The sequence below is a fragment of the Uloborus diversus genome, chromosome 5 (assembly GCF_026930045.1).
Source record: "Uloborus diversus isolate 005 chromosome 5, Udiv.v.3.1, whole genome shotgun sequence".
NCBI lineage: Eukaryota > Metazoa > Arthropoda > Arachnida > Araneae > Uloboridae > Uloborus > Uloborus diversus.
The window spans coordinates 182514581-182586669 of record NC_072735.1 but is presented as its reverse complement, the minus strand read 5'-3'; the positions used below and the strand labels follow the sequence as shown (position 1 = coordinate 182586669).

The following is a 72089-nucleotide window of genomic DNA, read 5'->3' as shown; positions in this document are numbered from 1 at the left end:
TTTGCTCAAATTAATAACTTTAGTGGCTAAAAGTAGGATGAAACAACCCCATTGCTGCAGTGAGCACTTTTTTTTAGTTCGTCAAGTTTAGCGGGTAAGGGAGGAATAAAAACAGTATCTTTCACGTGTCTTCATAGGAAAAAGTCACTCGGTGGAGACAACCATAAAGTGCTAAATCACCTCTCCCCAGTTCACCATTTTGACCAACTGAGTAACAAATGACAAGTAAGAATCTTACGATAACAAGCAGAGACATCAATTGAGGCAGTGAAAAGCAAAGGAATTCAAGTGGACTCTTTTAAAGTTTCGAATGAAACAAGTTTAAAGCTCAGATCCTCGGTAGGCTTTCATTGAAACATTTTTCTACGTCACGCTCTACAGCAGCACCCACCAGGGTTACTAGTACCATCTCTTGCTCCAAAACACAGGAGAGGTTCTCCTACCATTTTACAGATTACCGCCAAAATTTAAATTTTTACACTTGTATCCCCTTGCTTCTCACTGCCTTAATTGAAACGTTACAACTCGCTTCTTATCTTATCATTCAAGCTCCATCAAAAGTGTAAGTACAATATTCCCGATTCGGTGTGGTGGTTCTTTTTGAATCATCACGTAAATCCGGATTTTCCTAAATTTATAGCCAACGGACCCTATTTATGGAGCGCTATTCAGTGCGGATCCTTCTGACTACTGTATATAAGATACCTGACTTGAAATCATTGATAAAAGTAATTTTGAAAGTATTATTAAATAATTTTTCAGTTTTAGAATGCATTGTCAGTCCAAAATTTTCGGGAATTTCGGATCACAAACACCCCTGGTTTACCCCTACGTCCCTACATTTTTTTTTTTTTTTTTTTTTGACCCCTGATTTTAAAAATCTCGAGCCCCCTTCAGGCTCGGGCCAACATGTGTCCCTTCTCCCCCCCCCGTGCACGCCCCTGATAGAATAAGCAAAATAATAATAATAATAACAATAATAATAATAATAATATGTAGCGAGAAAAAACTTTAATTTTCCCAATGTTCAATTTTTAATTAATTTTTTAAACATCCAATTTTGAAAATAAGGCATGGTCTTATGGCGTCAAAAGTAATGTACTTTGGCGCATCTGTCTACCGCGTTTCCACGTTATGATAATCAAGAAGCGAATTAAATATAGCACTCTGCGCTTGCTAACAACCATATCGTTGCCAGTACATAAGACTAAAGAAGCGAATTAAATATTGTGCTCTGTGAAAGGCATCAGTGAATGGCATTTCACCATTTGTAATGTCATCGGCAGAAGCGTAAACAATGAAAGCGCACCGATTAAAATTTTATGATTTTTATATTGACCTTTTTTTAAATAATTTAATTTTAAAAATATTAAATTATTTAAAAAAAGATCAGATCCTAAGTTTTTAAGACTTATCTAATTATTTTCAAGGACTCTAGAATAAATAAAATTACTTAACGCACTTCATTTGTGCTTTCCAGTCTCTGATATTTTAGTACTTGATTGTAAATTTTTACAGTCCTGTTCTAACTTTAAGAAATAGCTATTTTAAATTTAAAAAAAAAAGAAACCATAGATTTCTCATGACAACAACTTTTCTTCAGTTGCAAGTGTGGGGCAGAAAACGAAAAGAAATAGAAGTAGTGTGTATTTTTTTCCGTGCTAAACAGATAGACAATATGCAGAAGAAGTAAGATAAAAGCAATCAATACAAAAGTATTTCTAAAATACTGCATTCGGGATTGAATAAATAGCAATATATGAAACATGTGAGTTACAAAAATTTATTTCAAATAATATGTTACAAACGTGAGAACCATGATTTTTACATTTTTAATACAGGATGTGGCAAGGAGCTGAATTTGACATACTTTGGCATTCCTCCCCCTCTACCATTTGTTAGAAATTTTAAAATTTAAGGTTTGTAGCCACACGTTTCCAAATATTCAAGGTTTTCAAGCACTTAAAAATAAAATTGTTTTTTTTTTCAAGCAATTTCCATTTTTTAAGGAACGAATCATAATTTTTTTTTGGGGGGGGGGAGCTAGGAACCCACTTCAAAGCAGGGGCCCTAAGAAATAGCTTGTTCATCTTACAAGCAAATTCGGCCCTGTTTGTAATTCAGATTTTTGCTTGATTTTTTTGTAATTTTTGCGAAAATTCGTCAGTTTTTACAGTTAAAGGATTTTTACGATTTTACCAATCTTAGCTAGGTTTTATAGACTTTTATAAAATTTCAGCAAATTTTTGCAAAACTTTCGATGACTCAATTATTTAGATTTCAATAATGACAAGGACTGACTCACTTAGATGATTATGACTTACCTTATTTTTTAAACAGTATTTATAAAGTAAGTAAAATTGCACTCTCCCTCTAAGTAAAAAGATTCATTTAATCAGAACACTCAGATAATTGATATTTATTCAATTTGCGACAGTATTTATTTTCGTTCTTAAAAAAATAATAAAAAAAGAGAGAGAGAGAAGGAAAAAAAAACTATGTTTTTTAGAATTTCTCAAAAGACCAATTAATCAACTAAGAACATAAATATTATGCACAAATAATACTTTAAATGTGGACACAAATCATAACGAGTAGATCGTTCTGTTAGCGCGAATGGGGGGGGGGAGTTTTTTCCCCTTTGCTTTAGGTTCTAATTTGTTAAATTAATGGTCAATTATTATAAGTGTTGCAGCTTAATGTATAGCTTGTTTAGCCTATATTTTCATTCAGAAACTTGCCCAAATGGTTTTCAGTCCAAAATAGTGAATTTAGACACATTTTCAGCAACCCAGTGACAGCTGTACTATTTGTATTTAATGTTCCTTTTTTTTTCCTTTTCTTTTCTCCCATCAGAAAAGGATATTTGCTTTTCTCTTCATTTTCATTAAACTACTCAAAAAAGAAAAAAATCATGATTTTTTTGTTTTAAGATTTTGGAAGATGTGTTGTTACTACATAAAGTCCTCCCAAAACTGGGGGGCATTGCCCACTATGCCCCCCTATAAATCCACCCATGCCCTTCTGAACTATTCAAAAAAAAATAATAATAATAATATTTTTATTTTAATTTTTGGAAGATGTGTTACTACATAAAATCTTCCCAAAACTAAGGGGGGGGCATTGCCCCCCTCTGCCCCCCCCCATAAATCCGCCCATGGTTACAGTTTTCCAAAAATTACTCAAGACTACTGAAATAACACTTTCTGGAATAAAATTTGTTCAATATAACTGTACCATGTAATTTCATTATAGGATTTGTAGGACCATAGGTGCTATTTGTTGGTCATAAAATAAAATAAAAAATAATTATAGTATTAAAATAATCGAGACCGGTCCAACGTGCCCCGCGGTCCAATGTACCCCACCTCCCCCTAAACAACTTTACTTTTTTTGCACATACATCGTGTTTTTTTTTTTTAATCAAAAAAATCGGTATTTTTTCATTTGAATCGGATTTTTCTCATTTAAATCTTTTTTTTAATGCTCAATGATTTTTACATATTAATCAAAAGCGCCCATATAGGAAAGAAGAAAATTCTAATTTCCAGGGGGGGGGTCGAGCCTCCCCCCCCCCTTGGAAATTAGAATTTTCTTCTTTTTAATACATTTTTCTTTTGAAAAAATATAAAAATATTTCTTCTCCAGCCATTAATGAATAAATAATTAAAAATGTCAAATTTTAATGACTGTAAACTGTCCTGAAATCTGCCCCCAAGGGGAAAATATCCTGCTAAACCATGCTTAAAATTTCTGACCCTCCCCCCCCCCCTTACAATTTTGCATATGGGCGTCCATGATATTAATTACTTTACATTTATAAACATATTTCCTACAACAGACGAATCCATGGAGCTTATTTTTAAAATTAAGACAAGTTCTCCAGCTATTCAATAATATTTTAAGATTTATAAGTATATGTTATAATGCTTACGACCAAACAGCGCGACCTTGAGGGTCACGGATTTTGACAAAATTCTAGCTATAGGTCCATTTTCACTAGGTATGAGTGCAGGTAAAACGGTTTGACTGCATAGGCCCTGGTTTGGCTCCAACGAGGGCCCAAAGTTGCTAGTTTGGCCCTAGAAATTCAATGGCGTTTCCATTGGAATTTCAGACTTCAACACTATGTTCGATCTCCCAACACCTTTGGCATCTTTTGTAAGTAAATTGAGTATAAGGGAGAACACGTTGGGCACTATTTAAGTTATTTGAAAAGTTGAAACGATCTTGTATTAATTTTCTTTTTTGTGTGTGGGTAGTGATGTAAAATACCCGGGTATTTATTTTTAGGGGTAAATACCCAGGGTATATACCCGGGTAAATACCCAAAATGGGTAAATACCCGGGTATTTATTTCAAAAATGTATATTCAACTAAAATACTTTTCTGTATGTATTCCATTATGTATATATACAACCAACCATATACAAAACAATAAATTTTTGCCCAAAAATTGTATTTTGATCACATATTTAAAGAATTATTTTGTGAAACAGCTTAGCAATCTAATATGATATTCACATTAAATGTGTTGGATACGCCTAATCAATGTTGATACCCAAATTTCAGATATAAAAAGCCATTCTACAAAAAGTAAAAAGCTTAACTGATTTAAAAAAATAGCAAACATCATTTTTTTAAGCTCCTAGTCTTTTATAACCCAGTAATATGTCCCTGCATGACATCAAAATGTAACGAAATGTCGCTCAATTTATTATTACTATTTATTTACCTATATCTTATGCAGAAATTTCCTCCAAACTTAGTTCAATTGTTCAGGTGTATTCTGTATCACACACACATATATATATACACACGCACATAATATACATAAACATTTAAAATTTTTAATCTTTTATTTAAGGGTTAATGTTTAAAATAGAAAATAGTCACCTTTTAATACTACCTATAACTTTTTTGCAAAATGCGCAATTACTATGGGATTTACCCTGTCTTCGGATAAATACCCAAAAAAAATATTTACCTTCCCACCATACAGGGGAGCAAATGCAAATGAGCAAGGCAACAGAAAAGAATATTTTGCCTTTTTTTTTTGCTTATTAATGTGAAAACTGTTTCTATATTTTCTATGTTATCACTTAAATATCAATAAAATAAATAACACCATAGTCTTAATAACTTCTCAGTTTATTCTTCCAAACATCCCTCATGCTTCCTTTTTTTTTTATTTTGGATATGACTAACCTAGATTGTGATTTTGAAATCCTGAAGTTCATAATGAATTGCTTATACTTCTCCAATTATGACATTGAAAAGAAAGATTCTTTGGTTCACGATACGTTTCTTTCATTATTTCAGCAAGTCTTTCAATAAAAAATATTATAAACTGTGTAATACATATGTATATATCAGTTTTACCAATTATTTCATATTTAGATTTTTTTTTAAAAATCCCATTCGCTTTTTTGCATTTTTTGTAAAATACCCAGTGTTTGGGTATTTACCCAGGCTTTGGGTAAATACCCAAAAAATATTTACCTACCCGCTGGGTATTTACCCGATCCACATCACTATGTGTGTGCCATGTGCAATAAATCAGAGCTTTTTCTCCTCTCCCATTTTTGCTTATCAATGTGGGGTATCTTTGATAGCAGACGATAAATATCCAGTTAAAGTAAATGTTTCTATCAGCAAACGGTAAATACTTTTCACTAGCACACGATTAATATAAAACGAAAAGAATTAGTTACATTTGCAAACGATAAATATCCTGTAACTATGTTATTTTGGCATTCAAGTTATATTGAAATTAAAAGTAGTAAGCAATTTAAATTCGAGAACCGCTTATTGAAAATTACTATCCAACATAATTAATTGGAAGGTAAGCACGCAAATGGCTCATACTGCAGTACAGTAGCAGAAAAATGGATAAAAATGGTAATTTTAATGCAAACTCCGTTGCATCCTGGATCCAAATTATCAACTTCTCACCATGGGCGGATTTATGGGGGATCAGAGGGGGGCAATGCCCCCCCCCTGTTTTGGGAGGAGTTTATATAGTAACAACTTATCTTCCAAAATCTTATAACAAAAAAAATCATGATTTTTTCTTTTTTGAATAAGAAATTAAAGTTTATTTTTTCTTTTAAACTTAAAATAGCCGTTTCTTACAAAGTTTGAACAATACTGTACAAGTGTATAATCTACTACTCAATTTCAGAGGCTGGAAAGTGCAAATTATTGATAGGTTCTAAAATTCCTGAAAAGAATTGGCGCAGTATAGCCTACAAGGGCTCTTGAACCAAAACCTCAATCTAACCAACCAAACCTTGAAAATAATTAGACAAGTCTTTGAAACTCCTAAGCAAAGTGTGCTTCAATTTTATTTCTTATCAAGTGTATAAATTAAGAATTGTTCAAATGGGTAGTATGTTACTCTCTTGATACCTATTCTCTAAATCTGTGCACCATTTCTTTTAAAGTATTAACTTGCATCACAAAGCACTTTTAAAGCGTAAAACTTAAAAAAAAAAAATTATTTGCCTATTATTTCCAATTAACCCTTATAAGACTTCAAAATGCAGAATTTTATATCTATTTTAGATAATTTCCTCCGGGGGAGTAACCCCCCGGGTCCCCTAAAACTGGAGATATTCTATATCCCACTTAAAAGGGAGCACTGATTTACTTTTTTCATACCAGCCCCCTCTCTTTAAAGGTCAATTTAAAAATGACAGCATGATTACACACAGTAATGAAAACGACACATCAAAAAGTAAAGAATGGCCTTACGCATCACAGAAAACAGACAAAAACATGGGAGGAGGGAGGGCAATTAAAAATGTTGATCCAAAAAAAAAAAAATCCTGCCCCCCCCCCCCCCCCAGGAACTCAGTCCTAAATCCGCCTATGCTTCTCACCCCTGTTGCAGCTGAACTAGGGCCTATGCAGGCAAACCGCTTTACCTGCGCTCATACCTAGTGGGAATGGACCTGTATCTAGAATGTTGTCCAAATCCGTGACCCTCAAGTTCGTGTCGTTTGGTAGTTAGATAAGATGTGATTTTGTTTCATACTTTGCTTAAAGATAAGGTTTACCTCATCATGTACGTTTTTAGCGTAAAATAAATTGTTGAACAACTAATTTTCTCAACAATATTAGTCATGGTGTATAAGAAAACCTGAAAAATTTTATTCTGTTCTAAACTGTAATTTTAGAGTAAAAGCAATGTTGCAACAAACAGGTTGAAAATCTGTTACACACACAGAAAGAGGTACATCGGTCATTCCGGTGAATATGGTACATTTCAGTTTTCAAAACTTATTTTTTCAAAGTCATCTAATCCAACAGAAATTAATGTCAAATAATGGCAAAAGGGTTTAATTTATCTGAACTATAAAAATTAATTAGTTTAACTTGGTATTAATATCCAATTTTCTCAGTTCTTTCATCAGAAATGAAAGATTTTGTCCACTCTGTTACACATTTAAAAACAATAACAAATTCAAAATTTTCAACTATTTTTTGATTTTTTTTTAAAAATAAACAAATGGAACATATGTTTCATAGAAATAAATAAAATGTCATTGTAAAAGGCACATTTAAGTTTTATTGCTAATTATCTTACTCAAAAATACAAAATTTTAAAAAATCATTTGCAAAAGTTAGATTATTATATGAAACAAACTTGAAAAAAAGATTGAAGTTGGATTATTCTAGTTAGTAATTGTGTAGTTCTATGCAAATTAACCTTTAAATTAAATATTTTTAAAAAATTACAGTCAAATCAGTTAAAATATTCCTGTAACAGAGTGGACACTATTATTGAAGATAGAAGTAATTTCTATGTTTAAGCAGAGAAAATAGATAGACAATGTTTCATTTTTTAAAATTTTGTATTTATTTCAATTTTTCTATAAATTTGTTAAGCTAAGCTTTTTGAAAAACATCAATAGCATATGGGACTTGTTTACTATTTCCATAAATATTGTCCACTATGTTTCACAAGAAGTGTAACAGAATGGACAAGTAACAGAGTGGACAAATATAAGTAGTTAATTTTTTTTTCTAAACCTAAACATAAAGTAACAGTTAAAATAGTAATACAAAAGCAAAGAATAACTCTAAAATTACTACTTTATATATGCAATTTATATTTTTGTTTTTAATTTTAATTAGTAAAATTAATGTAACATAGTGGACATTTTGTTACTCAAATTTACTATCAGAGACAAAGAATGAACCTTACCTTGCTTGTTGACTGTTGAATCCACTAAAATTAGCTAAACATAGAGTTTTTACCATCTGGTCATCTCAAAAGTATTGCTAGTTTTTTTTGTAAAAATATTTTTTTATTCTTTAATGACTGTAACAGGGTGGACATTTCAAAATTTGTAAACTGTAGGGACAATTGTAAATTCATGGAATACACCACCAGCTCAGTCATTTCCAGCCGAGGACTGCAGTTTCGTGCTTATTAGCACTCATCAGCCCGGCATAGGAAAGTGACTGAGCTGGAGATGGAAAACCTCTTAAGGAAGCCAAGAGCGTGAAACAAACTGGTAGCTAATACAGGATTAGCAGACCAGACGAGTGACCGAAGCAATGTTTCGGTTCAACTCGAAGATTGAATGCGAGGCAAGGTATATTCAGTAAATTACCACCCATTAGCCAGGGCTAAAGCAGCCATTGCTTTGGTTACTCGTCTGGTCTGCTAATCCTGTATTAGCTACCAGTTTGTTTCGCACTCTTGGTTTCCTTAAGAGATTTTCCATCTCCAGCTGAGTCACTTTCCTATGCCGGGCTGATGAGTGCTAATAAGCACGAAACTGCAGTCCTCGGCTGGAAATGACTGAGCTGGCGGTGTATTCCATGTATTTCTGCTTTAGCCCTGGCTAATGGGCGGTAATTTACTGAATTGTAAATTCCCTGCATTTTCATTTAAAAAAAATATTTTTCTAAAAAAATTGATTGTTTAAATTGTTACAATAAAGGTGTTGCACTATAATTGGAAATTTATTTTGTCATTGCATCTAAGCAATTACTTACTTTTTAACAATCACTGTTTTGAAGCTGGGACATCAAGATTTTGCCTTTTTGACTAACATAATTTTTTTTTTTAAATTCCTGAATCAAAATATTAAAAACAAAAAATACCTCATGATATAAAATTAAAGAAAGGAAATATGATTAATTCATATTAACTATCAAATTTTCTGTAAAAAATCCAAAAGTGCTGGACATGAAATGTACCATTTTCTTCCGAATGACCCATATATGAGGCAGTGAGAAGCAAGGGGATGTAATTGGACATTTTCAAGTTTTGAGTTATACATGTTTAAAGATAAGATCCAAGGTAGACTTTCATTGATTTTTTTTTCTCCAAAAATGCTGTATAGCAGCACTTACCAGGGCTACTAGTACTATCTCTTGCTCCAAGACAGAGAGAGGTTCACCTACCATTTGTACATAGGCGGATTTAGGACTGAGTTCTTGGGGGGGGGGGGGGCAGGATTTTTTTTTTAAAGTAACTTTTTTATTGTCCCCCACTCCCATGTTTTTGTCTGTTTCCTGTGATGCATAAGTCCATTCTTTCCTTTTTTGTGTCGTTTTCATTATAATGTGTGTTTTCATGCTGTCCTTTTTGAATTGACCTTAAGAGAGGGAGCTGGTATCAAGAGAGTGACGCAGGGCTCCCTTTTAAGTGGGAAATAGAGTATCTCAAATTTTAGGGGGTCGGGGGTTTCTCACTTGGACGAAATTTTGTAAAATGGATATAAAATTCTGCAAACTAAAGCCTTATAGAGGTTAATTGGACAGACATAGAAATTGATAACTAGATTACACAGTTGTACAGTATTGTTCAAACTTTGTAAGAAACAGCCATTTTAAGTTTGAAAGAAAAAATAAACTATAGTTTATGTAAATTTATAAACTATAGTTTAATTAAAATTAGTGTAAATTATAAATTAGTGTATATAAAATAATTACAACAACCTTTTTTTAATTATAAGTAGAGTGCAGAAAACGAAAAGGAATGGAGGTAGTGTATAATTTTTTCCCCTGGCTAAACAGATTAAAAATATGCAGTAGAAGTAATTGGAGCCCACTTTGCTTAGGATTTTCAAAGACTTATCTAATTATTTTCAAGGACTCGAGAATAAATAAAATTATTTAACGCACTTCATTTGTACTTTCCAGTCTCTGATATTTTAGTACTTGACTGTAAATTTTTACAGTCCTGTTCTAGCTCTATTAGAAATAGCTATTTTAAATTTAAAAGAAAAAAGAAAACAGATTTCTCATGACAACAACTTTTCTTCTGTTGCAAGTGGGGCAGAAAACGAAGTGGGGGCGGGGTGAGTTTCTCCCCCTTTGCTTTAGGTTCTAATTTGTTAAAATAATCGTCAATTATTATAAGTGTTGCAGCTTAATGTAAAGCTCGTTTAGCCTATATTTTCATTCAAATACTTGCCCAAATGGTTTTCAGTCCAAAATAGTGAATTTAGACACATTTTTAGCACCCCAGTGACAACTGTACTATTTGTATTTTATGTTTCTTTTTTTTTTTTTCCTTTTCTTTTCTCCCATCAGAAAAGGACATTCGCTTTTCTCTCCATTTTCATTGAACTATTCAAAAAAGAAAAAGTCATGATTTTTTTGTTTTAAGATTTTGAAAGATATGTTGTTACTATATAAAGTCTTCCCAAAACTGGGGGGCATTGCCCCCTATGCCCCTCCTATAAATCCACCCATACTCTTCTGAACTATTTAAAAAAGAAATTTTTTTTTTTAAATTTTTGAAAGATGTGTTGTTACTACATAAAGTCCTCCCAAATCTAGGGGGCATTGCCCCCCTCCGCCCCCCATAAATCCGCCCATGCATTTGTACTGGTTACTTCCAAATTTTTAATTTTGCCACTTATATCCCTTTGTTTTTCACTGCCTCATATGTAGTTTTACCTGTTGATTGTTAAAGTTAAGGTAGTGTAAAGTAAGTACAATGCAGTGTAGTTAAATTTAGCGCAATACATTCTAAAAACGCAAAATTAATTTGTAAAATTAAAATCAACTGATTTTGATTGATGATTTTGTTAAAAAATGACTTGACTAAAATCAATGATTTTTTTTATTTAATCACTTGATTTTAAACATGAATTAAATCAAGCTGATTTAAATCAACGAACCCTGCCAAGTGTATGCGAATTTTTCGCATTAACAAAAACAACAAACTTTTCTTTTTTTTCCGGAGAACGGTTTTTGCAAGGGGGTACGGACTCGTAATGCTTTCAAAAAAAACTCTTAAGTTCTACAAAGAAAAAATATTCAAATACATTTCTCTTCTTTCCCCCCTATTTTTAAACTAAACTCTGACTAATCGAAGTACAAAACAAAGCTCAATCCCTTTAAATAGGAGAAATATTTCGTTTCCCAAAAACATGCAAATCACTTATAATTATGCCCAATATGAAAAAACATAACCAAATGAGAAAAAATTTAAAGGTCCAAAAAAAACTGCTCATGTTAAAAAGGAATTTCTTTCTAAAAAAATTATTTCATCACTTACTCGATGTAAACATCAGAACGGTGATCGTTTCCAATTCTATCCATGATGCTAGCTTAAATCCTTCGACGATCGACACATGTGGAAAAAATGTGACACACAACCTTTCTTATCAAAGTTCGGAGCGTGAATACTGAAACTGATGAACTGTCGATCGTCGATCGTCGGCAAGCAAAATGAAAACAAATGTTCTCTGTTGCCAAATCTAGATCTAAAAGCAGAGTAGTGACGTCACTGCTGATGTTTGGAGTATGGAGGGTATTGTAGCTAACGCCCTCTATGATAATCCCATTGTCCGGCGTCCATTTACTAACGCATCGCATTTTGTGACTTAAAAACACTTCTTACATTAAAATAGATGTCGACTAAAAGTTTTTAACTTAGAACTGCTCTAAAAAAATTATATACGATTAATTTTGTAACTTTTTTAAAATCACATACTTATAATGTATATGTAGCCTACGAGGATGCTGTTTGAGGAGCCTGTAATTTCGACCGATTTCGGAAACTGAAACGAGCCCAGAAATATAGTTCAGCTAACGCCGATAGGTAGAGCTGCTGCAGAGGTAATTGTTTGCCTGTTAAAATGCTGTCTTGCTTTCCATTTGAATAGCAAGTAATTGTTAAAATTATTGAAGCTGAAAGGAAATATTGTTGGATACTTTAAAGTTTAACTTTTAAAGTATTTTAATTCAAAAAGGTGCCGCAGAATAATATTTATAATAAGTTTTAAATACAGTGCTTTACGGGGCCATTCATTAATTCCGTAAGGATGATTTTGGCAATTTTTGGCCCCCCTTTCCCCCATGTAAGGGCATGTAAGATTTTTCCAACACCTCCCCCCCCCCTATTCTTATGTAAGATTCTATTTCATTTCTCGAATTTTAGGAACAATAAAATAACGAGTCTTACATCACTGGAATCGTTATTACAATGTCCATTATTTGTAAAACAAATAAAAAATTGCTCATCCTAGTACGAAATACAGTCTGCCAAACCACTAGAACACGCGGTTTTTAATGTAAAATATCGACTTGGAATATATTGCGTAAGGTTTGACACCTCATCCCACCCCAAAGTAAGGGTATGTAGAAATTTTTACAACCCCCCCCCCCTTAATTTTTACAACCCTCGGGATCCTTACGTAATTAATGAATGGCCCCTAAAGGAATGTTTTATCGGACCCGACCGGGTCTGATATTTTTTAATTAGTGCTTAGAATAAAAAACATATTTTAAATCGAATTGCATTATTCCCATGGGCGTAGCCAGAGGGGGCAAGGGAGAGCGGCTGCCCCCTCCTCCTCCACCCTCCGAAATGGGAAGATTGGGCACCGCAGATTGGGCGCCGGTAGGCGCTGAGCACATTGGGCCCAATGTTCCCGGCACCCAATATGCATGGCGCTCAATGTTCCCGGCAACCAAAGTGCTCGACGCCCAAAGTTCCCGGTGTTCAATGTTCCCGGCGCCCAAAATTGACGAAGCCCAATCTTCCCATTTCGTCTTTCGGAGGGTCATTTTCATTTTAGAGAGTTTTCCTATTGTTTGGCGATCCTTATTCTTTGAAAGTGCTTCATAGCAAATTGAGAGGTCTGTAGTATCATTGTACTGTGGACGGATGGGCTTTGTAGCAGCAGGGGTGCCCATCCCCCCCCAAGCTCAATGGCGCAAAATCCCCTCCCCCCCCAAAAAAAAACTTTTCTCGCTTTCGAATAAGGTTAAAGGTAACACTCTTTCGAGTTTCTAATTAGCAGGAAAACTAACGTGGGGAGGGGGGGTTACGCTAACTACTGCCATCTGAACCGAAATATCGTTGGATTGATGACACATCTCACCTCATAAAACTTACAATATGACCCTTGAGTAAAAAAGTTTAGATTTTTTTTTTCAAACGTAAATAAAAAAAAATACAGAGAGTGGATTCACCCTTCTGGTTTGGGATAAAGTCATTACTGGATGTAAGCAAGTTGAACCTTCGGAAGTATAATATTCAGTCAGATAGGGGGGTCGGGGGGTTTCTCCCCCGGAAAAATTTTGAAATTGTAGTTATAGAAACACAATTTTAGACATTAATTGGGAAGGTTTGGTGGCATCGATTGGCACGATTCGGTGGTCCCTCCCCGGTATTTTTTTTTCGAAATTGAAATATCAAAAAAGTACTTGTAGATACTCTACTGTTATGTAAAAGAGGTGGATTCGGGGACTCTCCCCCGAAACGTTTTCCAAATAGTAGTTCATAAAAACGGCGATTTCAGGCTATCTATGGTTAGGGGACAGGCATCTTTCGGAATTTGAAGCTCTACAATCGCACTCGTAGCCGCCCTTCGTGATGTTAAGGAAAGGAGCTTTCGGAAGCACTCCCCAGAAATTTTTTTCGAGATTACAGCCTGAAAACCAAATTTAAGACAATCTTTAATGATTCTGATGAGAGTGGGGGAAGGGAGAGGGGCGCTCCACTTAAATGTTCCACTTAAATGCTGTTGATTAAGAAACGCAATTTTGATAGATCTTTGGTAATGTTAGTGGAAGGAGAAGTTCGGTGGCATTCCCCCGGCAATTTTTCGAAATTGAAACTCCAAAAAGGCAATTGCAGATAGTCTTTGATCCTGTTAAGAAGAGGGAAGGTTCAGGGGCTCTCCCTATAAATTTTTCAAAATTGCAGTTCTGGAAACTTAGTTTTAGATTACTCTTAATGGCAAAGAGGGCGTTTTTTGAGCGTTACAGTGGAGGAGCTCAACTGGAAGTTTACCGAAATTGCAGTCGCATATCCAAAAAAGATGAGTCACACACAAATTCACTGTAACAGATATTTTTCGGAAATCCTCAAAATTGATTCAGCTATTCAGCACACATCGAAATTCAGAACTCGAAAATTTTCCCGAATCTAATACTTCCTTTTATAACATATCAGACAGAGAAGAAAATAAAAATGATTTTAGAAAAATAATTAAAATACCTGAAGAACAAAACGATCTACTTCCAACAGTGAAACCTAACGTCATTGAAAGTTTTATAAAAATCATGTAATGATAAATTGAAAGAACAGTCAATTTGAAAATGGTAGAAAAAACGAGAGTAAAGTGAAATGAAAAATTCTACATAAACTTAAGCTACTTTATGGAGTGGGGGTGCTAGCACCAGGTAGCTATTAGCTCTTGGACTAGTTCTAAATTCTCATTAACTGTTCGATCCGGTGATGGTGCTGCCATCTATCGGTATATAAAATAATGGAGGCAAGGCACTCAGTATGCAGTCCTCGACATAAATACAGTTGAAGTCAGTTGTGACTCTGAATAGGAATAGGAATACTTTATGGAGAAAGTGCGTTAATTTTCAAGTGATGGGCTAAAAAATATTTTACAGTGAAACCTGTATAAGTTGACCACTTGCGGTGCACTACTTTAGTGGTCAACTTAAACAGGTGGTCAACTTATAAAGGTTGAATTATATGATATAGATCTGATTCTGTGCCCGAAAATAGCGGTCAACTTAGACTGGTGGTCAACTTAACAGGTTTTACCGTATTCGAAAACTTCAAAATTAGTTTCAAACGATTGTTTTGGTGCAAATGAATCCATGAAAGGCTAGAGCATAGTGGTAAAAATTCTTACGAACAATAAATAAGTAACAGGGGGGAAAACAATTTAAAAACTTTATTTTTTAGTCATTTTTGACCTCTTTCTCATCATTGTTACACGTATTTCTCATACAAAACTGTGTTACTTCCAGAAAATCTATATAAATAAAACAAAGAATATATGTGCATATATCTATGCATGTTTCCCATACAAATCGAGTTTATGTCGGATCTCGACCAAATTTGACAGGGACATACTTGGGCATCCGAGAAGGAACGTAGAGGGATTTTCAAGCGGCAAAGAAGCATGGATGTAAAGAAGTACCGAACAGTTCCAATTTTAGTTTTAGGACCTTAAATGGCATTAAAAGACTCTTTCTACCCGAAATAATTATCCGATCGGTTCGATTTTAGTCTCATTTGAAAGCCCGCAAAAATACCTCTGAAGTAGATCTCTTGGATTTCAAAACCATCAATAAGGCCGTAAAGTCAACAGGAGAAAAGTTGTACGCATTTTTAGGTAAAGGAACACCAAAATAAAATCGGAAACTTATTGTCTACTGCGAGCTCAATTTTAACTATCGTCAATAAAATCACTGAAAAGAAAGATCTATTGCCATTTTTTTCTTGACTGTGAACAAATGAAATTCTTGCTTTTGTTTTGAGGCTTTTCCTGTAATCGGGGGATTTAAAATTTTTCCTTTTTGGTTATTTTTCCGCGATCTGTCGGGAAATTTTTCAGATATATATATATATATCTTTTTTTTTTTCAAGCCTGATTAGTAAACACACATCACTTGACTTACTTTTTATTTTCGAGGTAAATCTTGCAAAGCCGGGTGACGCAGCTAGTTTATAATATACTAAAAAGAAATCAAATCGTCTGATCCTGATTTGCAACGGACACTCCATCTCGTCTTTGATGATCCCTTTACTGAAAAATAGACACGGCTAATAAATTTTGGAATGAGTACGTCACAAATGTAATATTTATGCATGTAGGGGAGGGTGGCCCAAAGCGGGCAGGTTTTCGAATAACGCTCAAAAATTGTAGTTTTTGAATTTTAATTGCAACAATTTCGGTTTTATTTCCTAGCAGGGTTCTAGAATTTAAAAAAAAAGTGATTTTTATATTACTTAAAACCCATTATTTATTTATTATCAAACTTAACAAATATGTGAAAAACCCGCTTTGAACCTACCGTTGAGACCAAAGTGGGTAAGCTTAAGTAATTGTGGTTTGGTACATTTTCCAATCAAATATGAAGTTATAAATGATTAAAATAGTTGACTAGCTATCTGCCATTATGTAAAAAAAATAAATAAAACAGTTGTACCTATCCAATTTAAAGTCAGTACATTTGTTTATAAAACATAAAGAAATAACTGAGTTAATTAATAGACTAATTAATTGCTAACCTAAAGAATAACTTTTTAAAGTTATACTTATCCTATTGAAAGAGAAAATCTAAGTCAGCACATGAGTCATGAAATTTTAAATAAATATATGATTAAATCCTATACCCGCTTTGCCCGACCCGCTTTGCCCAAAGGCACGTTTTTTATTTCAATAATTATAACCTTAAATTAATAATTGAAAAAAAAACGGAATGACCATCGTAGTTTAATAACTATGTAGTTTTAATAACTAAACGAGCTGATGTGTGCATCACATGACTTCCTTTTACTCCAATTTCATGTCATTTCCCCATTATTCGCTATTTTAATGTGATTCAATATTTATTCTCTAAATATCACCAACAATGGCCAAATTGAAACCAAAAAAAAAAAAAAAAAAACTCCGCTAAATTTGTCGCCAAGTTGGCGACAAAACTTGGCGACCAAAAGACTGGCGATATATCGCCAAGTGTCCGCCAAATTATAACGCCACTTGAGTTTACATCGAAATTAACAATGATTTCCCCCCAAAAAGGTGCAAAAGACCCCCTTAGGAACATCCGAAAGCAACCAAAAGGGGAGGTGCACAACTAGACCCCACTACGAGTCTATGTACCAAATTTCAACTTTCTAGGACATACCATTTTTGAGTTATGCGAGATACATACGCACATACGCACATACATACAGACGTCACGAGAAAAGTCGTTGTAATTACCTCGGTGATGGTCAAAATGGATATTTCGCGTGTCTATACATTCTTAGGCACTTTTCCGCATGTGGTCGAATCGAAAAAAAAACTCAACATTCATTTGGGGGTGAGCAAAATGGAAATTAAGGGCGATTTTTGAGTGAAAATTTTTTCGCGAATACAATACTTCCTTTTTTGTAAAAGGAAGTAAAAACCGAATGACCATCGTAGTTTTTGTAGGTGGATAGTGTCAGAATATTGACAATAAAAAATAAGCTGGTCTTCGACTAATCCACAAGTTACGAAACTTCATTTTTTTTTTTTTTTTTAATTTTAAGCCTGGTTGTGCCATGGCGCTTGCGAACTGATAACTCGGCGGTGTTCGGGTAAATACGACATACGTATTCGTCGCCGCTAACACACCATGGGAGGAGGGGGGGGAGCATACGAAGGCCTACCCACTTTGGGACCTCCCTCCCCTATTTCTTGTTGAATAAGTTTAAATATTTTTTTCCTTCTAAAAATCAAAAATTTCGTGTTCTAAAAAAAAATTTCTGGAAAAAAAAATCCCCCCCCCCCCCCAAAATTTTGATGGCGCAACATGCGCCATAATCCCTCCCTGTGGACACCTCTGTGTAGCAGCTAGGTCCGGATCTACGTACCCGCAGTGCGGTGAGACTTACGCCACTAAAACGGCCAATGCCAGTGGCATAGAAATCCAGTAACCAATTAGAGGCGCAGCTGATTTTTCGCAGGGGGCTCAAAATTTCCGGGCCTGTGTAAAATAAGACTGAGAACCTTCTAAAATCACCATCCCCCCCCCCCAGAACAGAGGTGCGGTCTGCGCCAGAAACTCCCGTCAAAACCATGTCTTATTTTTTTCAGCACAGAATTGAGCTCTCTTAAGGTCAGAATATTTTAATCAGAGTCATATTTTAAGCACTTTTTTTAAAGCATGTTTATTTTATTTTTCCAGATAACTTTGTTGAAGGATTTCCTTTTTGCTCCAAAACAGATGTTTAAATTTCATTTTATCAACTTCTTCATATTTAATTAAACAATGCAATTATCAGTCAATCACTTAGGGAAGAGTAGGACCCTGGCTTTAAGAAAGGAATTTAGCAGAGAGATTTTGTAATTGCTTTTCGACTTTCACCACCCCCAACGGAACTGACCTGATAGCTAAAATATTCACTTTTTAGTAAGAATCCATGCCAATTACATTTAATGTGACTAAAATACTCAGTTGAAATCATCTATAAGCGCTTTAAAAAAGAAAAAAAAAAACCTTACCCAAATCAGAGCATTAGAGCCAAATTATCAATAAATTGAGAAATTAAAGCAAACGTCAATCAATCATTTTTTTGAAATTTCATTTTTTTTAAATAAATATTTTCTAATTTAAAGGTGGTGGTGGCGGTCTAGGAAGATTGGGCGCCGGGAACATTGGGCGCTGAGAACATTGGGTGCCAAGCACTTTGGGCGCCAAGCATATTGGGTGCCGAGAACATTGGGCCCAATCTGCTCGGCTCCTAAAATGCTCGTTGCCCAATGTTCCCGGCGCCCAATTGACGGCACCCGATCTTCCTAGACCGCCTAAAGAGAGGTTATTAGCGCAGACTGCCCCATTGATCTTTTATTTATATTTTTTTTTTCAGAGGAGGGAGGTGAGTAATTTTTGAAGGAACCTATGAACTCCTTCCTCCCACTGTGGGCACTCCTTACATATCTCACACTGTCTAAAAAATCATAACCAAGGGCTTGAAGAGTAGGATTCTGATAAAAAGATACACGACCTTGAGAGAGATCATTTCTGGGTGGAAGGAAGATAGGAGTGCCACGATGGGGACTCCTGGCAGAAACTACGCCATTGGTATTATAGAAGGGGGGGGGAGGTTAAAAGTTTTAAGAACTTACTTCGGGGGAGGAGAAGTCTTGGAAACGGGGCGTGCTTTATTAGCATTTGAGGGTGTGTACCTTCATTTTTGGGATATATTTCTACTTGGGTGAGCAGGGGGAGGGGCAGGGGTGGGGTTTTCCATTCAAATTGATAGGGAGTAGAGGGGTTTCGTTTTCATTTTGGGGAGTCTTTTTATTGGGGCTGGGGGGCGCGCTCTATAGCATTCGAAGGGTGTGATACGTTGCCCATTCACCCAAGAACGATGACGCAACCCTTCTATTGCAAGGAGTCTCCCCCCCCCCCAAAGTGACTACATGAAACGATATCAAAAAATTCTTTAATTGGTCCCCCCTCCCCGAAATTTTCGATGTTGCACTCTGTGCTACACCTCCCCCCTATTCTCAATGCCATCCCTGAGAGAAATGACTATCTGAAAAAGCATAAGTAAGTGCTTGTATTTTATGGCTCTGGTAAAAAGATGTATGACCTTGAGAGAATTCATTTCAGCTTCAAAAAAAAAACAGGACATAAAGACTCAAGGCCGGGCGAGGGGTGGGGGAGTCCTGGTAAAAACAGTCAATGAGATCAAATCATGTGCGTGAGATCAAAATAAACATTTCAATGTTGTCTGCACCAGGACATCTCCCCTCCCCTGCCCGTCTGTTTCTTTCTGCATTTAAATGAATTGTCATACATATTTTTACCAGTCATACAATACAGCCACTTATGCTTCTTCTGGTTGTTATATATGTCAGGGTATCCACAAAGGGGAGGGAGAGGCATAACGTAGCCTGAACTATCAAAAATTTAACGTGGGGGGGGGGAAGAGGAGTAAAAAAGGTTTGTAGTCCCATTTTGTTAAATCTCATGATTGTAAAAAATATATCTTACACAATGTATTTCAGGATAGCAACAAGTACTTTTTTTAAAAAAAAAATTATACTATTTCGGCTTTGAATGTGTTCTTTCATTTTGCATTGTATTGGAGTAGGAATTAGAGGCAAGATGAAATAAATAAATGTACATTTTCTTTATATTACATATTAAAATTATTTGCAAACTAGCAGCACCCGACCGGCGATGCTGAGAATTTAAAGGAAGTCCGTTGAATAAAAAAAGTTCACGCCCCCTTCCCTTTCTGATGTGATTGTGAAATTATCATTTTTCTTCAACTAAAATGCGTACTCGTCTTTTCAAAAAAAAAAACAATTAAAGTCTCTTTGAAATTTAAAACTACTCGCTAAAACACATTTAAAAAAAAAAAAAAAAAAAAAAAAAAAACAGCAGCTTTAAAACTCAAAATAATCATTCAACTGCATAGTTCATCGCTTAACACACCAAGCAACCACTCTGCCGCAACCCTGCCCTTTTGCGAGTGAAGCGTTGTTTTTTTTTTTTTTTTTTTGCAATTTGAAATGTTTTACCAAATAAACAATACTATAGTAAAAATGTTATAAAGAGCAATCTCGATTGAATAATACGACAAATCAAATCATTTAATTAGATAACAAAATATTTTCAACTATAAGAACAAAACCAAACGTTGAAGAAATAAGAAAAACAAAACCTAATAGGAAAACCCTACAAAATCAAATTATGTATCTTAATATCGAAAAAAAACAAAAAAAAAAACACGCATTCAAAAAATCAGTTCGGTGACTACAACAGTCCCACAATAGCGCCGCCGGTCACGCGTCTGAGCAGCGCGGCATGGTTCTTCACAGCTATTGACACTGTCGGCCAGCGTCTTCTCGATGAGTTAACTTACCTTGCCATCTAACCGGAATTCATAGAACTAAACTTGCCCAGCCCTCTATTAGGAATTTATAGACCAAAACAATTAATCAAACATATAATTTGCAATTAAAAATAGTTCGGTCAATCTGATTCCAAAGAAAATGGCATAAGCTTTCGTCAATAAACAGACTATTCATCACAAAAAGAATTTTTCAAGTCGAACCAGTAGTTCCTGAGATTAGTGCGTTCTAACGAACAAACTCTTCAGCTTTATATTAGTAGATTATTATATTGCTCGATAAAATGTTTTAAAAAAATGGCAACCTGGTTTGGTGCAATATTTAAATATAAATCGAAGTTAAACTGCTTCTTGAAAAAGGTCATGTGGAACTTATGGTCTGACCGGAACGTATATCACTTTTGAAGGCTGCTTGATCTCCTCGCACTAACGTGACTCAAAGGATTATATTTTTCATTTCCAGGTGTTAAGGGAGATTAACCTGAGTTGTTTAGATGCTTGTGAGTTGAAAATTTGAAAAAGGATGCACGTGATTGTGAGAGATCTACTAATAAGTTTGACGCTCCAAAACACGTGTTTACTCGTCAGAGCATATTGTTACCCTCGCTAAAAGCGTCATCTAGTGAACACGTTTCTCAAGCAACAGCAGATCCTCGTAGGGCACGCAACAACCGTTGCCACATCGCGCGTAAGGAGGCAAAAAGAGGCTAATCTAAGCAGTAAATAATGGCCTTTGACAGATAAAAATTATGGAATCCATTAATGAAACAACAAAATGTAGAAAGATTCGAAATATACTTGAAAATAAGCTCAAATATTCATTTCTGTTTCTAACTTATATTGTATACTGTGGCAACATATATATCAAGGACTATGTCAAGGGCGTATTGGATTTGTTATGATTTTGATCTGTCAACCGGGGGAGGCGGAGGATAAAAAGGGTCTGCATCATGTCGGTCAAAAAGATGCGGAGTGTTTACAAAGAAGTGATAGGCACTTTAACTCCGAAGTATATCATTGAAAACAATGTAAGAAATTTGGAATTTCTTCAAACAAGCGGTTGAAGTGTTTGCAGAAGAGCATGTTGCATCCATAATGTTATTTTAGTTGCAGAGCGGAAACGCGTTATCTTAGTTTTCTTCATTGATTTTTGTGATATTCAATAGTCAGCTCGTATAACATGATGAAACATATATTTTTATTTAAATTCAGCGCAAATTTCTTTATTGTGTGTTTGTTTTGTGTGAAAAAAAAGTATTTTATTCTAACCTTGTGTCATGTTAATAGAATTTGTTTTAGATCACGCAATGTTGAGTTTATAAAACTACTAAACTAAGGCAATGATGAATGAAAGTGTTAGGTATGGTTAAAAATTAAGATTTACTGCGACGAAAAATGTTTTTTTATTAAGCTTTAAACTTTCAAACGCTCATTTTGTCTTGTATTGAACTTATTGAGAAAAAATACTTGAAACCAGGGCTTAATTTCTAACAAAAGATGTGCAGGAACCCTATAGTCTCCACATTTCTTTTTCAAGTATAAATTGCCTGAATTGCCAAGTGTAATTGCCTTAAATGTTAAAATTTGCCTAAAATTGAAGTAAGTGCAACAACTTTGCGCTCCTGAGAGCTTCTGTGCAAAATATGCTCTACTTGAAATTATTTTGCTGTTACATGCTAAAAAATTGTTTTTGTTTTACATGTACTGAAACTCAGTGGTGGCCCTAGCTAGCCTTTTGGTGCCTTGTGCAACAGAAGTTTATGAGGCCCTTGTATAGAATGCTATACTGATAGCTCCACATGATTCGAATGTGCCTCAGGGCCCCTAGAAGCATAGAGCCCTATCCAATCTTGCAGTTTACACATACCTACTGCCACCACTGTTAAACTTGTTCTATTTGAAATTCTGTTGTCAATTTTTAGTTATTTTTAACATAAAACTAAGTTTGTTGTTTCATAAAATATGGATTATATTTCATTTCCTCTCTTTCAGACTGATTTGCCTCCGCTGACAAGGTATTCTGTTTTGATTGAAGTGAAAGCATGCTCACTTTCGGAAGTCGATGTGAAGGTAAAGTTATTAATACTCAAAAAAGTTGCAATATTTTTTAACATTGCAAGAACTAAAGTTGCTAAACGTAGAATCAACGACATTAAAAAAGATCATGTTTACCAAATATTTAAGACATTGTCGTGAGATTTAAAAAAAAAAAAACCCTTTTAAACGCAAAAAAAAAAAAAAAAAAGTGAGGGTATGGATGTAAGGACATTCAACAAAAGCCAAGTCTGTAATATTTTACGAACAGGCATGCTTTTTTTATTGTTGTTGATTCTATTTTTCTTTTTTATCTGAAATTCATTTTTTTGTTCCTTTGAAAAACTAATAGTTTAATGGTTGTTTATTATTGTAAACAAAGGAAGGAGGTGTCCATTATGAACATTAATAGACATTGCAGATAGTTTATGTAGTTTTGAATATAGTTAAATTAACATTTGATTTCTGCATAAGCTATGCACTTCAGCAACGTCAAATACTCTTTCTTTGTTCATAGTACCTAGAGATATTGCATTTCAGAAGAAAAAAGACATTCTTTGTTCTTAGGAAGGAAGAATGATTTTAAATGGAACCTTACATATATATACAGTAGAAGACCGTTATAAGGCTGACCTATATAACTCAATTCTCTATAAACCGCACAACTTTTCAGAAGTAAACAATAGGTTTTGAAGTTTAAAAAGTCCCTCTGTTTTGCTTTGCAAACATAAAAATAGTTAGGCAAATTAAATTTTGAAAGTTTTTCATCTTTCCATCTTAATTCAAAGCTTTTAAATTGAAAATTAGTACTCATAGGGAACAGAAAATACCACATGGCTCTTGAAAATGCAACTGTTATGCAAACCATGAAGCTAGCAGAAGTGTAAGATAATACACTTTCTTTTGTGAAACATATTTATTTGTGAATAAATAATTGTAATATTGGTGCTTTAATACTCATTGCAGATAAAACTCATTCTGAAGTGCTAATATATAGATATATTCTGAATATTAGTTTTAAAATTTGTAAAATGATCTATATAATGCAAAAACCTGTATAACGCAAAAGCTCTGGTCCCAAGGTGTGCATTACAACGGTCTTCTACTGTATATATATATATATATATATATATATATATATATATGTCAGTAAGTACCATGGGATCTGGACCTTTGGGCTGGATGATGCATCACAAAAAAGCGGTGTACATCCTACATCATTAAACAGGTTTAGAATTTTTCTCTAAACCTATGCATCAATTACGCACTGACTGTAAATCCAAGCATCAATGCACAAACATTGGTCTATGATCATTGCCATTTGTCTTAAAGCGCTGTGGAAGCAGGGGCGCCACAATGGGAGGTCACTGTGACCTACCAACGATGTTCTTTGTCAACAATTTTTTTTGACATTTCGATAAATTTGGAGACTGCACTGTGGTATTGTTTTTTTTTTTATTTAATTTGATAATTTTGATGTTTAATGTGTCTTCTCATTAGATGCATGTTTGTTTTCATTCTTGCATTCTACCATTGAGTAAAATTTGGAGTATCACCTTCAATTTTCCCAATATGTGCAGGAAATGCAACTTCGTTCATCTTTTAACGGAAAATAAATTGATGAGCCAAGTTTGTCATATAATCAATCACCATAACAAAGAAGCAGAAAAAAAAAGAAATAAAGAAAGCAATGCTTAATTGCAAAATAGCAACAATGATTGCATGCAGAAATTTTGGTTCTTTGAGTTACCCCTTTTTAAATGCAAGCAGATGAGATTGCTTCTATAAACACACATCTTTTTGCATTGAAAAAACAGGTTCCCTATAATCTCAAAACACATGTCTGTAATATATATTTCTATCTTGCACCTTCAACGTTAGCTCTTTTTTTTTTCCGGCCATTTCTAGCTGGTGCTAGTCTGTTTGTAGTAGTTCCCTTTTTTTCCCTTCTCTTGAATATATTTTGTTTAATTTAAGCAAAAGGAGTTATAAGGGGCATTCCAAGGTATTTTTGACATTTATGTAGAGTCCGTAACGTGACCTTTTTTGCCATAACTTTTTAATTTACTGTTTGATTAGCATATTTTATTTTGATCTTTTCCTACCAACACACCAGCTCAAATTAAAATAATTTGCAAATCGAAGGGTAAATTAAAAAGTTATGCCAAAAAAAGGTCATGTTACGGACTCTACATAATGTCCAAAGCACCGTGGAATGCCCCATAAGTAATGTTCTCTTAAAAAAAAAACATCATGATATAATGTAACATTGTGATGTAAGATCGTCGATGCATCACAATGTAGAAATTTGTACAGCCGCCCAGCCCTACTGCACTCTCCCTGAAATGAGTTAAAAAATTCAAAAAATGAAGATGTCATTTTTTTTTTAAACTTCCAAATTATAATAATTCCAATATTCCATAAATAAACTCAAACATGAGAACATACAAATTTCATTGGAATTCATTCTGCAAAACAAAATCTTGGCTCTGCTACTGATGCTGGATCAAGAAGGGAGCCAACCAGAGATCTTGTCCTGGTCAGCAAATTGACCCTGTTTGTGTGGGTTTTTTGTTGAAGGGCGCTATAACGATGATTAAGGGTCACATTTTTAAGTCTTGCCCCGGCACAGAAAATCGAAGGTCCGGTACCGATTCCAGTTTATCTGGCATTGAACGGTCAACAATGAGTAACATACTTGTGTCTGTGGCTTGTTTGGGGTTGGCCCATGTGTATTTTCTACTGCAATCTAAAATTCTAGCTGAAAATAATTTATAACATACAGAGATAGCACAACTCAGAGGGGAGAGGTTATGTGTGTGCACACCTAGAAAAATTATTTGAAACAATACTTCTGGAGGTTATATCCACACCCAGCTATCCTTACTCTGATGCAATTCTTATACCCGACCCCTTAAAATAAAAAAATAAAAAACTGGGGTCTTATCCAAAGTTTTAATAAGCTAATAAGTAAGATAGGCAATATCAAATAAATGTTACTTTCAGCATTATGGGTGAATTAGTAAAAAAATAATAATAAATAAGTAATAAAAAAAAATCTAAACTAGATTGCAGATTACGGCAGACAAGTGCTTCAGGGTTACAAGGAGTCCCTTTTTCAATTACAAATATTGGAGCTTATAAATGAATGTACATCCTACAAAAGTAAAGTGCCAGATAAGCAAGCAGCTTAAAAAGTAAAAATAGCAGATTAACCCAACACTAATGAGGGAAATATAAACTAATAAAGAACAAACGCAAGAGCTTTCGAACAGGTACGCAGCAAGAGAGAGAAAGAATTTGATTGAAGGAAGATTTACCTACAAAGCTAAAACAAAAAAGACAATTTCATTTCGGAAGACACTCTTAGGATATTTTGGAACAAGTTAAATATAAATATGTTTGCTATACACAGTTACCTTGAACCAACTTACCACTTACCAGTCTTGCATAATATAGATGAAAGCGCGAACAGTGTTTGCAGAAAAATTTTGGCTCTGCAGAATTTTTTTTCAAACTGCTAACATTAATAAAAATATAAAAATATCTTTTTAAGGTAATTTTTAAAAATATCCCAATTTATTTCTCTTAAAACCTTTCTTCAAAAGCTTTTAAAAAGCACATGTGTGAAAAAAATAATGGTTTTGGCAGTTTTCTTCAGTTGGTGAAAAATAAACTATATGTTATTGTAAAAAAAAAAAAAAAATAAATAAAATAAAGTACTTTTTTTGTTTCTTTCATATTAGAATATAAATTTAATTCTTTATTCAAGGGTGAGCTAGGCAAAATAATTACTTGCAGAAAATTTTCCAGTTAGGATTTGTGTTCGCAGAAAGCTTTTCATTTTATCCAAGTCTGCCACTTACTAACAACTTAACACTATCGTTTTGTGGCAAAACGTCTCTGAATCGCCAAAACATTTGCAGAACATGGCACAAAACACAGCTGTGTCATGACATGGATGATGTGCATACCAATGTTTATGACTCTTAAGACTTCAAAGTAACTGTATACAACAAACGCTCACCCATAACTGGGATAACGTCGGAAATAAAAGGGTGCACGCCCACTTTTGAACCATTCCGTACTTGATAAGCATAAAATCCCGATGTTGCATTAAACGTATGGTATCAAATTAGTTGTGATGTAGTACTTATTGTCCTTATTTTGCAGTTGATGCAGCTTGTCAGTCGAGACTCATCTCCTACTAATTACAGTGTGGGAAAAGACATCTCAGGCATCGTTCGGGAAGTCGGAAATGCCGTGAGTACGCTAAAGCCGGGAGATGAAGTTGTGGGTATGTTATTGTTTACATAAGGAACCTTACTTAATAAATAAGTATGTACAGTGGACTCTCTATCTGAACACTCTCTAATGTGAATACCCAGATATTCTGAACACATTCTAATGGTCGTGGGGTCAGTCAGTCTCCCTCTTTAATGAACACCCCCATAATCTAAAGGCTTTTGTTCGGTCCCATGAGTGTTCGAAATACAGAGAGTCTTCTATCTTTATTAATAATAAAGCTGAAAGTCTCTCTGTCTCAGGGTTGGCAAAAACCCGGGTTTTTTTAAAAAAGCCCATGGAGCCAGGGTTTTTTGGGTTTTTTTAAATAAAACCCAAAAAAACCCAACTAAAGCTGGTTTTTTTAAAATAAATGTGGGTTTTTTTTTGTCTTTTTGTAGGGAAAATGTGGGGTACTTGTAGCATATTGTAGCTAAGTATATGGACAAAGCGCAAAAATTGTCTTGGGGTAAAAAAAAGCTGGAAAACTAGTTAAAATTCAGCGTTTTCTGAAGAAAAGTATAAAAGACGACAAAACCCAAGAATGGTGAAGTTTCAGATTTTTTAGTTTCCATGATTACCAAGAGTTACGGCAAAGTTGCTTCTCGAGTGATAAAATCTATTGTTCGTTTGTTCGTTTTTAATTAATACTTTTTTTTGCATTTTACTTTATTGCATTTCATTTTGTTATGCAAAACTACTGTAGACCCTCAAGTAGTTTAAATCCCTTTTTACTGAATTCCAGCTTAATCAAGACATTTCTTTGAACTTTATGTTGCCTGTTTTTCTATTTTTGTGTACAGAGTAAGAAATATTAAACTTTTTCATAAGATAATGAAAATACTGTACATCCTAATCTGTTTTCTGTCTGACTGTTTGAGAAACCTGTTGAGTTCTGAAGAATATACCTTGTTTATTCGGGATTTGTGACGTGTTGGTTTACAGAAAATAATTCACCTGAAAGCCTTTTAGCTAGAGTAGTTTCCTCTGTACAATCTACAAATATTGAGAAAATCAGATGTGACAGGACTAAGTCAAGATAATTTGAGTTATTTATTGACCAGTCAATGAAGAAAGTTAAATATATTTATTTAAAATCTTTGAAGTATTTTTTTTTTAATGCCGCCAAGAGTTAAGAAATACTATTAAAGTTCAAAATTCGTTTTTTTTTTGTCCATTGTCTGTGGTAAAGAACAAATAAAAAATAAGTTGTAATTGTGAAAGTATTTAAATTAATCAATTTTTTTAAAAACTTCTCAGAAAATTTTAAAAAACCCAAAAGTGGGCTAAATAATGGGTTTTTTTAAATGGGTTTTTTCAAAAAAACCCATTGGGTCCAACCCAATTGGGTCCAATCCGGCCAACCCTGCTCTGTCTTGATATCTGGATGTTCGGAGGATGTCTGGATCTGTGTTACGCGCATAGTGCCTAGACCGTTCGGCCGATTTTCATGAAATTTGGCATGAAGTTAGTTTGTAGTATGAGGGTGTGCACCTTGAAGCGATTTTTCGAAAATTCGATGTGGTTCTTTTTCTATTCCAATTTTAAGAACAAAACTATCATAAGATGGACGAGTAAATTACGAAATTACCATAACGTGGAACCATAACATAAGCACAAGCCAATTGGCAAGATACGAAATTATCGTAACGTGGAACCGTAACATGGGTACAAGCCAATTGGCAAGAAAATTCACCATACATTATTTGTAAATATACAGGCGAACCAAAAGACCTTTTGCCATGGGAAGGTTACAGCAAGTTTTTCATTTTTCATTGTTTCTATATTTTTGTGATTTATTGTACTTTAGCTTTGTTGTACAGGCTTGCTTATTTGGTTTCCGCTGAAAATAAAGCATGGAAAAAACGTCAAATTCCAATGTTTCCTTATTGTTGGTATTGAATGCGAAATGCGTTTGTTCAAATGTCTCAAAATCTCATTTCTGCAGGTACTGCTGTTTACTTGCTCATGATAGAAAACTTGATCTATGACATTATTATGGCAAGACAGTAAAGTATAAATATCAAATAATGGTGGTAAATAAATCATCTCATGATTGATTTATAATTAGGCGTTTGTCCACAAATTATATCATGCTTTGAAGGGGATTCACGACATTGTGACAAGGAGGTGGGAGGGGGGTTATGAAAAGTGTGACATTACGCATTTTTGAAGTGAAACTTTTTATGCAAGGGCTTTGAAATTCTGATCCTCAACCTTTTTGTGTGACAGAAGTGACGTTGTTTTTTTATTGTTGCCAAAAACAAGGAAAAATAATAGTGATTTTAAAGTTAGTTTTGTTTATAAATTTAACAAATTAATTTCAAGATCAAGTAAAGGGAAGCATGTATTAGTGGATTTGTCCATTTTGAACTTTTCAAATAATGCAAGTTTTTGAGATTTCTTTGAAGTCAAGTTATCTCTTTAAAAGTGTGATCCACATTAAAATGAACAATTTTGTTGTGAATATGCTTATGTCAGGCACAGAAAGAACAAGAGCGTGGGGTGAGAGAAAACGTACGGATGAAGTGACAGTTCGGAATGCAAAAAAAGAAAAGATAAAAGTTTCAACTCTATCATGTCTTTACAATGCAGTTTCTTTTGTAACAGTATATTTATGTAACAGTATATTTATGTTGAGTGACAATGGAAGGAGAGGGGTAAGATGAAGTGTGAGACTTTGAAAAATAGGGGAGGGAGGTAAAATATGATGAAAAAAGTGTGACATCATTTTTGGATAGCCCCTTATTAAAAAATGTCATCAAATTTATTCTAGCTGTAGCTTAATTTCTCAAAGACTAATCGTGCAAAACTAACTTTATCCAAAAATTTGTTGTTGCTGAATTTCTTTTATTTTTATGTATATTTTTGTAGAAATTAAGATATTTAATTTCTTTTTTTGTCATAGGAATAATTCCTCTTGATTATGGTTTCTCTGGTTGTGCAGAATATGTCGTGCTTCATGAATTTGATATCAGTAAGTAAACCTTCAAATGAGAAAACTGAACACTTTTTTTTTACTGTGATTCACAAAATTCAATTAGATCTTATAAACTTTTGAGTATGAATTTGTGTTTTAAAATTAATGGAAAATAGTACTCCCATATTCTGAGAGTGTTTATTCTTACTTTTTAATGGTTCCGTTACAGTAATTTAATCAGCCAATTGATCAACATCGTTCTGTTTAGAACCTCAAAATTAAGTTAGATGATGTCAGATCTTCTTGAAAATTCCACTATAGTTGAACAACTTTCTGTGATTAATTTTTTTTTATTGCTGAAGTTGAAAAACCAGCAAATGTGTACAGGCATCCCTAAATAATATTTTTAAAAGATGGAATTTCATTTTTGTTTGATACATTCTGTTAATGTTTGATAACTCTAATATGTTTTTATTTTGTTTTTATGAAATTTGGTTTCGATATAACACGGTACATATCCTTTGATTTACATTACTTCTAAGTCTCATATAACCTGGTTTTGATACAACACGATACATATTGACATGATTTTTACTATGTGCATGATTAATTAGAATAAAAAATGAGTTAAAAAGTTATTTTTAAAAAAGTCTCGTATAACACAGTTTTGATATTACACAGAACGAATTAACCATGTATAAGAGGAACGCCTGTACTCTTAAATTGCTTAAGAGAATGGTAGAAGTTTTTTGACAGTGAAATTTTTGCAAATGAGCCGAACAGTTAGTTCAAAAGTGGTCGAGAGTCGGTGTCTGATGAACATGGCTCCGGCCGATCCATTGAAGTTTCAATTTCCTCACTTCAAACTCAAATTGTAGCGTACAATTAATGGTCAATACTACTCAGATATGCTTTCAAAGAAGGTGAAGCCAGTCATGAGAGAAATGTCTTTAATCTCTAATGAGGAGGTGTTATTCTCTAGAGAGACAACACACAGTGCCAGATTAAGACATGGGCACCACAAGCCCAAGGCACCAAAAGTTGCAGGGCACCAAATCTGTTGCTTTCATTTTAAAAAAAGGAGATATTTCATGTTGCACAAAAGCAAAATGCAAATATTAAATCTTTAAAAAAAAAATGTTTCTAAATTTTTTTTTTTTCAAATTTCAAGTGAAGGCAATTGACTCCGACACCAAGACTACGAGTTCTTTGCAGCCTGTATAAAAAGCTTGGGACAGTTTGATAAGGATTTTATTAAAAAGTTGAAAAAGTTTTTTTTGTAGTTCTTCTTCTGTTCAGTTTATCTCTTAAGTTATTGAATGACTCTCGTATATAACACAATTCTCTACAAACTACACAACCTTTCAGATGTGAGCAATAATTCATGCAGTTAAAAAAAAACCTGTTTCTGCATTTGAAACATTACAGCATTCTTTGGCAAAGTTAAATTTTAAAGCTGTTTCTCATCTTTCTACCTTAATTTAAAGGTGTTAAATTTGATGTAAGTAAGTAAACCTTTAATTGAGAAAACTCTGAACACTCTTTTTACTGTGATTCACAAAAGTAGATCTGATCTTATAACTTTTGAGTATGTGAACTTAGTTTGAAAATTAATGGAGAATGGTACTCCTATTTTCTGAGATAGTATTTATTCTTTCTTTTTAATGGTTCTGTTGCTGTAATTTAGGGCAACTTTGAACCAGATACAGTAGAATATACCTTTAATCCACCAATCTACGAAGATCATTCAATAATCAAAGAGAAATTGGTGTGAGGAAGAGACTGTTGGTAGTTCAAGTTTGATACATTTGTTCTCAGTAAAAAATAATGCCAGATTGTCTTTGAAAATGCAACTAATTATGCAAACCATTAAGTGCTGGTTAATGCTTCATTATGAAGACAATTCATTTGTGAATGATAATTAAAATTGCCTTATCTGAATCTTAAGGGGACGGTGGACCTTAAAAGCTTTTTCTTTTGCTTATTAATTTTGAAATGTGAAACTGGGTATTAAAGTTAGTAAGTTTATTAGCATGCAAAATATCAAGCAAAAAAATGCAACAAAATAAAAATTTATTTAAAATTAAAAATTTTGAAATTTAAAATAAAAATTTTAAATTGCTCCACGCGACTCAATTTTTGCTTTTTTCTCAAACAATTTGCATTTTGCCAGATGACAGAACATTGCCAAGAATTTTGGGTATCCATTTAAGGATTGGTCCATTATTAACTGCACAGTATTATTTTTTTTGCGTAAAGCAATAGTTTTTGTTGCGAATATTACATAAAAATCAAAACTTTAATATTTTTAAGCAACATAAAATTCTCTCAAACCTTAATGCATACCCAGTTTCATCAAACTACTACCAAAGTAGCATATTCTGAAATTTGAAGCATATCAAACAAAAATTAAGTTGCACGGAGCTTTTTTCAATCCGTGCCAGCAACGAATTTTCCAGTCCGAGATGAAAAACTTTAAAGTCTAATTTCACCTACAATTCATGATCTTCGTATTTTAATACCTCCCGAAAGATATTTTCACGATGACTAAATGTTCGACATTAATACCAATGTAAGAATTTATTGAAACTTAGTTTACATGTTTGACACTTAGTTTTACTTAGTTTTTTGTCTTTGTTTACATGTTTTGCAGCAATTTTAATCGAAAATGCGCTCCGTTTTAAAACGCATATAACTTCGCGATAAAACATCAGATCAGCAAGCGGTTTTTTCATACGATTCAGCACACTTCATATATTGTTACTTCCACGGAATCAAAAAATCCTATTCTTGACCGATTTGAGCTATTTGGAAGGTCCGCGGTCCCCTTAATGAGTAATTTGGCTTAAAATTTTATTCAGATGTGCAAATATCGAGATATATTTAAGGAATGTTGCTTAATAAATTTGTGAACCTTACGTCTTAGAAAGCAAAACACATACGTATTATGATATATCTCATGATAGCAGAATAGTTTATCCTGTGAAAAGACCTGCCAAGATTTTGCCTGTTATCGAATTGTTTATCAGTATCATGAGTGCTATACAGCTCAGTCATTTCAAAATATCCAGAAAGGGGGAGGGCAAAGGTTATATTCAGTGCATATCATATCCTAAAACAACAAAAACCACAGAAACATGTACACAAATACTTTTATTTTTCAAAGTCAGGGAGGGGGACGATTGCCCTCCCCTCCCCTAAAGGACAGTCCTGGTTCTGTTGTGGGGGGAAGCTATGCCCAAAATATTTTTTTTTTTTTTAATGGAAAAATTGCAAATATACTAAAAATTGATTTAAAACACCTTTTTTGTTTTTGTAAATCTCCGCAAATCCTTAGGTGAGTCTCCTCAAGTATTTTATTCTCCTACTTATTGAGCATGATGCATGTGAAAAACTTTCATCAAATGTAGCATGGACAAATGTTCCCCTAATCACAAGTTGAGGAATCAACTCTCTCCGCTTGTTCTTGCGTTTTATTCGAAATAGAACTAACTTTTATGACGTTTGGCTGCCTTAAGGGGACCGTAAACTTTCCAAATAGCTAAAATCGGTCAAAAATATGATTTTTTTATTCCGTGGAAGTAACAATATATGAAGTGAGCTGAATCGTATGAAAAAAACCTCTTGTTGATCTGATGTTTTATCGTGAAGTTATATGCATTTAAAAAAAAGTAAACAGAGCTTATTTTCCATTAAAATGGCTGTAAAACATGTAAACAAAGTCGAAAAACTAAGTAAAACTAAGTGTCAAACATGTAAACTAAGTTTCAATAAATTCTTACATTGGTATTAATGTCAAGTATTTAGTCATCGTAAAAATATCTTTCGGGAGGTATTAAAATATGAAGAACATGCAATGTAGGTGAAGTTCGACTTTAACGTCATTTATCTCGGACTGGAAAATTCGATGCGACACAGATTGAAAAAAGCTCCATGCGACTTAATTTTTGTTCGTTATGCTTCAAATTTCAGATTATGATACTTTGGTAGTAGTTTGATAAAACCGGGTATGCATTAAGGTTTAAGAGAATTTTATGTTTAAAAATATTAAAGTTTTGATTTTTATGTAATATTCGCAACAAAAACTATTGCTTTACGTAAAAAGCAATACTGTGCAATTAATAATGGACCAATCCTTAAATGGATACCCAAAGTTCTTGGCAATGTTCTGTTCTTTGATAAAATGCAAATTGTTTGAGAAAAGAGCAAAAATTGAGTCGCATGGAGCATTTTAAAATTTTTATTTTAAATTTCAAAATTTTTAATTTTAATTAAATTTTTAGATTGTTGCATTTTTTTGGCTTGATATTTTGCATGCTAATAATATTACTAACTTTTATGCCCAGTTTCATATTTCAAAATTAATAAACAAAAGAAAAAGCTTTCAAGGTCTACGGTCCCCTTAATCTTTCAACTTGATTATTTTTTTATTTATTTTTCCTGTAGCTAAGAAACCTGAAACAGTCAGCTTTGTTGATGCAGCTGCCTGCATCGGTGATGCTGTTCGCTCGTACACAGCCCTCCATTACTTAGGACGCCTGAGCCACGGTGATACAGTACTGATCATGGACGGTGCCTCAGCATTCGGTAGTCTCTGCATTCAACTGGCTCACCACTGGGGAGCAAAAGTATGGTTCAAAAGTTTGTTTTGTTGTTAATATTTTGTGATGTCCTCATTAAGGTGTCCCTATTTTGTGATGTCCTTATTATCTTCATTTGACCAACTTTGATGTTAAATGAAAAATTATCATATAAGCTTTGTGCTACAATATGATTAAGGTGAAAAAACATCGTAAATGAAGCACAAATATTGGAGAAAATGAAGAAGCGAGAGGACTCAGTTCTCTCGCAACTTCTGGTTGTGTTGGTGAGCTTTTTGCACTAATGAAAAGGCTCCATTGTAGCCTTGAAATAGCTATATGCTGTATTTTCTCCAATATTTGTGCTTTATTTACGTTTTTTTTCCACCTTAATCAACTTTGATGTTGCTCTGATTTTTTGGATTACCATTCCAATGAGAATAAGTCTAGTTTGTTAGTTCAATATTGAGAGGATGAATATTTGCTGCCATGGTTACACATCTTTTAGGTTCATCCAAGGCTTAACTAAAGCATGAAACTTAATTTACAGTCTAACCACAAAAAACCTGAAATCTGGCTAGCTGCCAAGTTAAGGCGATTCCATCTAAATGAATCCAGCAGGGGTGAAAAGAAATATATTTTCTATATGACACTAAGCAAATTTTTCTAGAGGATTATTTCTAAACCTCTTTTTGCATTAAATATATTATTTTCATAAGAGAAGCATCATTTTTTTTTAAACATTATAGGCGTAAATATAGTAGACCCTGGTTTTACGTGGATTTATTTTCTGCGGTTTCGATTATACACGGTTTAAGATTTGACGCCTTTATTTTATTTTACGTGGATGAGTTTCGGTTTTACGCGGATGTGGCAATGCAAACATATAAAATTTTTCCCTCTTTCAAAATCTAATCTCTTAAAGATTTCAGATTACGCGTAATAAACTGCATTTTAGCGTGCTAATAATCGAGCTTGGACCACTGGAGACATTTTTTTTTGTGATTGGTTCCAGAGCTCTTTCTAGAACTAAAATTATTAAACTCACACCGTTCAGAACTCACTGGAAGAAGAGCTTTTAGGAGTAACAAAAGAGGCCAAAACCAAAGAGGATACCGACATCAGTGACGTACAACCAAAAATGTTCACATTGAAAATTTTGAGCCATTCCTAGACAATAGAAATGATCTTTCTAATTTGTTAGGGAAGGGAGAATCTATCATTGAAAAGATGCAATTGATCATGGATGCGTTAATGCTCTACAAAGAATTACGGAGAAAAATTCTTAATGACTGCCAAAAGACTATCATAGCCAGCTCCTCTTTATAAAGAGAACACGAAATTAATTTATGTTTTCTTTATGAATGTTGTGCATAAAAGTTGATCTAAGCACACATTAAACTTATTATACAATTAGTTATCACTAGAATGAAGTATTTTGTTATCTGCGGAACCAAATCCCTATTTTAACACTAGTATAAGGTTTCAGTGTATGCGGATTCAATTTATGCGTCATTTCCGTGGAACGTAACCCCTGCGTAAAACAAAAGTCTATTGTATAAAAATATGTTGAAGTAATAGCAATTTATCTTTATCATTTATGGTGAGCTTTTGTTGTTTTGTTGTTTATAATTAATGATACTTAATATTTTAACGGAAAACAAATGAACCTTTGCCTCATTCCTACCATTATGTACAAAGTATAACCACAACTTGAATGACTATTTCAAATTTTTTCAAACTACAAAGGCCATTTTGTCTTCTGTGATTATTAGTCTTATGATGGAATAGCCGCTTCAGTTTTCAAAATATTTTATTCCAGGTAATCACCACAGTGAGTTCCGAGGATGAAAAACTGTACCTAGAAGGTCTGGAAGATCAGCTGGCCCTGGTTATAGACCTCAGGAAAAAATCTCACTCTTTCCGGAGCGGGAATTTCAGAAACGGGAACAGTGAGATGATATGGTCTGCGTGCATGGAGGAATCGGGAGGACTTGGAGTCGATTTGATAATTGACAACGGGGTCACTCTCTTCGCGGACAATGAATACAGGATACTGACTAACGACAACTACACCTATCCAGTTCCGAGCAAACATGAAATCATATCGGCGCTCTCCGTCGGGGGGCGATGGATTACATCAAAAGAAAATCTTCAGGTACGAAGTTTGCATACTTATTTTGTTTTTATAAATTTTTTCACTTGTTTTGCCATTAATTTTTAAATTAAGGTATGCTTTGATTGTGCTTATTCATTCATGGCAACTTTGATTTATACATGTGATAATTTTTCCTCTAATTAGTGGGATTCCATGACTTTCACCATTATGAAATTCTGCCTTTTGTATTAAAAAAATGATTTTAGAAAAATTTAGAAATTTAACAAAAAGCCCACATTAAAAAAAATAGCTTTGTGTTTTTATTCATCATGCCGCATACTGTCCACTATTTGGGAAATAATGTATAAGCAAGAAAATCAATAACAGATGTTTCAAGATTGCTATTAAATTTCCAAAATGCTGTAAAATAGCTTAATTACAAAATCCTATTTTTGCTCATAGAAGCAGAAGAATGCTTACGTTTTTAGTGGACAATATTTCTGCATCCTGCTCAAGAATCTGGTATTTTTTCTTCATTTTAATCATTTTTAATTTTTTTATGAAATAAATCAAGTTTCTTTTTACTATCATTAAAATCTTAGTTTCAGAATTTAAATATGTTCTGTCTTAATCAATTGGCTGGTGATGAAAAAAAAAATATTCTTCAAAAACATATTTATTACTTAGGGGCTGAAAAATCGTTGTAAAAAAGACATTTCCTGCTCTTTAGCAAAATACCCTGATTTTTCAATTTTCTGATTTGCAGAACTTGGCCTGAAAATTTTCAGCTTTTTTCTTCTGAAACAATTGCAAGTATGAACAATTGGCCTTCTTTTAACTGCCAGCTCATATTGTTATATTGCTATTAGAGATGGCACAAAGTGCAGTTTGACCGAACACCAAAGCTTCGGCTGCTGTACATATTGAGCATTTTAGCATTGAACGCACGGTTAAATGTATATATTGTGATACTATACTTCATCTGTTTTTGTTATTCTTAGTTTCATGCAGCATTTTTTGCTTACTGTCTCTTTTTTAATTAATATCATTATTTAAATTATTTATTTTTGTTTTGCACTGGTAGTACCAGGAAAGCAGATATTTGTTAAACTTTTAGTGAAAATAAGTAACGTAAAGCATTATTTAGAATATTTAATAGCATTTAAGTTGATGTTACAGTAGAAGACCGTTATCATGCACACCTTGGGACCAGAGCTTTTGCGTTATATAGATCATTTCACAAATTTTGAAACTGATATTCAGAATATATCTAAGTATTAGCACTTAAGAATGTTTTATCTGCAATGAGTATTAAAGCACTGATATTACAATTAGTCATTCACAAATAAATATGTTTCACAATTAAAAAAAGTGAATTAACCTGCATTTCTGCCAGCTTCATGGTGTGCATAACAGCTGCATTTTCAAGAGCCTACTGGTATTTTCTGTTTACTGTGAATACTAATTTTTAATTTAAAAGCTTTGAAATAAGATGGAAAGATGAAAAACTTTCAAAATTTAATTTTCCTAACAATTTTTATGTTTGCAAAGCAAAACAGAGGGTTTTTTAAAACTTCAAAACCTATTGTTTACTTCTGAAAACTAGTGCGGTTTATAGAGAATTGCGTTATATAGGTCGGCGTTATAACGGTCTTCTACTGTATTAATAACCAACTGATACAATTATATATTAAATCACGCAATAATTTAACTAGAAAGTTGCTACTTTTTATATGAAATATTAGTATTGTAATAGATACCTTAACTTTCTTAATTTGAATATTTTAAAACTATTTATTGGAAAAAATATTATTTTTATGTTTTTTAAAACGAATAAAATAAAAATTTTGTATATTTCAGTTTCCTTTCATATTTTTATATCTATATTCATTTTGCATATGACTTAAATTATCTAGAGAAATAATATTTAGAATTTAGATGCAAATTCAATGTGCAAGGTGTAGGTTCAGCTTTAATTTACTTTTTGGTAATTCTTTGATTTTGTAATCCTGAATTATTGTGAATAGTCTCGATTAATGACTGCAAAACAAGTAATATTTTGTAGATGGATTAAAATATTTAACATAACTGAAATTTTATACCTATGTTTATTAAGCAAAATATTATTTTAAAAGGAATTTTTTAATGGTGCTCATTAGTGGAACATCTGCCAGTAATGAGCACACATGTTCAAAACTGGCACTGTTTCTTCGTTAAGTTTCAAAGTTAGAAATGTTTAAAGAATGCAATATTTTAATAGCTTCATTTCAAAGCAACATATAATTATTAAACAAATATAATTTAATGCATTTTTTTATTTTCTTGCAACTTTCAAGTTAAATGGAATGTGCTATTATTTTTTGACATATTTGTGTACCAAGGGTTCAATACACAAAAACATTTTCAGAAAAATATAATTTTATGCTGTGTTTTATTATATCGTTAAATCAGGGGCGTAGCTAAGGGGGGGTTAGGACACCCCCCCCCCCCCCGAAACGTTAGTCTCAAAAAAAAAAAAAGAGAAAAAGAAGAGGGAAAAGAAAGAAAAAAAGAAGAAGAAGGAAAAAAAATCAAAACGACTTTTTTTTCTCAGTAATAAAGGTCAAAAATTCCCTTCGCTCCCCCCCCCCCCCAATGCCATTGAAAATCTGCTCCATATGGGACCCTCAAGCATAAAGCCGCCTCCCTCTGCTGCGACAATTTTTTGATAATTGAGTGAAATTCGACACTTTGCTTTAGTAATGAGATTGATTTGTTAAATCCACGTATATGCAGCCTTTCTTTGTCATAGATTCTGCAAATTGTTAAATATGTTTAATTTTATGAGCCGCGCAGTGGGAATATTGCATACAGTAGAATCAGTATATTTTGAATTTCACAATAAAGAAAAAATCGAGATAAAGAGGTTTTAAAAACGGGGGCTTTAAGAAACTTTTTATAGAAATTTGAAATATGATGGTGAAAATTTGAAATTAATACTAAAGAGAATATGGGCTCTTGATTAAAATTCCTCTTTATTAGTTTTGTTAGGTATTTATTCTATTCTTACATTATTAAGTGCTTTATTGCAAGTTTAAGGAATCATTTTGACGGTAAAAGTAACTTTAAGCATATCTTTTTCAAAAAAACGTCTTTTATTGCTTTTTGGTCCCTGATTTTTTTTTTGGATTCATTATCTATCCTCTTGAGGTTAGCAGTTGTTGCAGATCTAACTTGGCCAGTATTCTACGATTTTCCTTTTTTCATCACTTGAAAAAAACTTATACTTTCTTTTCACTCCTATTATTTTGGTCTTCTAAGGAATTACAATTTTAAGAAAGAGAGCAACCAAAGAACAGTACTAATCCAGATAACAGAGCGAAATGGCTTTTAACTTGAATGACTTTTAACCATGAACTTGAAATGTTCATCTTAACATGTCAAATCTGTGAATTTCACCCTTTTGCTCTTCTTCCAAGAAAGTGCGCGAAAAAACTGTCCTTTGGTTCCTGGAAAGCCTATTCGTGGAACGCATTTGTCCCTTTTTTCCACTGCCTCCTCAGTTCTTGAAGACAATTCCTCTGTTTCTGAGTTGAAGAAAATGTTTTTGTTTGCTGCTTTAAAGATCATTGGGCTTCGAATCCGAAAATGATAGCATAATCGGAATTCGAGAGGATAGAGGTTTTTGTTGATCTATGGTCTCGTGTGTGTCACAGGTCATAGTCAAAACGACCTTTGCTAACTGGAGTATCCATTGTTTTTCCATAACACATTGATTTTTCAGCCAGTATTTACTGCGTATTCTTTTGGAAATGTACAGCCTGTTTAAAATAGTACATTCTAAGTGAAAGTTGTTGCATAATGAAGCGAGCAAGACCGATAACAAGCTTTTTTCAACCCAAAGAAAAAAATTAAAATGACGAAAAGGATTGCTCTAAAAAGAGAAAGTTAACGTGGTCTGAAGAAAACGAAGTACAGTCTGCAAAGCAGCATTAGTCCCATCGGACACTTCTGAAAGTAATTTTATTTTAATTCAAAAGAAAAACTGCATAGCATTACATGAATAAAATGTTTAAAAACGAAATGAATCTAGATTATTTCTGTTAGCTTGGTTCGGATTAAAAAGTAGAAAATAAAAAAGACTTCTGTTTATAATACCCGAAAATTGCTGTTGCTCTCTCAAATAGATATTTATGTAAATTCTAAAGCAGCTAATAAAATAAAAAATAAAGACTTGTGAGGAGAACAGATGGTATGCATTTGAGCGAATAACTTTCTACCACCTATATTTCTTCCCTAACTTTTTTTATTCAGATTTTATTAACTGCTTTAAAATTAGCATAAATGTAAATACATAAAAAGCAACATACAAATATAACGATATGAAAAGCAATTTCATTTTTTGCGGGTTATAATTCAAGAAATCTTTTTTATTTTATTTCATACTTTTAGATCAAACCAAGTTAGTAAAAACAGTCTTTATAGTCTGACCACCGATGAGATTGAAAGCCAAACATCCAGTTTACAGGCAGAAATGAAAGTATCTATTAGCTTTCAGGGATGCCAGCTTTTGTAGATGTGTTAGCCTCTAAATTAAGCAGTCACACTGAAATGAACAGAACACGCTCATCAGATATTTGATTTCCCCCTGATTTGGATAGACTGGTTTTGACAAGACGTTGCTAGAAAATTTCACTTTGAATTAAATGGAGGGAAAAGAAAAAAAAAATTGAATTTTCCATAACATTAAAAAAATTCTTTGCTTTTGTTTTGTTTGACACAAGTATCGGAATTGGGGCACCCCATTCCAAAGTATGTAAGATTCACCTCTCTCTTATTTTTTTCAATACTAAAAAAATTTACACACACACACTTTTATATATAAAAGACCCCCCCCCCCCCCGAAAGTCCGGTCTAGCTACGCCTCTGCGTTAAATTGTGTGTACCTTAAAGGATAATATTTTGTATAATTATAAAATGAATAAACACTTCCTTAATTATTATAGTCTGTAGCTTCTGCTCGGCTGAAGCTTCATTCAACATCCAGTTGTTATTGTATCTAATGGCCTTAAACTGCCAAAAAATGTCTCAAGTACTGTATAGTTATCTAAACAAAAGAATCTTATATAACTAAAAACTGGGCGTATGTACCTATGTATGTCCAAGTTACTTTTCCTGAACAACAGTGAACTGACCATCAAACCAGGTATCAATGGATTCGTAATCTTCCATCTTTATGTTTGGCTATTTAACATAATCCTGCCATAATAATTAGCACAGATATCAATTAAAAACTATTAATTATATGACACTTAGATTTCGACATAAAACCCTTATTTTTCGAAGGTTTTCCTCCATTCAAATTATTATTCAGTGCTTCAGCTCAACTTTCCATAACAATGCTTTTATTAAAATTTGTAGCGTGAAGAAAATCGTTAAATGAAGATCTGTTACCGTTTTTTTCTCGAATATAAACAAATTAAATTTTGGTTTTTCTTTTGAGGCTTTTTCTGCCATCAGGGGATTTAAAATATTTACTTTTTGGTTATTTTCCGCAGTCTGCCGCAAAATTTTACTGATTTTTTTTGTTCAAGCCTGATTGTTGAACACGCGTAACTAGACATAACTATTATTTTCGAGGTACACCGTGCAAAGCCTTGCGATGCAGCTTGTAGTAATGATAAAAACTTTAATATTCAACGTCTACCTGCTACCTAACTTTGTACCAGGTCAGAAATGGAATTTAAATGTGAATTATATATTTTAGTTAACATTTCGAACCAAAAAAATTAAAATTTCCATAAATTTGGTGAAATAAAAGTCAACATAAGAAAAATAATATGTATAGATTCGAAGTATTTTTTTTATTTTTATTTTAAATTAAGTTTCTTTGTAAGTGCAAAACTTTATTAACCCAATATATCTTTTATTTGTGACTCCTGTATTCAAAATCATTTATTCTGCAGCTGGATCCACCAAATTCAAGATTACTCTTCCTGAAATGTGCAAGTCTTGGGTTTTTGTTTGAGCATGCTTGGACCCTATCTTCTACACAGCAAGGACAATATCTTCGTATCCTTTTTGATTTTCATTTCAAAAGCATATTTCTTCATTCATAAATAGTTTATTTTTATTTATTTATTACAGTTAAAATATCTTTTTTGTGTAAAAAATTGAATTTTTTGAAATTTAACTCTAGTGCTTTTATTTAAATCAGTTTTTTTTTATTTTTATTTATTTATTGTGTTTGATTTTAAAAACATTAAAGAAATCAGTTTATAATGATGCAGGGCCAAATGCTTGATTCAAATCTTATTTACTACTGATTACATAGCAGTACTCTATGTATACGAAAAGAAAATAACTTGATTGTTTTTTTTAATTGCTTATTGTTGCAAATGTTTTAATTTCCTTAACTTCTCTAGACATTCTAATGGACATCATGGAAAAAGTTGCTGATGGTGTCATAAGGTTGGTAATTGTTTCAGTGAAAATATTATTTTGTCATAAATTGTATAGGAAACCCAGTTACAGATTGTTTCTAGCATTTGTGACTTGATCTTTAAATGAATTTTTTGAAAATATAATGTATTTATAAATATGGGTGAAGGGTAAATGACTACCAATATGATTTTGTCTTGCACATTAAAAAAAAAAGAAAAAGAAATTTCTTATAACACTTTCAAACGTTAATTTAAAAAAAAAGTTGACATTCGTGATAACTACCTTTTATGTGGAAGCAAAACCAGACATAATAAGAGGTCGCTTAACGCAAATGTACAAAATGTTGATTTTTTGTCATGTTTAAAAATACTGGAATAACTTTTTCAAGTTACATATCATTTAAAAAGAGATTCAGAAAATTTATAAAATATTAAATGTTTGGACACAAAATAATAAATACTATTCATAAGTTACAGATAACTTTTAAGAAGTACATTTATGGGTTGAAAAACTGGAATGTACTAACAGCAGTCAGTTGTTTTTGATTTACAAATACAAAAGTGACTACCAGCAACAGGCTCTAAACCCAGCTAGACTAGTCCTAGTCAATTTACAATCCCCAGTGAAGATCAATGGCCCTCTTAAAACTGTCTACTCCCTTGCTCATTACCACCTCTTCCGGTAAGCTGTTCCAAGGTTCCACTACCCTGCTATAATAATAATTTTTCCTAATATCCATGTTAGCCTGAGATTTAAATAGCTTCAAACAATGACCCCTTGTCCTGTTTTCAGTACTTAACTTCAGCCCCGTAACATCTTTCATTTTAATAAATTTAAACAACTGAATCATGTCCCCTCGGTCTCTTCTTTGCTCAAGACTGTACATTTTTAACCTTCTAAGCCTGGAATCATAGTCTAAGTGGGAAAGTCCACTTATTAGCCTTGTAGCCCGCCTTTGAGCCCTTTCCAATACATTAATATCTTTCTTAAGATAAGGAGACCAAAACTGAACAGCATACTCCAAATGGGGTCTTACCAAACTTCTACATAAGGGCAGAAGAACTTCTTTAGATTTATTTGAAATAGGTCTATTGATAAACCCAAGCATCTTATTGGCTTTGTTACTAGCTATGCTGCACTGTTGGCTGAACTTTAAATCCTGACTTATTAAGACGCCTAGATCAGTAACTTTTTCTGCCTGACTAATGACTGAACCTTGCAAATATTAACTTGTACACTTATTTCCATGCCCTAAATGTAGCACTTGACATTTCCCAACGTTAACAGCCATACCCTATTTAGATCACAGTTTACTTCTACCTTGTTTGAGATTATTCTTTTCTTTAGGTAACGGGATGCTTTCCGCTTTAAAAATTATTTGTAAAAAAAGTATTATTCTTTTCTTTAGATAACGGGATGCTCTCCACTTTGAAAATTATTTGTAAAAAAAAGTAATTTCATACTGTATCATTTGTGTATGGTTCTCATCCATTCCTTGACCCTTTCACCATCGAGAAACTCTTCTCAATGAAACTAGTTTACCTTAAGAAACATAAAATTGTTAAATATTACTTTTCAAATTAATAGTCTTGCAAAAGCAGTGAAATACATTTAGCACGAAAATGCTTAACATGAATAATTAAATGGGTTTGAGGAAAAACGTATGTAGGGTTTCAACTAGTTTTTTTTCTCTGGAAAAATGATGAACCCAGTCTAGAGAATGAATCGCCTGTGTTTTTAGTTCACTTACATGGTCAGAAAATGCGCTATTTGGCATTGACCTTGCATAAAAGTGTTCATAATTGATGGAAGAATGTTGTATGTTGCAAAATTGCCTTGGAGCTTCCCTGCAATAGGAAGTGAGTAGGTAATTGAATGGAAAAACGTTGTATGTTGATCACAGTTGCCTGTTTAGTATATTGCACTTAGCACATTCGTTTTTTGGCTGTAGGGAAAATTTGTTGTTTTCAACTTACAACGTTTTTCCTGCCACCCATTTATTTGGTTGACACAAAATAATGTAATGGTTCTTGATGTATGCTATTTGATTTCATACAAATATTTTGACACAGAATTCTTTTATCATGAAAAAGTATTTTAGTCCCCTGAGTTTTATGTTAATTATTTAAACATTAACTTGCTGGGCAGCTTAATTTTGGAAGTTATATTGCAATGAATGATTCCGTTGGAACATTCTAATGTAAGTTAAAAAACCTTTTGCATTTGTGGAATAGCACAATATGACTTCATGCATTGATTGCTGCAGTGGAAGAGTTGCAGTAATGTGAGATTTTTTAAAAAGTCTTGACTGAACATAATGATTATTGTTTTTAAGCAATTAATAGTTTGACTCAGCTGTTCAGTGCATGAAGCATCAATGAATTATGCCATTTTTTTTTACTAAATTTGGTGAAACGGCAAGTGAATACTGGGTTCTATATTAATATGGTTTTATCAAAATGAAAATCTGCCTGCAAAAATGTGTTTTGGGATTCTTTTAATGCCAAATTATAATAGAAATGGTATGATTAATTATGCCTTATCATGCATTGTTGTAGCGTTAGGGAGCTCATTAATTTTTATAAAATTTATTTATTCCAAGCACTTTTGTTTCGTTTCGGAAAACACTAAAAAACTTTCTACAATGCCCACATGTCTTTCGTCTGTGGTCACATAGATGTCAAACACTATATTAATATGAAAGTTGGATTTTTTTTACCTATGCAATAATCCGATGATATGTACTTTAATTGGGATAGTTTTCTACAGGAACAATGGAACAAGGGTCGAAGTGGTCCTATATATCCTATATTTCCAAAAAAATTATGAAAATCGTCCTATATTTTTGGAAAATGTCCTATATTTCCTATATTCCTGTTTTTTTATCCAATTTATTTCTTTAAAACAACAGTAAATAAACTATCCGACTTCGGATTTTTCGTCGAAAGTACGTGTGCAAACGAATTTCAAATTAAAAAACGCAACTCACTAAATCCTGCAACAGGCATCATCTCTCATTGGCTACAGCAATATGACGTCACTGTAGTGGTCTGGCAACAGCAGTTTGTTTTGTTTTCCAGCGTGTTTTTTTTTTTTTTCGGTTTTTGTTTTCAGTGCATTTTCTGATCGGAATGTTCTAGTAGCCTTTTTGCAATCTTTTTTTTTTGTGGAATTTTATAGAACAAAATATCTGTATATTTGTGCTACAAAGCATTGGTTATTTCCTGTTAGTTCTCAACACAAAGACGGTTTTTATTTATTTATATAAGCTATGTTTGTGACACTTCTATCCTGCAAAAATTGTGAGTTGCTGTGTTAATTATCAATAAATTTCACTTTGTTCTTTTTTTTTTTTGTCTACAAAGTACACTTTTTTCAAAAATTATTCTTTCAACTACAGGAAACTCATTTCAGGTGTAAGTTATAATTTTGTTTGAGGTTTTTTTTTTATTTTTAAACAAAATCATTGATAAGAATAAAATAAAATGTATGTATTATTTCTTTTTTCTTAGCGAAACTATTCATATAATGTGTCCTATATTTGTCCTATATTTTTTGTGGGGAAATGTCCTATATGTGACAAGTCGATCACTTCTACCCCTGATGGAAGTTCTCGAGAAAAGCCAATATTAAAAAAAATTCCTGGGAAAAGAAATCCTGATGTAAAAAACAAATATCATTGGTATTGTGAAATTATGATTTTTTATGGAGTGTAATATCTTAATATGTGTTAACTCTTAGTTAATTCTTTGTTGCTTTTTTTCAGGCCAAATGTTTACCATACCGTGTCATTCGACTCTGTGCCAGAAACAATGAAAAAATTGCCAAGTGTTCGAGTTGGAAAGATTGTAATGAAGATGGATTGAGGGAGTTATTAATCATTTATATAGATATTTTATTTATTCTAGTATTGATTTTTCATTTCAAGTAGCTGGGTCATATGCAACATCAATATAAAAAATAGGTGTCATCTAGTTTAGAACAATTGTTTCATTGTTTGCCACTAAATGTAAAAGTCTTTCATTACGTCCATTTCTTTTTTTTTTTTATTTCTCCATTTGTACTAATTCAATTTCTTGTTTACATCTGAACATAAATTTGTCAGTATATTCTTCTGAGACATATTACACATTTTTAAGAAGGTTTACATTCCATATTAAATTGGGTGATTAATATTAGGTCATCTGTAGTTCTAGTTAGCTATTTTTATAGATGGCAGGAATCAAGTGGCGAGAAATCAGTTAAAACCTTAAATTCAGTGGCGCCATCTGTGAAATAACTAATTGCAAGTGGTAAATCGCCTATTACATTAAAACTTATACTGTTTATTATATAACAAGGTTTTTATACATGCTACATCAAATTTCAATAATGATAAAATTCAATTATTAATGTAGTGTTTTCAAAAATTTTTCTTTTCCTGCTTCAAAATTTAAAAATTATATTTCGAAAGTTCTGCCAAAACATTTATTTTCAAGTATACTTTAGCCTCCAGTTTGAAGTAGTTAGCAAACTAGTCTTCTTGCTGGTGTCCTTTCTGGAATTTTTCTCGTACAGTTTTAGTTAGCCACATAAGAATAATTATGGTTTTGCTTGTCTAATTTTTTAGAACAGTTTCATAGAGTTGATTATGTATGCTCATAAGCATGCATGTAATATTTAAACCATGAATAGACTAACCGTAAATATTGCACACAAGTTACAAAGTTTTAGGTACTCAAGTAATATATTCCGAAATAAAATAAATAACATTCACTTATGTAATACAAATTGAAAGTGTGTTTAGTGATGCTTTTGGAAACTTGTTTTTTCATACCAGTTTTACGTCAAAATAAATCTTTTCAAAAGAAAAAAAAAGAGATGAACATTTTTGTAACTTTGTTTTCTATTTTATGACACATCGTATCTTGTTGTTAAAATACTTATTTCTAGTGAAAATTAGTTTTACACATTCCTACAAAAATTTTGATTGTAATTTTGTTTGATAAATCTTTCAAACACAGAATTGAAAAATGAAATTTAAAAAAATAATATTGAAATTGAAACATCAGTTTCCTCCCATTATTTGCTATTCAACATCTTTCATGTTGACAAAACAAAAAAATCTTCTGTTTTTCAGTGCTTATTATTCATGCCATCAGATAAGAATATCTGCTTATTTTTCGTTCCTATTTGGTTAAATGAACTAAAGCGAGACCGCTTTCTGGAAAAACATTATAAATCATCCAAAACTCATATTTTACTGAAAATAGTTAGGTACACAAATTTATTTTTTACTAGTTTGCTTTAAGCTTAGGTTGTTGTTCTAGTAACCCTATAACTAGTAACCCTACTAGTTATACAGATAAACTAGTAAAACTAACTCGTAATACTACTTGTCCTGTGGATTTTTTTTTGTGTCATTTATTTATAAAAAAATATTTCTTTTTTGCTGTTTAATCAGGATAAATTTTTTTAAATAATCGAGTGATTGAAAAATTATTATTTTTAAACTAAAGTTTTAAGTGTGTAAGAAGAAAGATAAATAGCATGGTATTTGGACACTATTGGTTGCATAGTTCTTATTCTCTGGAGACAATAGTTTTAAACTTAATAAATATTGAAATAATATTTATTAATAATTCTTATTTCTCCCTCCTCTCTTTTTAAGGCACATTGATGTTTGCTCAATTGAGTAGAACTTTTCTTTTTTCCACACTGCGTAATTCTTTAGAAGTTTCTTACAGTGCTGAAAATGCAGTAATGTACGTCCAAACCAGATTTTGCACCAAGTCGCCAAAACTTTTGTCTGCAAAAATTGCACAGCACCCTTAAAACTGGAATAGTTTCAAAATTAAAAAAAAAAAGAAAAAAAAGTCTTATAAAATGTAGTTTTATTTTCAAATCAAATACAGACAATTTTATGCATTTAATAACAAAAAAAAATATATACATCTATAATGGTTCATGTTTAATGATTTGTTTATGTCAGTATGTTAATTTTTCACAAAATATTTTTTTCTCCTCTTTATGAGATTAACAGGTATGTAATTTTATGGAACTTGTGTTAAAAGTTCAATCATGAGTGTGGTTGTTTTTTAAATGAATTTATCATATTTTTTACTCAAATCACAGTTGAAAATCACTGTGCAAACTAATATGTATTCATGTCATATTTAAGGGATTTTTGAAAAAAAAAAGATTTAGTTTTGATACATTGCTCATTTACATTGCTCATTTGTTGTTCATTATATTAATTTTCATTTTTTAGTCAATGTAGTTCCTTTTATCATTTTGCAATAATTCCATTACTCTGAATTAAAACCTTTGAAATACAAATAATACAAATACAAATGTGACGACCAGCAACAGGCTGTGGGTCCCGCTAGACTGGTCCTAGTCAATCAATTAGTCCTAAATGAAGATCAATGGCCCTCTTAAAGCTATCCACCCCCTTGCTCATTACCGCCTCTTCTGGTAAGCTGTTCCAAGTGCCCACAACCCTACTAAAGTAGTAGTTTCTCCTGATTTCCAAGTTAGCCTGAGATTCAAATAGCTTAAAACAATGACCTTTCGTCCTGCTTTCGGTGCAAAAATTTAATTCATTAACATAATTCATTTTCACCCTTCTTTGAACCCTTTCCAATACAGAAATATCTTTCTTCAGATAAGGCGACCAAAACTGAACAGCATAATCCAAATGAGGTCTTACTAAACTCCTACATGAAGGCAGAAGAACCTTCTTAGATTTGTTTGAAATAGATCTATTGATAAATCCAAGCATTTTGTTGGCTTTGTTACTTGCAATTTTTATGAATCGCAAACCACTTCAAGATAGTAGCAATTGCTAGTCAAAAAGCCAAATGCAGAATCTATATCTTGAATGCTTTTTTTCTTCTTTGTTTTATGGAATGTAATTTTAATGCATTCAAACTGTTCCATTTTATAACAAGAGACATTGAAGGAAGAGTTGAAAAAAAAAAAAAAATGCATCTGTTTCTTTATTTAAGAGCAACTGCTAGAGTATATTTTTTAATTTGTCATTTGTTATGTAAAATTAATTAATAAATCATTAATTTCACTAAGGAAATTCTTGTAAATTTTATGAGCTTTTCATATGAATAAAATTCTCTTTCATATGAGATAACCAACACTGCAGCAAAAAAAAAAAAAAAGTTTTGTTTTTCTTGTTGATTTTTAAACAGTTCTTGTTGATTTTTAAACAAAATAAACCCCTGGGCCATTCCACGGAAAAAGATAATTTTGTCCCGCACGTGACACTTCATACATTTCATAAAAAATAATTTAAAAGAATTATGAACAAAATTTTGTTGCTTAAGAAATCACAAACGCATGTGTGACTTCTATCCGACTAGGTTTGGAGCAGTTTTTTAAAAATACTCACTATGAAATAAGTGTTTTTTTAGAATAAGAAGCTACTTAAAACATGTATTTTGCTTAAAAATGAACCATAATATCATTAATTTTTTTTAATAGGTAATTTCTTGGTAAAAACAACTACAAATTACCAGCTAGGAGAAACATTGTATTACAAAAAATTAACTAACTACATACAATTTGCTTACGTTATTTCATATGTATAAGTGCTACAATTGAAACAGACTGCAGATTAAGAAATATTTCAAGAATTTTAAGATTTATGACAAACTATGTGACTTTATCCAGAAATTTCTTGAAAATTAATCACCCTTTTGGGGTAAAAAGTCTATAATTAAAAAAATATTTTATCATTTACATAATCTGCAGTCTATTACTCTCACAAGTACTTACAAGACAGATATGCCAAGTTTCATGCTTCAATACTGAATAGAATTTACAAAAATCATATTTTCCGTAGCCAGTATCAAGCGAAAATTGCATTCTTTAAAAATTTTAAGTAAAGATTAGACTTAACACTTGTTATACTGCAGATACTTAGTATTCTGATGCTTATAATGTGAGTACTAATTCGGGTAGATTAAAACCCAGAAAGTTTTATAATCTTAAAAAATAGGGCTATTCAATAAAACCATTTTGAGAAAAAGGGAGCTTTGGTCAAAAATCGCCTTTTTAACCTAGTTGTATAGTTTAAGCAAAAACTTTCTTCAAAGATTATTTCTTTTTTTATGAAATATAGGAACCGTCACGTGCGGGACAAAATGACCTTTCAATGGAATGGGCATATACATATTTTTTTTCAATGGTTTAAATAATAATTTCTAACTAATGAGATATGTTTCCTTTACATTGGAACCATAGCTTTCAAAATCTACAATTTGTTTCGTCATTACTTTATTAATAGAGCAAAAACATTAGCTTATTCATAAGCAAGTTACCAGAGGTTGACTTTGTATGTCCCGCACCTGACGCATGTAAATAAATTTTATTTTAAATAACAAAATTGTATAATAAAAATATAATTGTGTCAGGAGTATCTCTTTGTATCAAATGTAAAGATTAAAAAAAATTGCTTACCCCTGATTCATTAAAATATTAAGAGCTATCACGAAATGTTAATAAAATTCAAGTATTTTTGTCCTGCACTAGACGGTGGAATGGCCCCGCTGAATTTTTTAACACTTCCTTAATACAGTAAATAAAATTGGACGGGTCATCCCCAGAAATATGAATATATATCAATGCTATATTATAAGCTTGCTTCTTCCATTTTTAATCTTAACAATATGTGTGAATGTTACTTGAATAAATATAAATAACACAGGAAGTTTCTTTACTGATGATCTGCTGTGCGACTCCAATGCACAATATACAGTGTTTCCTTTTTTCTTCTGTCAAAAATGTTTTGCAACATGAAATTTTTTTCGGACATGGGGCTCATAGGTATGAGTTCAAAACTCTTGCTGGTCATTGAAAAATAAGTGACAAAATTATAAAAGAAACCTCTGGTAAAAATAGACTTTGAGGATTTTTTAAATATTTTAAACTGGAATACTCCCCATAAGTCTCCCAACTTGCTCCAAATGTTCATGCTTTTGAACTTTTCATCTCTCTAACCAATCAGAAGAATGTTAATATAATACCGAATTTCATACAATACCAAATTCCTTTCCAAATTTAAAATAATGGTCATGAGACTGTCCAAAACTGAAAAAAGTTGGGGGACACCATTTCCAAAAAGTGAGGGGTTATGGGGGGGGGGGGGGAACTGTGGGCCTATTTGGATTCAGGGGGTCATTTTGCTTAGGAATCAGCAAGAATGGTGTCAGAAAATGTGAAAGGTTTTTTGCCATGCTGTATAATTATCTCAATTTAAAATATTACAATCCGTTGAGAGTATTTGTGCATATTTTTAAATATAGTCGAACTTCCATTTATCGAACTTCCACGTATCAAAATTTTCTATAAATCAAAATTCCAGCAAATTTCTATGTTCAATATATAGAAAAATTGTTTCTATATATCGAAATTTATTTCGAGACATTCGTAGATTTTTTTTTCACTTTAGGCTGTTTGTCTCATGAAAAATGAAGGTTAGAGGAAAAAATTACATTCACTAAAGGTTGCTACGGAACTCATAAGGAATCTGGGGTTGGTGTAGTTAAGTCATTGTTCCGTTCTGTAGTTCTTAAATTCCCTCAAGTTTATTTCAAATCTTAGCTGTAACCAGTAACACTAAAATCAGTTTCAAATTATCCCTTTTGTTTGTTGATTATCATTTCTAGTCTTCTTAGCTTCAGTAAAAATCATTCAAGTTAAGTAGATTGATTGTTTACTTTTCTTCCGATCACATTGTTAAAACAAAAATCCCCTAACGTTGCGATCAAGTTGAATTGCCGAAGAATATGAAGATGTGTGGTTGGCGTAAAAATGTAATTTCTGTTAATTTTTTAATCATTAACTTTCATTTATTCCGATACTCGTATCAATTAGAAATTGGGTTTCATACACGAAAATTAGCTTTTATTTTAATGTTTTAGGATACTTTTATGATAAAATGAGATCATTTCCATGTATCGAAATTTCTATATAGCGAATTTTTTTCCGGCAATTCGTTACTTTGATATATGGAGGTCCGACTGTAGTTGTTATACATTTCTAAGTTATCCTTATTTATAATTCTTGTCATTGATGTTTTTCAACATTTTTTTTCCATCATTCCATTTATTACAAAAGTAATATCTATAATTTAAAAAGATCTTTCCATTTTATTTTTTATGCTTACAGATCTTGTGCTTTACCTTGTGATAATATCTGCTGCATGCTGTTGTTCATGTTACACGTTGTCGTTAGATTTGCATTGTTGTTGGAAATGTTATAAATGTTCTTGTTACATTTGTATGGTGTTTGATTGTTGCTTATTGTTATGACATTTGAGAACAGCAAAAGTGATTTGGACAGTTGTCACAAACTTTCAAATGGACATGATTTTCGCAACCATTTGTTACTTTTGTTGGCAATGTTCAAAAACCACCTTCTAACCCTTTGTGTCTATGGTGTAAAATATCAGTAAATCATTTATTTATTTATTGCTGTATTTATCTTTTTTTTTTTACCCTGCCTTTAAAAATGGATATGAATTTTCATAAGTTATAATATTTTTACTATGTGTCTAGTGACCAGATAGTTAATGGCCTTGGCATTTGATTAAAAAGAAATGAGTAAAAACTTTCCCATCAGTTCTTGATAAATTGTCACCGGATTTAATTTTAGAAAATCAATGAACCTAAATCACTATAAGCCTACTATTTATACCATTGATAAACATCATTGAAAACTGTACTCATCAATGAAAAGTATTTACATAGTAAAATTATAATTCATTTGCTTAAATATGTAATTCAAAATGTAGTTATCATAAATGCATCATTTTCACCATTGTTCATTTAGCTAAGTTTAAATAAAAAAAATGATTTTATCATTTTATATAAGTACATAACATGGCCCTAAAACATTTCTTTGCTCCAATTATAATAGTATTAAAACATCATTGAAAAATGAACTCATCAAGAAAAATAATTTATGCAATTGACTTATGATAAGTCATTTACTTAATTAACCCATTTTATCCCACTGTTCTATTTAAAAGATACCTGAAGGTTTAATTAATCTTTAAAATATCATTCTTCTCAAATTTAAGAAAAATAAATGAATTGGGATAAAACATGTTAACTGTAGTTGTTAGAAACGCATCATTTTCACCATTGTTCATTTAGCGAAACTAAAAAAAAAAAAAAACAATGATTTGCCTCATTTAAAAGTTTATAACCTAACATTAAAACATTTCTTTGCTCCAATTATAATAGTATTAAAACATCAATGAAAAATGAACTCATCAAGAAAAATTATTTACACAATTGACTTATGATAAGTCATATGCTTAATTAACTCATTTTATCCCACTGCCCTATTTAAAGGACAGCTAAAGATTTAATTAATCTTTAAACATAACATTCTTCTCAAATTTAAGAAAAACAAATAAGTTGGGATAAAACGTGTTTACTGTAGTTGCTACAAATGCATCATTTTCACCAGTGTTCATTTAGCAAAACTAAAAAAAAAAAAATAATAATAATAATTTGCCTCATTTAAAAGTTCATAACATAACACTAAAACATTCCTTTCTCCAGTTCAATCATGAAAAATAACTTATATAAAGAATCTGCTGCTTAATAATGTTTTTGGAATTATGAGAAAACCTTCTAGAATGCCTAGAAAAAGATCACTAATTTACAAAATAACATTAAAAAATGTATGCCATATGATGAAGTATTATTAGTACTATTAATAATCATATTGTATCAACTGATAACATTTTGATATATTTTTAAAATTCTTTAGAAAATGTCCGCAATTTTCTGTGATATGAGTTTCACCTTACAAATTATTATTACCCTACCATATATTCTGATAAATTCTTCACTTTAAAATATTTTGACTCTTTCGAAAAATTTACTAATGTAAAGAAGTTGGAGCCAAATTTTGAAAAAGAAAAAAAAAGAGAAAAAAAAAAAGCCCATGTTCTTGCCAAAGCGTTCATTTTATTCTTTTAAATGGTAGAAATTTTGAAATTGTATTCGAGGAATTGGAGGGTGTACAGTATGTTCTTCCGGTAGAAATGAATCAAGTCAAAATGTAATGATCAGTTATCTTTTGAGACTTCCCTGGAATATTAGCAAATATTATTCTATTTCTAGAAAGTTTTTATAATGTGTGAAATTCTTCTTTAGATTGTTATTAAAAAAAGTTGTACCTTTTCGTTGATAACGCAGCTGTCATGCTCGTATGGCTTTTGAAACAACAGGCAAAAGTTCATGTAAAAAGTGTTTTAATAGTGTGATATGCCTGACATTATAACATAGGCTTTCCAAATTTTAAATAGCAAGTGAAAAGCAAATGCCGGTGATTTTAAAATCTCACCCAGTTCTGTTAAAATTTATCTGTGTCTATTTTGTGTTTCCATTATTTGTGGTTTGAAAAAAAAAGTCTCTCTCTTTTTTTTTTAATTTGAGATTTTTGAAAGAAAAAATACAGTAGACTCGCTCATCCAACCTTTGCTCGTCTAAGTGAATTAGTGATAAGAGCAGCTAACTATTATCCACTGAAAATGTGGTATTCTCCCAATAAGCAATCTGTCAAGCAAGTATTCTACTTACTCAATAGATGGCGCCACTTACATTATGTTTAAAGAGCAATTGATTTCAGTGGCGCCATCTATTGATTAACTAGAGCGGTAGATAGCTTTATGGGAGAATACCGAAAATGTTACAATCATCACAGGATTTCATTTTTCAGGTAATTCTGTTACAAAATGAAAATATTAATAATAAAAGTCTGTTTTGTTCAGTTAATATTTTAATATTTTGTTGTAAAATAATATAATTGCATTCACAACCCCCTGGCATGGACTCGTGGACCCCCGAGGGTCCATGGACCACAGTTTGGGAAACTCTGGTTTACTTGTAACAGATTTTATATTTTCTGTCACATTATTCAAAAATTTGCCAGGTTCGTTGAGTTAGTTAAAAGTAAGATTCTACTGTATATCTTAATACACTGTTTAGCAGCGCCTGTAAGTTCCTTATTTTTTTTCAGGGCTGTCTTAAGAGTTTTAAAATTACAAGTTTTATCACTTTGAATTCTTTTCAACCCCCTCCCCCTCTTGAAGCAATCAAAGAAGTTGCTGTCTTGTTGATGTGGGCGAAGCTGGTCTTTGTCTGTTGTTGCCACAAGCTACCGTATATGTTATATTGACATGTGCATTATGTATGCCTTTTACTTTACAGCAATCAAGCCCCTGTGTATGCTTTTAATAATGTTTGAAATCTTGTGATTGTATTATTTTTTGTGCTGAAGCAATAATGAATATTAAAATGTTTAATTTTGCTTATTAGTTTTGAGTCTGTTTTTAGAAATGAATGTCGATAAAATGCAAAATAGGAAATGTAGCTAAACATCTTTCTATGAGTGAAGGTACGTCAAGTAAGTTTCGGTTGCAAGAAATATCCTCAAAACGGGGTGAATCAAAACACTTGATCAACTTAGAACATCAAAAAAAAAAAGTAACTAAAAGTTTAGCAAACAAATACAAAAGAAAATCCACTGAAATTGTTTAGCCGGGAAAATGTTAGAAAGGAAAATACATATGGTATAGAACAGCTTGATTCCTTCACTGTTTCCTTCATTTTGCGAGGTGAACTGCAGCAGGTGTGCGGACCCTTGTTGGTGTGTAAAAGAAATTTTAGCTACCAGTGTATGGGTCATCTATGCTTTAATATGAAGACATCTGCCTCAGAGGCGGATACAAACTTTTTTTCTGGGGGGGGGGGCACCAGGAATGAAAGGCAAACCCCCTCCCCCATGCAGTTTTTCAGAACAAAGTTCTCATGAAGCTCAATAAATACCTGTGTCCATGAAAAAATAAGAACTAACAACGTATAATTACACAAAAATTGCAGATGACTGCATACACATGTTTGGGAGTTATGAGAAACCCCCTTTTCAATGCAAAATAAGTGAGCTATGAGTGAAAAGATTACTTTTGATTTTTTGTTTTGAAAATTAATAATTACCACCAATTAATCATTTTTAATAATGATCTTTCATTTAATTAAATATAATGAAGCATCAATGCTTTGTACATAAGCAATGAGGTGAGCGGTAGGGTGTCATTCTGCGGATGATTCGTCTAACACTGTCACAAAGTGAATTTTATCGAGAATTTGAAATAAATAATTGATGTTTGCATAGTATTTCAACAACCTAAAAAAACAAAAAAGTCCTTAAAGTGTGTGTTTAGCGTCGTAATCATGACATTTATAAGAGGAAAATGGGGAAAATGTTGGTCCTTGACACACTGATTCTCGTTACATGGACCATAAAAAAATAAATAACATGTAAGAAAGGCTACCGACTTTGATATTAATCTTCATCAAAAAATTGAGAAGTGCTGTAGTTCTTCCAGAAGAAGAGGAAAAACAACGAAAGTTTTGAGTTGTTGGGACTTATCTTCCTGCATTACTCAAAAACGCTGTCCAAGACTTAAAATGATCCTTTGAAGAACTCGAAATAGTATTAAAAAACTAGAACGAAGCATATCATAAAACCTCATCACAATAACTGATTATTTCACCTTGAAAAAAATAAAATTAAATAAAAATAAATAAATAAAAATAAAAACTCATAACTCACACATTTTCTCTCCCTTTTTCTACTTATTTTTCTGAAAGCAATACGCGATTCTAAAGGCTGGCTACGCCACCTTGTGGTGATTTCAGAAACTATTGAAAGTGGAAAATATTCCGTTCCATGTTTTCCCTTTGTGGTAAAATATTGGTTTCAGACAGTTTGTGTAATGTAGTTTTAAAAGAATAGGAAAAAAAAAAATCAAAGCTCATAAACACGATAAAATCTTTCTGTTATTCGCTAAACTTACAAGCAGGTTATAAAGTTCCGGGATTACTTTGTTGAGTTTTTGCGAATTGCTTACTATCCTCACTTGACCAAAGTTCATGTTGTTCTGATTTTTCAGATTGCCATGACGACGAGAATAAACTAACTCGTTGTTTTAATATTTATTAAAAGGATAAAATTTCGTCGACATGGTTACAAATCTTTTGCTTTCAATCAAGGCTTAACTTAGTAGATTTTACTTTTAAAAAGGGAGAGAAAGAGTGTATAATTACGTTTTTCCAGGAAAAACATCCACCCCCCATAGATGAACTTAAAAAGCAAATCTTCTACTAAGTATAAAATTTCCAAATTACTAATTCCCATACTAAGATTGTTAAGAAATAAAAATACATAACGTTATGCACTGAATAATTGTTATGATAAGTGTACGGACCATAGAATCTTTCTCTTATTACCACATCCTAATCACCATTAAAAAAAAAAATTACCTCGTATTACCGTCGTTCAAATTGTACATATTCTAGAAAATCCCCAACCATAATATGACGGGTGCGAATTTCTTGGTAATTTCCATTCCATTCGTAGAAACAAGAAACTCAACGAGTGAGGTTCTTATCGCAATCCGTGATGGCGAAAAACAAAATTTGAATTTAAGGCGTCGAAATTCTAATGAATGCTGGAAGTTTTTTTTTTTAACCTCATTTATTGGAATTGCGAATAATCATTCGATTTCCAGAACACGTACTGAAAAGAGAAAAATTAATGCAAATAAGTTTCAAAATGTGTCGATTTAATACTTTTAATTAAGCTTTGTTAATACTATGTTTTTCTTTTTTATATGTTTTTAAAATTTGATTAATAACGTTGCTTTTTGATAACAGACGATATATTTCACAATCGGAAATTTTAAACGATCTGAAATGAAGAGAAGTATTATTTTACTTCAGTGACAATTTTGTTTGTGAAGTGTGTAAGTGTTGAATGGGATTAGAATAATCCTCACCGTAGTATTAATTCTGCCTGTTTATAAACATTAATTATGCATTTATAAGGTTTTATTTTAATAAAAAATGCGTAAAATCATCTTGCCTCTGAAATGTAAGTAATGTGAAAGACATTTGACGGAAACTCTGCCGGCGGCAAAATCAGAAAATAAGGATCTGCTTGAATAATGTTAGATTGTGAACAGGTTGTGAATTGAAATTCAAAGTGCAACTAAAACGTGGTTTATTATTTTCACTACGTCGATTATTATATGCTGTTTGTTGAACAGTTTTGGTAGAAATGATACGTCAACGTAATGACTGAATTATCTACGAATTAAATACGAAGGTAAGTGGATAATTTTCGTATTTGTTTCTATGTAAGGTTTGTGTGCAATGCACGGGGCAATGTGAAAAATTTTCATCTTGTATCAGTTCTGTCAAATAGAAGCATCGTTAGGGTCTTGTAAACAGGGGGGCTCCGATGGGAGGTCACAGGAAGTCACCGTGACGTTCCAAAAATTTCCTTATTCATCAAAATTTTTCTGGCAATTCTGCCAAATTATCATCATTCTACGAAATTTGGAGTTAACTCCCAAGGGAGCCCATATAGGGGGGCAAGGGGGGGGGGGGGGCTCGAGCCCCCAAATTTCAAATTAGAACTTCCTTGCTTTTAGTACTTTTTTCTTTGCACAAATAAAAAATATTTCTGCTCCACCCCTTTTAATGAATAAGTTTTTAAAAATGTCTAATTTTAATGACTCGAATCTGTCCTGAAATTGTTTTCTACGGGGAAAATATCCAGCTAAACCACGAAGAAAATATTTGAGCCCCCCCCCCCCCCTTGCAACTTTGCATATGGGCGCCCATGTTCCCTCCGGCAGATTGAATTTCCGCTTCAAAATTTAAGTTTGGGCCGGGTTGCTTGTAAGATACTACGCATTGAATGTATCTTTTTGTTATTATGTGTTCTAATGTTCTGATGTGTGTGTTTTTTAAATATGAGGCAGTAAGAAGCAAAGGGGTTTAAGTGAACATTTTCAAGTTTTGAATTAAACGCGTTTAAAGATTAGCTCCTAGGTAGCAGGGGCGTAGCTAAGGGGGTGGGTTTTGGGGACAAACCCCCCCCCCCCCCCCCCGAAAAGTTAGTCTCAAAAAAAAAAAAAAAAGAGAAAAAGAAGAGAGAAGAGAAAGAAAAAAAAAAGAAGAAAAGGGAAAAAATCATATATTTATATATATATATATATTTATATATATATATATATTATATATTTATATATATATATATATATTTATATATATATATATATTATATATTTATATATATATATATATATTTATATATATATATATATATTTATATATATATATATATATATATATATGTATATATATATGTATATATATATATATATATATATGTATATATATATATATATATATATGTTATATATATATATATATGTATATATATATATATATATGTTATATATATATATATATATATAAGAAGTAACCCCCCCCGAAAGTCGGGTCTAGCTACGCCACTGTAGGTAGGCTTTCATTGAAAACTTTTTCCATATCATGCTGTATCACGGCACCTACTGTTTGACCATCGATTACATGGAAAAGCTAATATCCGGTTTATAGGCGGAAATGGACGTATCTAATAGTTTATAGGGGTGTTAGTTGGTTTGTTTCAGATGTGCACTTTTGCATCTCTATTATTTAGCCTTAGTTTTGTAAAAGTGAAAATTTACTCACAGCAACATTTTTTAAATCTAAAGTATATTCGATCTATATCCTCACGGCGATAGGTAATGGATTTATTTATTCACAACAAATTTTTGAGCTTACCATTTCGCTTTTACGTTCCTGTACGAAATGAAAATATTTTATTTTCTTTTTGTTGTTTCCATGGTAACTACTTTTGCTTCCCCTTATTTTACTTCTGAGAATGCAAAAATGAATAAGGCACTAGTGACATTATAAAACGCGTGTATCAATATCCCATCGCTATTTTCCCATCTCCCCTGCTGGATTCATTCAGATGGAATCGTCTTTACTTGGCAGATTGCCAAATTACATATAATCCGTGGTCAAACAGTACCAGGGCTACAAGTATCCTCTGTTGCAGACAGAGAAGAGATTCACCTTCCATTTGTACTGATTGTCCCCAAATTTTTTATTTTGCATCTCTTGCTTCTCACTGCCTCGTAATAAACAGGATTCGTCATGATATATGAGGAAAACATTCTAAACCTATACTGGAAAATCATAGCGTAAACCCACTGCAATTCCATTTAAATCACAAACCATGCTCACAAGCTAGCGGTTTATAGATTTTTCTGCGACAGTCATTCGATACTAATTTAAGCAAAAAAGGAAAAAGGATTTCTTAATTCAGCAGAAATTTACTGAAATGTCTTGAACAGTGACAGCTCTTTTTCATGATTTAGGAGTAACTGAGTGAAACGTTTTGATTCACTGAGATAGCATGACCAGTAAATTGATGCTTGATCTTGCTCAGACCCGGATCTTTTAATCTTGCCCCCCCCCCTCTGCAAAAAAGCAGCAGGGCCTCAACTGCCTACTGGATTGGTCCCCCCTCCCCCTCTCCGCCGAATAATGAATTTTTTGACGAGTGGAGTATTGTTTGTTTGGAACTGGCTTTAATATTCCTACCTTTATTTATAATTCATTAGTACAACTTTTCTTATTTATTATTACTAGTAAGTTATTTCTGTTAAGTGAGATTCGCTGCTGTTCATACGTGTTGAGTTTCTTAACTCATTTTTTTTTCAAACGTGAAAAAAAAAAAAAAAATGAAATTTTGAATTCAAATTATGTTTTTCGCAATCACGACAGGACCCTACTCATTGGAGTTATTCTTTCTAGAAACGGCTCCTGTCCCCCCAAGCCTGCCCCTCCTTCTGGGCGGTTACATGTGCATAGTTGTGTGTGTGTGTGTGTAGGCTTGTGTGTGTGCGTAGACCTGTGTTTATGCACGTAGGCGTGTGCCTAGTGTATGTGTGTCAAGTAGTGTGTTTGTATGTGTGTGAGCGTGCGTGTCTGCAGGATGCCTCCGACCAGGAGAAGCGAATAGCTCAGGATCGGGGGACAGCCGCGCCTGGAGGACGACGAGCGGTGGTGCTGCAGAGGCTCCTGGTCCAAGCCGGAAAAGGAACCACAGCATCAAAAAATGTCAAATAAAAACAATAAGCAATCGTGATTGCTCAAAAAAAAAAAAAAAAAACCGCGGGGTCTGCGGGTACGTAGATCCGAGCCCTTGGTCGAGCTCATGGTTGAAAGAAGTGAAATTCTTACAATGGCACAGTAGACAATGATCGCTAACAGATCCAATCCGGATTTTCTCGCCTCTATTTCAGGACTGCCACGGACGACTTAAAGATTGACAAAAAGACGATTTTGAAAAAAAAAAAGGTGGCTGTGACGACTATTTTAGCCAAAATATGGGCCAAAACGACTATTTAATATTCAATTGTTGAATACGGTGTATTGGAAAAACTAGTAAAAAATATTAAACCCCCCAATTTTCCCCCCTAATGCGAAAAAAGCAAAAAATAAATAAATAAATAAATAAAAATTTGAATTTTGACATCTTGAATTCAAATTATGTTTTTCGCAATCACGAGTGTGTGTGCGTGTAAATATGCGTGTGTGTATGGGGGGGTATGTGTGTAGGCATGTGTGTTTGTGTCTGAGTGCAGGTATGAGTGTATGGGTAGTTGTGTATATGAGTGTTTGTGTGTGGGGGGATGTGTATGTATGTATGTGGGGGGGATGTGTATGTGTGTGTAGGCATAAGTGTTTGTGTCTGTGTGCAGGCATAAGTGTGTGGGTAGTTGTGTGTATGAGTGTTTGTGTGTGTGTGAGGGGGGAAATGTGTATGTGTGTAGGCATAAGTGTTTGTGTCTGTGTGCAGGCATGAGTGTGTGGGTAGTTGTGTGTAGGTGTGTGTGGACGGTGATGGTGCGGAGGGTGGCGTTGGGAAAATAAAATCAGCGTAACGCCAAAAACAGTCAAAGGAGAACAATAAGCAATCGTGATTGCTCAAAAAAAAAAAAAAAAAAAAAAAAAAAAAAAAAAACCCGAAATTCGCTTATAAGTTTACTCTACTTTCAGAAGAAAAAAAAATTGAGAACGTTTCCTTTTTTTTCTTCATTAATTTTATAAACATATCCATGATCACAAATGTGTGATGTTTATATTCGTATATAAAAAAGCCCCGTTTTTGCAATTGCGTTTTTTGTAAAATGTGAATTTATGCGATTACGACTTCGGCAAAATTTTGGTTTCAGCAAGTATGGTTTTTGTAGCTGCTGGGTTTATTCTGAATGAATGTCAGTATAATTTTGCTTTTTAATTCCTTGTAGCCTTACCGCGTTGATTTTTTGAAAACGAGCTCCAATTTTTACTGACTGAAACACATTAAATTGAAGATTTAAAATAAAATGACCTGTTTTTACGAAATTGTTGTTTTTGTTTAAATGTCAGGAACTCATATGCGATAGTTATTCTCAACTGACGAAACACGAATGTAATTGCAGGTACTCGCTACTTCGGATTTAATGCGAGACGAAATAATGAAGTTTAGTACGTATTTCAATGTTAGGTTTATGTTTAGGGGAATGTAGGGAAATGACACTCAGCAGGAAAAAATCCCGCTCAAACAAAAATCCCTAAATAGAATAGAATTTAAAATTCGCAATCAGTAAGGTTTGGATACAGCTATTGTTGGAATGAAGGTGGTTTTGAGATCTCACATAATTAATTTGCAGTTGTTTCATTTTAACCTTCTAGAACATCTATATTAGAAGTGAGTGATTATTTTAATTTTCAAATTGCAAATGTATTTAGTATTAAATATACGTTTAGCTGTAGCTGTACGTTGGTGCTTTTATTGAGCAATCACGATTGCTTATTGCTTTCATTTGACTGTTTTGATGTGCTATCATTTTATTTTCCAACCGCCACCCTCTGCAGCACCACCCGTCGACCGGTTTCTCATGATGCTGCTCCTATAGCGAAAACCGTCTCCAGATTGCGTCCATGTCCTACACACACGCGCATACACACACAAATACACATACACATACATACAACTACAAACAAACACATACACACACGCATACATACAGACACCTACACATACAGACATACACAAACACATATACTCACGCATACATACAGACACCTACACATACACGCACACATACACACAACTACCCACCCATTCACTCCTGCATACAGACACAAACACATATGCCTACACACACATACACATACCCCCCCACACACACATTCATACACACAACTACCCACACACTCATGCCTGCACACAGACACAAACACAGATGCCTACACACACAAACCCCCTTCACACAAACACACATACCCCTTCACACAAACACACATACCCCCCACACACAAACACACGCGCCCACACACACACAACACACTCGTGATTGCGAAAAACATAATTTGAATTCAAGAAGACAAAATTCAAATTAATTTCTTTTTTTTTTTTCATTTTTATAACGCTTTTTTACGTCAACTACTTTGCAGCAAAGTCCGTTGAAGGATGGTGGCGCTCAGACCACGTAAGCTGTTGAGTATATGACCAGTTTTTTTCAATGATTGAAATGAATTCACATTGATGAGTCTCAGCTGTCTGATGATAATGATGATGATTCAGATTATTTGTTTAGATTGGGTTACAATATGTAAACTAAAATCTGTTACTTTTGCAGAGAATTCGGGATAGGTAACGAAATGTGATGACGCGGTATGTGGAAAGTGGTCGCATAACGCAAACATATATCGCTCGTTTGAAAAAAGAGTGCCACAATACGAAATTTTTAATTTTCTTCTTTTTTTTTCGCTTAAAAACCTTCAAAGGACGTTATCTTCTTTGGAAAATCATGACAGATTGTTTTGTTCTAATATTAACCACTGAAGAGCACAGAAAACTTACTTTTCTTAATGCAAATTGCCTGAAGAGTTCAGCTTCAAGCGCTTTTCCTGTAAAATTTCAATTCTTCGTATTGTGGCACTCTACTTCCGAATGAGCGAGATGCATTTTTTGTCGTTCTTAAATGTTGTTTCAAAACTAAGAGCGAAATTACCCTACCATGTCAGACATTACCGCTCGATTAATGGCGTTTAATTCAGAGACAATCTTCAAAATAAAATTATTCAGGAACAAAGTAAAAACGCCTTGATGCCGAAAAATAAATATTTTAATGAACTTTCTTAATTCAGAAAATTTACGTTCAATAAAAAAATAAATTTTGATACAATATCATTATTCAAATCAAATATATACAAAAAAAACCCTCAAAAATCATATGTCAGATACTTTTCGGTTAAAAACGTTCCCCAGGGGGAGACGAAGAGTCTTATCTCGTTAAAATGTGCCAGTCGTCGATGCCCAACACTCGATGCACTAATTGAGGATATCATGATTTAAATCAAATACATAAAAATAACTCAAAAACCATATGTCCGATAGTTCTCGGTTAAAAACGTTCTCCAGAGGAGACGAAGAGTCTCATCTCATTAAAAGGTGTCAGTCGTCGATACCCAACTCTCGATGTACTAATTGAGGATATCATGATTTAAATCAAATACATAAAAATAACTCAAAAATCATCTGTCCGATAGTTTTCAGTTAAAAACGTTCTCCAGGGGAGACGAAGAGTCTCATATTGTTAAAACATGTCAGTCGACGATGCTCAACTAATCGATGACACCAATTGAGGAATTCCCTCCATAAGAGGATAGTCATTTTCGGTTAGTCAAATCACAGTTCAAAACACATCGCATGAAATAATAGTAAGCAGTATAAATTAGTTCATTCTCATCGTTCATTCTCAAGACCCTTTTCTCATAGTTCAAGGCCATGTTCAATGTCAGAGGTCCTCTTTAACGAAAGACAAGAAGGATATGCCTGTTGTCCCCCAAGTTTCTGTTCACTGGGACGACTAATGTGGCATCAGTGCTATACAAATTGGGAAGCGACCACCAGCGTCTTAATGCGGATTTTCTTAAATTTGATTCATTTCGGTCGCTGGTTTTAGCCGCAGGAATGTTAGGAAGTGATCCTTTCTTTCTTTTCGAATAGTGAGCTCTAATTGGATCATCTTCGTTTTCACTTTCGGTAGAAGTTGTTATAGACCATAAGCTGGGCAGAGAAATCAAAGATTGTATGAAATTCTTTTTTGAAGTTGCACCAGTGTTGCCGATTACTTTAGTGACAGTATTTATCATGGCAGACAACACATTTGGAACAGAGCTACTGCTTTTTAACGTAAGATGCTCTGAAGATGTATCAGGCTTGACCCTTACTTCAACTACATTAGTTATAGTGGGTGATGAATTGTTGCGAACAGATGTTTTTCTTCTTAAAGTAGAATTTCCTTCCGTGGAGGATGTAGGTTCCATAAGCATGTTTGGAAGTGAAAGACTAAATCTTGGTGACTCTTTCAAGAATTCAATTTGTTCAGTTTGGCACATCATCTAAAAGCAATACAAATAGTTTAACATAAATAAATGCTTTTAGAGCTCTGATGTATTCATTTATGTATAAATAATATATATATTATAAAGTTTACGAAATATACGAAAACAGTAAAAAGTCATTAGTTCCACGAACAAACTTTCTGCGGATGAGATGGAATGTGGCAGTTAGAAAAAACTGTGTGCTACTTCCCGTTTTTTAAATATATACATATATATATATTTAATATATATATATATATTAACTTTTTGAATTCTTGACATTTTGAGGTTTTAAGGGTTTATAAAACAAAAACATCTAATATTGAAAAAATTATTTCAATTTGTTCCTCCCTCACAATTTTCCAAATTTCTAAATTTTGATTTAAAACGTAAAGCGTGAAAATGAGTTTGTCCAAGTTTTTGAAGCGTACATTCAAATTTAGATGTGTGAAATATTCTTGTGAGGGAACTAAAACTATCTTTGTATTTTGGGGCAGACACAAAAAGTTGCATCACTTTCAAAAAAACTTATTTTAAAGAATTTCTCGAGGAATAAGAGAACAACTGTTTTGTAATTTTTGTCAAATAAAAGGATTCAGCTGGGTGTTTAAAGAAAAATTAAATTGCCCACGCATTTAGATGACCATCAACAAATTGAAGAAACAAAAAAAAAAAAAAAAAAAAAAAAAAACTATTTTTAAAATTTTTTTTTCTTTGTTGAAATTAATAATACTTGACACTATTTTAGTTTTAGTTTGTTTCAAGCAAGAAATCAAAGGCATTATTTCAGAGGCGTTACATGTTTTAACATCAAATTTAGAATTACTGAAGAGTCTAGTGTGGAATTTAGAGACTAGTTTGAAATGGAGCTATTAGGGCTTCAATTTTACTGTTCTCAGAATGTTTTAAATTAGAAATTACAACCGTTGGCTTTACTTACTTCAGGTGCCGACCAGCGGGTTTCCGTTTTTTCCGCATTTAGATCATCAGTGCAAAAGTCCCAATTAATAGGCTCCTTTTCTATTGGATGCGAAGAATCTTCAGTATAAGTGCTGAGTTGCCTTTCTTCTGATAAATCTACATTTTTATTTTTGCCCTTAAGTTTCATTTTTAGCTTCAAATAGGCTGCCTTGATACAACATATCTATAAAAGAATTGGAAAGCATTTGGTTATTGATAAAACATGTTTTTGCAGTGACATTTTTTAATTATCAGATAATTTACCTGAACATGCATGAATATATGTCATTCATATTTATATCATGCCCTTGAGTTTACGTGTAAATAACATCTTCACGCTTCTGTATTTACTGATTTCACGACAGTTGAAGGGAGCCGGGAGCGGACGTTCCTCAGTGTTTATAAAAACAATTCGCAATTGTTCAGAAGATATTATAAAGATAAATATCACAGAAAACTGGAAATTTATGCAACGTTACTGCATTTGCGGAGACATTTCAATCTCCCCCATGAACGTAAGAAAGTAAATTTTAAAAAGCATAATGCTTTATTTAATACAAAACACATTATCCAAAATAATAGTCAGCGACTATTATTATCATCACAATCAGGCTTCCTGGAGCAAAATTCAACTACTGACCAACAGAATATATCAACTTATTTGCAGTTTTCCTTCATTTTTGCATTCATTTGAAGATAGAGTTTGAGACTTAATGGACGTTTCTTTCCATTAAATCTAAAATTTTGAACTAGATCACTCCATCAGGTCTAATGGAGTGATCTAGTTCAAAATTTAAATAATTCTATGCAAAACACTATGCTCCAAGCTCCATAGGCGGGCCACAAGGTACAGTTTTGAAATTGAAATGTAACACTAGCTCGGCTTTATCTTAACTGTTTTATTAAGATAAAGCTACTATCTTACCTAATAACGATGTTACTTTCCTAATTAATTGCTCTTCAAATCTGTTACATATAAGGTGTAAAATTCAACAGATAATAATTTGGTTAAACACAGGGCCGGAAAATATTGAAAAATCCTCACAGCTTAACTATGGCCGCCTTTAGCTCACATACCTTATGTATGTATGAACATTTCACTGTCATGTTTTGTACTTATCGTTAAATTGCATGAAGAAATTGCATGTCATGATATTACCCTTTTCACTGTTAAAATTTTTGTTATTTGATCGTTGTCGTTATGGTTTCTTTTGCCTGGCTTTAGCCGTTTTGGAGCAACTGAAGTAAGACACACTCGCCGTCTTAAAAAGCTGCAGCAGGAACCAAAAGGTTAAAACAAAGTAGTGTTGATGAACAAAAAACGTATTTTGACCCATTTCTTATTGTGAAGTACATGATTTTATCCTGCTCTACGCTTAACCTACTTTTAGAAAGCCATCTGAATAGGGTTTAGTTGTATTCATTTAGTCATATCTAACGATAATGTTGAAGTATTTTCCTTTAAAATCCTTTGAATTAGGTGGCATTTCAAACTTGACAAAAAGAAAAAATAATTAAGGATATAAAGGCTAGTATTGAAGGAAATTATTATAAATATTTTGCTTCTCAAGGTTGTAAATTTTAGTTTAGGAAGTTTTACTTACTTTTTGAGAATCTTCAGAGTCTTGAAGTTCAAAATCAGTATTTTTGTTCTTTGTTTTAAATATCATTTTCATCTTCATGCATGCTTGTTGCAAACATCCAATCTAGAAAAGAATGCAAGCACTTTGTTATTGAATAATTTCCATATTAAATTATTAAATGGATCACGTCGCACCATTTTCGATTCTGATGTAACTCGGTAAATAATATACACACATAAGGCATTCCAACACTGTTTAATTTATTTCTTAAATCATTTTTTTGCTCCACCGATGTCTAAAAAATTTGACATTTTGCACTCTTTTACTAAGCGCCCGGTAAATTTATTTAAATCAGAAGATATCAAATACGACTGATCTTAAAGTTAAACGGGTGAAAATTTATCTGCTGTAAGTTTTTTTGTAATTTAAGTTAAACCATCTAAAAGTGTTTCGGGGCCAACTCGCATTAAAAAAAAAAAACTATGTTCATTATTGCGAGCATTAAAAAGTCGGCAAAGGACGCAGCAGGGGGCTAATGTTTTTTTTCTTCTTACATCTTTATATAAATGATAGAAGCGCAAAAAGAAACAAGCTGATACTAATATAGTGTTTCATTATGAAAAATTGCTTAAATCCGAGAAAAAATTTAAATATAGCTTTTTAACTCTTCCAAAACGGTCAGAGGGTCTGATGATAAAAATTTCAAAATACTCGGATAAAAGCTGTTTTGTTGCCCTTTAAATTGCAATTCGCTTATCTACGAGGTTACCGAGCCACCATACTCCACGGTTATTCGGGAATTTACTGTCTATGAACAATGTGCAGGTGCTTTGGGAGACAGTTATGGCCAGTGACGGGCCCAAACTCATTCACCATTTTATATCTGATCCGTTTTGAAGGTACAGATATTTTGTTTCTCCAAGACTTATGGATTGTTTCAGAGCGAGGTTCTTTTAGAACCAATCTGCCATGGTGATAGGGGAAATTTATTAATTACGTAAGGGTGCCGAGGGGGAGGGGGGATTGGAAAAATATCTTCATCTTGGGGGGGGGGGGTTCAAACTCATTCTTACGTAATACTTACGTAGAAGTCGTGCGGTCAAATGGTTTGACAGGGATAATATTTCATTTGCGCTTTGGAAGGTTAAAAACCGCATTAGGATAAGCGGGTTTTTATTTATTTTACAAATAAGGAATAGTGTAAAGTGCAATAAAAGAATCGCACTGTGTGGCATGATTTATTTTTAATTAGTATCGCATCATACGCAAAAAAATGTCGAAAAAACATTCAGTCTACATTCCAATTTTTTACTAAATATTTCTTAACACAAAAAGGTTTAATTTAATAATAATGAATTCAATTTCCGTTCCAGTGATGTAAGATTCGTTATTTTATTATTATGAAAAACGAAATGGAATCTTACGTAAGAATAGGAGGGAGGGGTTTGAAAAATCTTACGTACCCTTACATGGGGGGAGAAAGGGACAAAAACTTCCAAAATCATCCTTACGTAATTAATGAATGGTCCCTTACGCAAAGTTCTCAGTTTGAAAGTTACGATAATGAGCTTTATACTTACTTTTTGTGACTTTTCATCATCGTTAGCAGGTTGATCCTCATGTTTAGTTTTCTTTTTGAAGATTTTTTGCTTCAATTTTCGTAGGAGAGACATCTAAAAAGCAAAAAACGCATCTTAGCATTAAACATATTCAGCTTTTGTGAAATTTTACTTTTTGCTATCGCTTGTCATTGAAATTCCACTAGCTGGGCTTAGTATCTTTTCCTAACCCTTTACTTTTTTCAATTAAAGGCAATAGCATTTTGTTATGCTGTTAGATACAAAAGTTAGGTTTGACTTAAAAAAATAATTTTTATTTGTATATTTATTTTGGTTGTTAATTCTAGAATTTAAAGTGAGTAGTTTTTTTTTTCGCTCCCAAGATAAATAAAATATAAGTAGAAAAACGTCAGAGTAAATTTTCCTGGAACGTCAATGAAAAGAACCATTTGAGAAGGGACCAATATTATTTCAAAAGGGATTTTTACTGAAGTAAAATTTAACAGAAAGAAAACTTAATTTTTTTTTTTAAATTCTAATGCGTAAGTCACTGAATTTTTTTTTAAATGCCATTTTGCAACTCGAAATACTCTCTATAAAAAACATTTTTCGAATATGAGAAAAACTTTACTTCACTATATGCAATTAGATCAGCGGCGTACGCAGACAAATCATTTCGGGGGGGGGGGGGGGCTGAGCTCGAAAGTCTTTGAGCTGGGGGGGGGGATACTTATGAACTGTAGCTAAGAAAAGTTCATGTATCGCTTTTCTGATATCAATACGAATGTAAGATTTCAAAAATACATCATAAAAAAAAAACTTGTTCTTTATTATAATTTTTATAATTAATTTTGAAAATTTCGGGGGGGGGGGGGGCTGTAGCCCTATCAGCCCACCCCCTGGGTACGCCACTGAATTAGATGTATGGAGTAGGTGGTAAAAATTTCAAAGCCTAACACAGTTTAGTTTTTGAGAAAAAGGAGTATTTAGTTTCAAAAATACCATTTCGAGATATTGCAATTTAAAGGGGAAAATCATACCTCATCAGACTAGGTTTACATTTTTTCAAAGCTTTTCTTAACTTACTTCTAATATGAGCACAATCAAGAAGTTTGTATCATTAAAAAGGTATTGAAATAAAGTTTCAAAATATATAAAAACCAAAAAATCAAATTTTTGACACTATTTAGGGTACTAACTTCCCTTAAAGGTACATGTATCGTGCTTTTGTAACTTTAAGTATAATTATGAAATGTTTACTATATTGGATTCTTAAGTCAACAATCATTATTTACATATTTTTGCTTAAATATAGTCGAATCTTTAACTACCCCCATTTTACTCACCATCCAGGAAAATGGGGGCGTTAAAACGCATTTTAATTGTATCACTGAGGCGTAACATCCAAACAGCATTAAATACATCCGCTTGTGTTTGATCAAT

The 72089-nt window shown here is 32.8% G+C and overlaps 1 protein-coding gene across 1 annotated transcript; it reads left to right on the top strand.

Moving 5' to 3' along the window:
* Positions 1-21775: 21775 nt before the first annotated feature.
* Positions 21776-50372, top strand: LOC129222371 (quinone oxidoreductase-like protein 1). The gene is made up of 9 exons (XM_054856866.1): positions 21776-21876; positions 22841-22918; positions 27056-27179; positions 30075-30143; positions 34533-34714; positions 36489-36824; positions 42710-42815; positions 43169-43214; positions 46954-50372. Exons 1-9 carry the CDS (start codon positions 21799-21801, stop codon positions 47051-47053), a joined length of 1119 nt encoding a protein of 372 aa, XP_054712841.1. The 5' UTR covers positions 21776-21798; the 3' UTR covers positions 47054-50372.
* The last annotated feature ends 21717 nt before the right edge of the window (positions 50373-72089 follow it).

What these genes read in the sequence shown, in the direction of transcription:
- LOC129222371 (XM_054856866.1), top strand. Translation starts at nt 21,799, where the DNA reads ATGTCGGTCAAAAAGATGCGGAGTGTTTACAAAGAAGTGATAGGCACT. An exon ending in AGTATATCATTGAAAACAAT is followed by an intron (nt 21,877 to 22,840) that starts GTAAGAAATTTG and finishes CCTCTCTTTCAG; the next exon opens with ACTGATTTGCCTCCGCTGAC. An exon ending in GCTTCATGAATTTGATATCA is followed by an intron (nt 30,144 to 34,532) that starts GTAAGTAAACCT and finishes TTTTTCCTGTAG; the next exon opens with CTAAGAAACCTGAAACAGTC.